Source organism: Cricetulus griseus, chromosome 2 (assembly GCF_003668045.3).
Source record: "Cricetulus griseus strain 17A/GY chromosome 2, alternate assembly CriGri-PICRH-1.0, whole genome shotgun sequence".
NCBI lineage: Eukaryota > Metazoa > Chordata > Mammalia > Rodentia > Cricetidae > Cricetulus > Cricetulus griseus.
Window position 1 is genome coordinate 350,042,756 of NC_048595.1, and position 72,089 is coordinate 350,114,844.

The 72,089-nt window shown below is 34.0% G+C and overlaps 1 pseudogene; it reads left to right on the forward strand.

Moving 5' to 3' along the window:
- The first annotated feature begins 28,951 nt into the window (after window positions 1–28,951).
- Window positions 28,952–29,817, forward strand: LOC100759149 (annotated as a pseudogene).
- The last annotated feature ends 42,272 nt before the right edge of the window (window positions 29,818–72,089 follow it).

The following is a 72,089-nucleotide window of genomic DNA, read 5'->3' on the forward strand; positions in this document are numbered from 1 at the left end:
ATTACATAAAGAAATCTAAAATTATCACTTATTTTTAAACAAAATTAGTAGCTATATTATCTTTAGTGGGTGTCATGTTAGACTAAATAATTTCAGAACTATTTTGAGGCATGAAAATTAACAGAAATCTTAGAATATAATTAAATCTAATGTAAAAGAAACCATTCTACTGTAAACATTATGTGACTAGTATAAAAGAGACAGTCTTAAAATATATTCAAAATATTTAACTGTTAAAATCACATACCTTCCAATCTACACTGCAATCAAATTGCTACATATTGTGTGTCCTGACTTGTTTGAAAGGTATTTCTATTTTTTAAAAAATGCATCACTGATTAAGTTAATATAAAATAATATTAATTAAAATTATAAACAAAGAGCCAAGAAAATTAGAACATGACTATATTGCCAGCACTGGGGATTCAGAAACAGGCAGATTTCTTTGAATTTGAGAACACCCAGACTACTTAGTATGTTTTAGGCTAACGTAGGTAATACAACAAGTTCTGTAAACTAACAAATAAATAAACATATAAATAAGATGCTTTGAATACTTCATACTATATTTAATCTTATTGTTGTTCTCTTTTGGGAAGAAAGTAAAGACTAAATTATGTAAATCCTCTAAAGTAAAACAAAGTATTTATTTGAATTTCATATTTTAATTGTGTTGTATCAGTTGAATTCTTGGCAAATATCTTAATCTTAAACAGAAATGAACTTGTATGGTGAATTCATGTGATGAGCTCATTTTTATTAATGGATACATATTGAGGACTGTCTTTGATAATTCTATAATATTCTGAGAGGAATTTTAGAAAGTTGATAACAAAAAGATCAGTTTGTCCTTCATTTTAACTTTCACATAGAACAGCTATGCTTTCTCATCCACATTTGTTTTAATGTGCATATAGATATTTGGGAAAGTGGTAAATTCAGAAGCGAAGCAAAGTCCTAGGATACGTTTGACATCTTTATACACAAACTTGTACATTTTTTACTTTTATCCAGAATTTTTTTCACGAGGATGCAGATATAATATTGCCTCTACTGACATTGATTCATGATGTATATCTCCTGTCATTTAAAGAATAAAAGGTGCAACTTCGTAACAAGTGTCTTTTCACTACAAATGCTGACCTTTCATCATATAGCAAAACACACTGACACAGAATAACATTTCTTTCCTAATAGCAAAAGTCTAAGTTATTGGTTTGAGTAACTCTTAATACATGTAACTAATTAGCATAGTCTAAAGGATATTTTCCATGTTTTATTTACTATTACTCTATTTTATTTTTTTATACTTTATTTTAATTATGGTCACTTTCCTGTTGTCTTTTCTTATCTACTAGGCAGTAGATGTTCAGGAAGGAGTTGAGAAGAGAGAAGAGAGAAGATTTGATAGAAAGGAGAGAATCCAGGAAGCCATTTCTAAGAATGGCTTTGTAGTTATACTTGGGGTTCAACAAACAACAATATATGGAAGGCACTTTTAACTCTATCTTACACTTGAAATTAGAAATAAAGTCTTGGAAGTGATGATTCCCGATAAAGTTAAACTACCCTTATACCCAGACTCTATGATGGAAAACCATTATTATGTTGACCATATTTTGTTGTCAATAGTTCTCTTTCCTCCTAGACTTAATTCATTACTTATGTAATATTTTATCCACTTTATTTTATTAAGTAATTATAATAGCTTTTATTGTCAATTTGATTGAATTTATAATCACTAGTGGATTGGCTATGTATACATTTGGGTGTATCTTGTTAGGATGACTCCAGAATGAATCAACTGCTGGGTGGAAGAAACCATCCTAAAGGTGGGGCCTGGAAGGAATAGTAGGGAGAAGCTGGAAAGCCATCTGAGTGCTGGCATTTCATTCTTTCTGCTTTCTGTCTACCCAAAAAGGAAAAAACCCTACTCTTCAACACACTTCTACTGTTGTAATATATATCAAAGTATGTTGGGCACAATGACTGTCAAATGGGTCATCAGAAACTGAGCCAGAAAACCTCCCTCCTACCCCAAAGGTGTTTCTGTTGTGTGTTTGGCCATAGTGAAGACACAAGTAAAACAATCAGTGAAAGGTTAAGCAATCTCAGTAACATAGAGAGTTGAATAGTATTACATAGTAAAAGCCAACATCCAACCGATATCTGATGAGCGTTGGAAAGTTTTACAATGGATAAAGCACATTATGTTGAAAGATGTAATATGATTTTCTTCTAATTCCTTAAACATTATATTCTTTTCTCTGGAGTAGGCCATTTAAGCATTGGTGATATTGGCTAACAGTCTTCAGCACTTGCAGTTAGGCAATATCAAACATCTCTCAGTTCCTAGCACACACATTGGCCAACTGACAATTGTCACTAACTCAAAACCCAGGAGTTCCTTGGACTTCTAAAGGCACCAGCACTCTCATAAATATACACACATGCTGAAATATAAATAAATGAATATTTTTAATTCAGAAATTTTATAAGTAATCTTAGTTCTGGGTTTCATTTCCATTGTAGACTCAGGGCAAATAAAGAAGAAAAAATACCATTGCTTACAAAGAAATGGAAAGCTGGCCATGGAGCCATTGCCAATCCTTATGGACTAAAGAAAAAAGAAAGTGTGTGATTTATTCATTGTTCTTGCAGAATTACTATTATTCTATACAGTACCTATATTCAATTGAGGACAATGTCACAATTTACTCTTCCCTTCCATAATCTTTCACTAAAGCAATGGTTCAACTTATGGCTTATGAACCCTTTTGTTGTCACATATGATATATTCTACATATGAGATACATATATTACATTCTTAGCAGTAGCAAAATTACCATTATCAAATAGCATTGAAATAAATATATGGTTGAGGGGCTCATCACAACATGAGAAACTGCATTAAATGGTTGCAGCATTAGGATGATTGAGAACCACTGCACTAAAGTGTAAAGCATTATGTCCTACATATGTAAAAAGATAACAAAGACTGCAATAGAAATGATTGTCAGGCAGTAAGTATTTCTCACATGTTATTTGATTAGCTGAAATGGCTTAGGTATACAAATATGATGCATAGTATTATTTTAATTAATTCCATAAAAATATATAAATTAGCAAACCAGTGGTGGTCAGATGCCATCCTTATAGTTGGCAAGTATTCAGTAAATAACATCCCAACAATGTTTGTATTTGGCATATTTCTGAGGAGGTTTCATTAATGAAAATTTACCTTTTAGTTATTATAATGTTAAATAAGTCTAATAAATACCATACAAGATGATTAGTGTTCACTTGAAGTGGTATTTTATAGTATTTTAATAATAATAGACAGTTATTAAAGCATCCTCTGAACTATTATTCTTTCTATCCATTTATCTGTCTTTAGTCAATCTTCTGTCATCTATCACCTCTCCATGTTGCTATCCAATATAATTAAGAAAACATTGCAAACATACAATATCTGACATTATGAATTGCTTTAAATTAATTAACAAAATTATCTATTTCAGAAAATAAATAAATAAATTTATATGTAGAGGTCAGACATCCTTTGACAGCTAAGTCCAATTTGATACTCCAGTACCCATTCTGTTTTACAAAGTTGACTTTGGAGAATGGTAATTCAAACTTCTGTCAAAACTCCTACAAGCTGCCGAGTACATGTTTCTAAATGCATTGCTCTTCTCGGCATACCATCTGCACCTGTGTCTATGGAATTACCCAAGGAAAATATAAGTGCACTGGGTAAAAGATAGCATAGAAAGACAGAATAAACCTCAACTTAGAGCAATTTGGCATAGCTGCATACAGCTGGGAAGTAAAAGCAGCAGATGGGTTATGTTGACTTCCTGAAATCAGAAATGAGAAGCCTTATATCTAACAAAACATTTGCACTGCTCTAAGGGAAAAAATACCATGAAGTCTGAAAATTACAACTAGAAAAATCATCAGGTGGTACTCATGAATCTGAGCAAGGACAACCACACAATTGGCAAGGATTCTAAGAATTTAATAGGCGAAACTTCCCATATTGTTTTTTCTGCAAAAATAGTGTTAATGTAGAAGACCTATTTTAGCTAAGTGACTTTTCTCATTCATTTATGAATGATACTGATTCTTGCAATTATATCACTAAAACTAAATAACTGATAAAATTCAAGATTGGGAGTATGCATAGCATAGATTTATAACTCAAATTCCATATATTGATGTAATCTGTAATACCAAGTATTTGCTATGGCGGTAATGATTCTATGAAATATTAGGCTATAAAACTGGATATATATATAATATATATATATATATATATATATATATATATTTATATATATGTGTGTGTGTGTGTGTGTGTGTGTACACCAAAGATACATGGCAAATAAACCTAAATATTTAGTTACGCTCATTTTGTATGCATGCATATGTCAGTATAGAAAATGACCTACATTAAATTGCTACTGAATGAAATCTGGATGAATAAAGAATAGCATTGTTAAACTTAATTTAATTCAGCAGCCAAGAAGATCTACATAGTATTGTAAAATATTTTCACAGATGCAGTTTCAGGGATCAAGACATTACTATGTTATAACTTGATGTTAGGTATACTCCAGAATTTAGACATTATCAAATTCTCTTTTACTTTGTTGGCTTGAATTTTGTCAACTGTCTATGGTTGTGAGAGGATCTGAGTGGCAGGGTTGAGATTCTAAGTACTTTCCTACTCTTCCCGTGTAATTACTGACATCATTTTGCTTTTGGTTTTATCTAAGTCTCTTGAAATTCTATAAAAATGAGTTTTGCTCTTTTGCTGCCCTTTCAATTTTATATCAAGAATAACTTCTACTCATATCGAGAAAGAAATCTAGAGTTTATATGACTGCTTCTATAATAAAAAGTGTCAAAACACCTATTTCACATATTAGTTTCATATTCCACTACTGCCCATCCTTGTTTTAATGGTCATTTGGCTGTCTCAAATCTGAATCTCTACCCATTTGAAACTGTTTAGTTCTTGGTAAAATTGCTCTGCTGTTCTTCCTCAAATGGTTCAAATGGGCAATCATTGTCAAGGTGATCTTGAGATACTGAAATAGGAAAAAAGCCAGCAAAAATTTGTACTTTGTGAAGAGAAATAAAAAAGAAGTACTTTGAACTGTCACACATGGCATTCAGAAAGAAGAGAACAGTTTTTCCAAAGGGTGTTAGAGTGTTATAATTTTAATATTAATAAGAAGCCAGTTGTCATTTTTTAAATTTCATATTTAATTTGTTTTTAAATTAGCATAATAATGGATGTTTTAGAAACATGCAGAATAAGAAATTATTCTGCAATTTAAAGTAGGCTGAAATATTTTTCTCATAAACATTTCTTTAAATATTTGAATATTCATTGTCTTTTGTTAGTTAATATCAATTTTAATCATGAAAATTTATATGAGAAAATATCAAGGATACACTGAAATTCCTTCACTTTTTATAAAAACTACTAATAGAGACTGCCAATTGTTAATCCAACTCAACACCTTTGCACCTCAAAGACCAGCCTATCAAACTAAGTTAAAGTTGCAGTAGTGCACTTATATACTACCAATAACCAATGGCTTTCTAATGGTTAACATGATGGACTTCTTCTCTGGAATTGTAACTCTATCCTAAGACTGGTGGTGTGTGAAGTAATGGATCTTAGAGGAGAATGTAATATTGACTATTTGCTTTATCAGTGTAATTCCTTTACTGTATGCTGAATACTGATCCCTAACATATATCATCTTTAACTCTTATGTCTATTCAGTGAAACTTCTTTTGCACCAATGGGATCCACTTGGAAAATCAACCTACTCATAGCACAAAGAGTTAAGGACTGTGGCTTAGGCAGACACAATATTCACATTACAATGCAGCTCCTACACATAAAGTTAAGGACAATTTGCAGAGAAATGGGCAGAAAAATCATGAGTTAGAAGAGCAAGAATTCTACTTTGAAATTGTGCTTTCAGTCATTGCAAGGAAACTATACTCATTACAACTTAGCAAAATGGCTACCTAAATAAGACATGAAAATTCCATCAACAGTTGCGACCCCAACATAGATAAGAGGAATATTACAGTGGTCTACTCTTAGAGAAAGAGCTACAAACCACTAAATTTCCTGAGAGAAGGGAAATTTGTACATCCCAGAGATAAGCCCTGATGAGTTAAGTAATAACAAGTGATCACATTTTGAAATACCTAATGCAGGCAACACTGAAAGAACTCGGTAGTTTGTAGTTATACATTTATCTGCTTATCTGAATATATAACAACAACGATCAAAAATATTAGGCATTGAATACAGGGGCTATCTGAGGGAAAGAGCCTTAGGGATGAAAAGAGGGAGAAAAGAGAGAAGGAATGATGTAAAAGCAATGAAAGAATAAAAAGACTATTCTCCCTGTATAGATACTATATATTTTCTTTCTTTGGTCAGTTAGATTTTAATAATAGATGGTTAACAATTTGCTATGTAATTTTAAATATATTATCCCTTAGATTAATATATATATTTACATTAAAATGTCCTATAAAACTAATAAAATTTATGAGTCATTTATATAAAGAACACTATTTTTATTACTGTATTATATGTCATAAATAAATTGAATACAAACATATGTATTTTATCCAAGTATATATATTGTATACACACAAATATATATACATATGTCTTATGAAGATGCATTCTTTCATTAGTTCAAGCTATTCTAACAATAGTTAAACGTTTATCATGGTTACAATATATATTTTGTTGTTTTTACAATTTTATATATACTTTCAATTAATTTGCAATGTAAAAATTGTATCCTTGTATTTAGATTTACTTGTAACTAAGACATTCACAATCATAGGACCTTTATATATAATACATGTGCTAGTGCTCAGGGGGTATCTAAAGATGTGCTTGGTCTTGTAATGTTATAAGTCACATTGACATTTGAATTACTCAATAAATATAAACATAATGATAAAGGAAAGCAAAAAGTACATATTACTACCATATGAAAAGGAAATAAACTGTTAAATTAATTTTAATTCTGTAGTTTACCAAATGTACTCCTGGAACAACTGTATGTCTAAAAAATGCTACATTATTTTACAAATAAATAACAGAAAAATAATTGAATGTTACATGCTACTGATACATATTGTGTGAATTTATATTATTCACAATGTCATTAAATCAATTTATGTAAACAATTTCAAATTTAAAATGTCAACATGTAAATAGCATATGTAATAAAATATGAAAATAATCTTTAAAAATCTGACAATAAAGACTACATGATGCAATCTGCTGATTTGAAATACAAATATCCTTGGCCCAGTTTGTTTTGCCAGTTCAAGAAGAATAAAGAATTCATTTAGTTATTGAAATTTTGAGGGGTGAGTTCTAACATTGTAGGTGTTTTTTTTCATTCATTTATTTAGCTCATAAATAAAGTCATGCACAATTATGATACACAATACCACATGTTCACAATGGCATGGCTAAACTAAACCAATTAACATGTTATATCACACATACTCATCATTTTTGTTTTGAGAACACTTAAAGTATACTATCTCACAAATTTTAAAATATAGCATATTATTATTAACCATATTTATCATGCTCTCAGTAGACCTCAAGACATCACAGAGTCCATGGCTCTTGTCCAACTGCAGTTTTATATCCTTAAACCAATCATTTCCCCATTGTTAAAAGACCCACATTGAAGCCTAACAGCCACAATTCTGCTCTCTGTTCCCATAAGTTCATCATTTCTAGGTTACACATAAAATTGAAATTGTGTGACATATGTCTTCCAGTGTGGCACTTATTTTTTTTTTTTTTTGGCAAGCATATAACCTTACCACTTACTAAAGATGAAATCAAATCTGCATGCACAGGTGAGCACTCACTGAAACACTTTGGATTCATCACATATTTGAGTTTCAATTAGCATATATATATAATTCAATTAGCATATATATATATATATATATATATATATATAGAGAGAGAGAGAGAGAGAGAGAGAGTGCAATAATGGCAATATGTTATGCATCAATAGCTGCAACAGCTTTTCCAGGTTCTGCAGTCATTTGAACAAAATTGTAGAGACATCCAGCACACTCCATTTAAAAAAACAAAAAAACAAAAAAAAAAAACCAAAAACAGAAAAACAAACAACAACAACAAAAAAGTAAAAAACAAAATCCTGGGAAACAGCACAGTTCTGTTACTCTTGTGGTACTTGGCACCATTTTTTTTTTTTTAAATTAGCTTCTCAGTCATCATCTGGGAGGAAACCATTCTGAGCAACATCATTAAAAACAGCTCTGATAAAGCATGGTCACTACTATGTATCATAAAGCAGGTCCACATATGAGTTAGTACATATCATGTTTGTCTTTTTTGTGACTGGGTTACCGCGCTCAGAATGGTTTCTTTGACTTCCATCCATTTTCCTGCAAATGTCAAGATTCCATTTTTTTTTCTGCTGAGTAGTACTCCATTGTGTAAATGTACCACATTTTTCTATCCATTCTTTGCTTGAGGGGCATCTAGGCTGCTTCCAGTTTCTGGCTATTACAAATAATTCTGCTATGAACATGGTTGAACATATGTCCTTGTTATATGAATGTACTTCTTTTGGGTATATGCCTAGGAGTAGAATTGCTGCATCTTGTGGTAGACTCATTCCCATTTTCTCGAGGAGTCACCATACTGATATCCACAATGGCTGTACTAGTTGTCACTCCCACAATCAGTGGAGGAGTGTTCCTCTTTCTCCGCATCCTCTCCCCATAAACTGTCATTGGTATTTTTGATTTTAGCCATTCTGACAGGAGTAAGATGGTATCTCAGAGTTGGGTTTTGAACTTTTGTGTCCTGGCCCCATATCTTGTTCTTTCACTGTTTTGAAGGTACAAAAGTAATGTGTTCATCCTTATTCCTGATTATCATGCATTCCTCCACATGCTGGGCTGCATAATGCAGGAAATATAACCCAAAATAAAATGTTTCTGTAGGTGACTTTAGGTCGTGGAACTTTATCACAGCAACATAAAATTAATAATGAAATCTTAGTTACTCGTATTCTATATTAGCCCCAACATATGAGACATGTTTTATTGAAATCAGTAATTTTCATCATCCCTTACTTTTATTCCTCAGGACCTGTTAATACTCCATTTTAAAGTCTTTCTAGACTATTTCTTTCTCATTCTCTATATTCGTTGTTATTTTTCTACTTCAATTTTGCTTTGGCTTTTTCATTTTTTTTCAAACGTTTGCCTTTTTATTTAGCTCTTTCTGTTTGTGCTTATTTTCTTTACTTTACATGCTAATGTTTTATATACAAATATTCTACTCTTTGTTTTAACTTATAACCATTTCAATTACTTTATTTCTTTATTTATATGTTTATTTATGGCTGAGTCTTAAGATACACTTCCTTCTATAGTGTTAATACATTTTGCAATTTACAGATATTTAATTTCCTGTGTTGCTTGGTTACTACATATAATTTCATTTTACTTTACAAAGTGCTTGCCAAGAGAAGCAATTAAACATGTGTGTGTGTACTGTTAAGAACTAAGATGAAAACACTTATAGTGCTCTGTTTTGAACAAAGAATCATTGACTTATGGGCCCTTTCAACGGAATATGTTGTTTGTTGAGAATGTTTATGAGTGAATATATCAGTATCTTATTCCATTCATATTCTTTATAAATTCATAACATATACAGGAACATAATATACTAAAATATAGTAAATTGATTTTTAGTAGATTAAAATGTTATGTGAAGACAGATTTATGACTACTTTTACCTTTTTAATTCTTTTAGATTTTTGATAAGATAATATGTCTATTACTGTTCTGATATATAATTTAGATTCTTATTTCTAATTGGAGTGAAAGAATCCCCAATCAACCTGGGGGAAAATACTTATTTTAAATGATTTTGTGTAATTGCTACACACACACACACACACACACACACACACACACACACACACACAATGTATCTATATCTTAAAGAAAGATAAGAATTTAAAATATGATTAAGCAGGTAAAACATAGTTAGAGCTAATGACAGTCATGAAATTCCTATCGCAATGTAAATTAAAATTCACTATTGGTTGACACTGGCCAATGCACTGAAATATTGTTTCCCAGTTGGCTGATAAGTTAGTAGAAGTCAGAAAAATTCAAATTACAATTTAAGTACTTAAAGAAGTTTTCTTTTGTTTAAATACAAAATGTAACACATAGATATAGGATGTTGTCTTAAAATGTAGACACTCATGTAATGTAATGTTTGAGAAAGTGGGTTGGGGTTTCTACATTATTCGAATGATCAATTTGTCCCAGAGTTTTTGCTTGCTATCATCAGTGCATCACTGTATAGCATGCAACAAGTTGTCCTCCTGAATGGCTTAAAACATTTCAGATCCTGCTATTATGATTAAAAAAATATGATGTTTAATTCTTGATCCTGAAACCTTACTGCACTGGAAATTCATGGATTATTATGAGCTTTGTATTATAGGTAAGCAAATAATGTAGTAAATTATAGATATTAGCCTCACACAAAGAGTTAAGAAAATTTTTTAAAGACAAAAGTTAGATGACATTTAAAGGAGTACATGAGAATACATACTTAGGATCACAGAAAGCATAATACAGAGAAATGAAAAGCTAATAAACTGGAAAGGGTGATCCTACATTTTCCTGACCTGCCAAACCTGTGCCTGAAAGATTGGAAAATTGCTCAGCATCACTGAGATGAAACTCAGAAAAGATAATGGATCAAAGTTAAGGTGAGACCACATTACCTCACAGGGCACCTGAATTTCAACCTATGGTAGGTATATTTTCAGAAACTTTTAAGAACTAAAAGTCCAGTGAACTAAGTCTAGTTCACTTACCGCAAAAACTTAAAAAACAATAAAAATGACTTAGAGTAATTACCTCCATATCTGGGAAACTGACTCTCTAATATTAACCTCAGAGCTCAAGAATACTTTAACAAGGCCAATTAAAAATCAGGAGGCTATTATGACATTGATTAATGTCATGAATGGAGACCTGGCACTAGGGAAATCTCCACTGATCCACAAGGGCGAGCCCCAACTAAGAATCTAAACAATTGTGAAGGGACTACCTTAAATGCCCTTTTCCTATAATGAGATTGGTGATTGGTGAAATGCCATCCTAGAGCCTTCATCCAGTAGCTGATAGAGGCAGAAGCAAAGATTCACAGCCAAGCACTGAGCCGAACTCCTGGAATCCAGTTGTAGAGAGGGAGGAGTGATGAGCAAAGGGATCAAGAACATGCTGGGGAAACTAGCAGAAACAGCTGACCTGAGTAAGAGGGAGCTCACAGCGGCCACAATAATTACTAGTTTGTTCTTTGTCATTTTCCCTTCCACCTCTCAACTGTCCCATCACCTTTTTGATCTGTATCTCTCTCTCTTCAGAAGACAGGAATTTGGTTAATTTTCACTTTATATGTCATCATCTCATAATGGATTAATGACCTTACTGCTTGACACAGGATGAAAATTTGATCTTCATACATACATACAGTTTTCTTCCCAAACATCTGTCGACTTTATGTCCTACAATATTAACTGACATTAGTATGAATTGATATGGTCTTACAAACAGTAATAACAGAATTCAGGAGATGTTGACCCTATTGAAAATGATATATTGGGTGATTTTAGTATCATCACTTTATAACAACATCCTCACAGTAACATCTAAGTGATGTGACACTAGATACATGTTTGGAGTTTATTTCCCTTTATACACATGTTTGCTACAATATAAATAATGAGAAGAAATATGAATGTGCATATAATTTTTTCTAATTAGTGATGTATTTGTCATTTCTTGGAGTACTGCTATTTCTTGAGGAGGAAAATGAAGGGTAGTGGATCTTGGGAAAAAACTAGTTAGGGAGTTGGTTTGTAAGAATGGAGGGAGTGAAAACTGTGGGTGGAATATATTATATGAGATAATAATCTATTTCAATAAATAAACAATTGTATAAATAAATAAGTTAGTAAATTCAAATTTAGCAATGATTATAGCTGTACAAAATAATTTTAGAATTTAAAAAATGATAATATGAATAGCTGAGAAAAATTGTTTTAATTCAGGCTGGAAATCAGTAGAATCCAATTAGTTAACAAGGTCTAATTTCTTAATAGTTATACCACAGGAACAGAATGTTAATTTTATTAAGATTATTTGTATTAAGTCCCTCTGCAGAGTCTTCAACAAAGAAATTATGCCCTTGGCATGGTGACAGAGGCCAGTAACTTCAGCAATCAGTAGTCTCATGAAGGAAAATTGTTAAGTTTGTAGTCAACCTGAGCCACATATTAATAGGATTTTTTGTTGTTGTTTAAACTCTCTTTTTATTCATTGTGGCTTTCACTTCATGCATCCAAATCCCATTAATTTCTCCTTCCCTTCATAACTGTCCTCTGCCCTTGGAACCCTACCCCCAAAGAAATAAATAAAGTTTAAAAGAAGGAAAGAAAACAGATAGGAAGATTTTACATGGATGTTGTAGTGAGGCACAGTGAATCACTCAGTAAATCCTTCTGTCCATATATTTGTGGTTGCACCTGTTCATTTGCAAAGAGTCATTAGGGTGGTTTGCAGGCCCTGGTTTCTGTTACACTTTCGATCCTGGTCCTTCACTAGGACTTCTATTGGATTTCCTGGGTTTTCCCTAATTTGTGGAAGACCTGCAGTGATGAGTCTGTAGGATCGGCCACTTTATCTGCTTCTGTAGATCACAAATGGAGTGGATGTTGAGGGGGACCAACTCATAATTATTGTTCTAGATCTAGAAGATGGTGAATGATGCCTGACAAGGGGGAAGCTAGAGGAAACTGGGGGAGGTCCTGAGTGGTTCTGATGTGCAAGTTTGTCTTCCAATGGTGGTATAGGTGCAAAAGTCTAAAGGAACCATCTAGTAGAGAGTTATCTCTGAAGATTCCCTCAGGATAGCTCTCGCTCCCTCATAGACCTAAGGATACACTGCTTTATCCAGTAAAGGAAGTGATTAGAGGACTTGGGGCCAAACATACTGACATTCTTACATTTAAAATAGTAATAACAATGAACATGGAGATGGGTCAGGTGAAAAACAGTCTCATTCTAAGACTGTGAACTGAAGTAGACCCCAGGGACCGGCAAAGTATAAGGAGATAAATGATTCCCTCAAAAAATCACCTGACAAACACACGCGCATTGATTCCTCCCACAAACAATGAATAGATAAATGTAACAATAATAAGTAGTTTGTATATGACTGGACTTAGAAAATTATAATCATTGTTTACTTTTTATATTCTAAGGAGAAAATACTACAAACAGGTTAGAGTAAATGAGTATATTGGATAAACATTTTGGGGTATATGAGGGCAAGAAGTGTCAGGAATAGAAATCTGGAGACATGAACTAATGGATGAATGACAAAATATTGAAGTGTGTTTTGGAAGGGAGAAACTTAAATGCTGTCTGGGTCAATAATGTTAAAATTAATTTAATATGGAGACCAGGCATGAAGAATAGCTTAGCAGCTAAAACTTGCCTGGAAGCACAATAAATGACCTAAACCATGATCAATATACAAATTAAAGTAAAACCTTAGGGTCTAGTTCTTATACATGCTAGCTTTAAGGAAAAACACAACAACAAAAAATGAACTCAACAAGTATAAAACCATCAAAAACTTATGAAACTAGTTATTTAAATATGACAGACAAAAGGATAAAAAATTTTAAACCTTCCCATTCTTTATCGGTATATTTCTAAGTTCACTCTGTAAGAACATCTGCTTTTATGCTTCAGAACAAAGCCTGGCTGAATAACTTCCGGTTGAATGCTGTTACTTTATGAATTACTTTGTTCTCAAAGAAACGTGTTTCCCAGACATACAGCTCAGATGGGTGTAGGTAGCATTTGTGTGTTTTGTGTAAATATATGTAAGTATACAAATGCATTTGTGTAGCTTGTGGTTGTTATCAGTGTCCTTTTTTAGAGATTAATGTTTTTATTTTGATTAAAATGTTATTAATATGGTTTGTTTCTTCCCTAGTCTTCTATTCAATCCATCCTGTGTCTTATTCAATCACCCCCTTCTAGGATCCCTATAATGTTTATTCTCAATGGTTGGTATTATTTTTAAAAAAAGTTTTTGAGGAATATATTCATATATATGTATATATATGAATATATTACTATTATACTCATGCTTAAAATTTTAATACAATTTACTAAGCCCAGTAAAGTAGATGGTACACAAATGATTTCAGGGCTGACCACTTGGTGTTGGCTAACTAATTAGTGGAACATGCCCAGAGAAGACCAATTCTCCCTCTTTCAGCAGATGTTATTTGTTTACAGTTGTTTGTCTAGAGGTGGGGCATCTTCAGATTTCCCCTTGCACACTAGCATGTCAATTATTGTAGTTAATATTTGGGTCTCATTTAGGCAGACATGTGCTGCAGTATTGTGGGCAGTGATTTCCTGTGACCTGTGGCACCTATAAACTGTATCAATGAAAAGCATGACTAGATATCCCCTTGTGTGCAATAGTGGCATCCATATCTTGGCTGTGACCAACAGCTATGTGATTGGAGTAAAGACCTGCTCCAAAGTGAAAAGACATGCCTGATACTGGAAACTTAGGAAGTTACCCGAGGTTAGTAAAATCATGTATCTTTAAAGAGATCCTGATATTGTCACTTTACTATACAAGCATAAATCACTAACTGCATTATAATTTCTTATATTTATAAACATGAATGACTGTAGCTTTCACTCCTCTTCAGATAAGTGTTATTTGAAATGAAGAGAGTCATAGAAAACACTAAGAGACAAAAACCAGAGAACAAATAATGGTAGAATGTATATTTCCAAATGATAAATCAACAAGAAAATGCCTACATGTAAGACTTGTAGAGTATCAAGGAATTGGGAGCTGAAATAGAATTAAAGCCAGAAGACTAGGAAGTTATCTGTGATATTGCAGTGCTTTGCAATGTCAAAAAGTTATATCCACAAAAATAAATCACTGTCGTATTATGCATATTTTAGTAAATCTATCTTATTTATTTTATTTATTTGAGAAAAGCTCTCATTGTACCTAGAGCTCAGCAGTTCAGGTCAACTGGCTGGCGTGTGTGCCAAGGATTTCCCTACTCCATTATTCCTGCAGACCATTCATAGGTGGACAATCATGTCAATATGCTTATTTTTTAACATATAAGTTGTGGTTGTTTTAACTCAGGTCCTTGTGTTGCATTGCAATGACTTTACTGACTGACCCATCTGCCCAGTGTTGCATTTATGTTATTAATCATAAAGTATAAGCAACAGTTGAATTTATACTCATAATTACTTTTTATAAACAATTATCTCTGTGATTTTTTCTATTAAATTTTAGTATCCATATCACAAGAAGTTGAACATATCATAAATAATGGAGATTGAACTCATGACAATCATGTCATATAAAAGTGTAGCAATTCATTTCTATACATGTTTATGCATAAGAGTCACTTATGATTAATATTATGGTTAGTTTTACATTTTTAATATTTCTAAGTCACGTTTGGATATATGGAAATCTCAGTTGATTTCAAATATTCAGTTATTGTGTTGGATTAATGTTGGTATTTTAGTGGGGTTAAATCTGATCATACTCACATTGAACAAACAGTAGTACCACACCTTGTATGTCATGTGTCCCCATAAAGTTCATGTGCTGGAGTCTTGGTTCTCTGTGTAGTGCAGTAAAGACTCACCAATTGGCAGGATTAAAATTAGTGATAAGGCTTTTGTCTATATCAGACATTCTCGATAATCTTATGAAATTACTCCTCTTATTATGTTGTTGTCTGTAATATTAAGGGCAAGCCTGGCTGCTTTGCAACTTCTACATTTCTACTTTATCCTATGGCACAATAGGCACAGTCTTGCCCTGGTCTCTAATTCTCCTTCATCCTTGACACAACCAGAATGCTGTCATTGTATTTGGGCATTTCAGCAACACGAATCTCCATCCAATTGGCTTTCTTGGTAAACTATCCAATCTTGAGAACTGGCATGACAACAGGAAACAGGGTAATACAGAAAGGGTTGGTGTTCTAATACAATGTCATAGAATTATGACTACATGACTCAAATGACTGTACAAAGTTACATATACTTTGTATGTACAGTTCATAAAAGTATACACATATAAATGAGTCTAAATTAGAGTAGTGATCATGCTAGTGATGAATAGTTCCTCACAACAACAACAATAAAATTAATGACAACAAAAATTGCATTAGAACATGTCCAGCAAAAGATGAAAATTGTGGAGACATGGGACAGAAGAGCTAAGATATTGCACACCCAGAGAAGGAGATTTAGTTGCTCAGGGAATTGTAATTCAAAAATGTTTCTTGAGGCAGAAATTATTGCACAATGCCTGGTTCATGCGGCCTCTTTAGCAGCACTTGTTTCACGCTGGCTTTTCAAATATGCAGTCAAAGACTTGCCTCCTTTTAATCCAGTGATTATTAACAAAGATTTCACTGCAACCATCTGGGAACACATCTAAGCCATGTAATGCCATGAACTATTTCAGATCAATTGGATCAAATTTTCAGAAGAGGATATTATTACTTTTAAAAGTTCCCTAGATGATTCTCAGATATACTAGGATTAAAAGGTATTGATCCATCAGATTAAAAAAGTTAATCAAAATCAAAAATCCTCCAGAGTTTTGACTTAGAGAATAGCCTTCTTTAATGTATTTCAGAGAACACCACTAATTGTTTACGATGGTTAAGTTCAACACCTAAATATATTTCTTTAATATATAAAGGATTTAAATTAATCAGCTATAAAATTATTAAGACAGAATACTTGATGATGATTACAACATCCAAATAAAACTGAAGCAAATTAATTTTGGGGAAATCATCAAAAGATGTTCAACCTCACTGATACTATGGTAATAACATTTAAATGGAGAAATTTCAATATCATAATAATTCTAAATATTTGAGTGAATATATATGCACTTGAACTTATGAGAAAATAAAATACAAGGAAATATAATTTAAATAATAAAAAAATATCCTGCCATATTTAAAGCAATGAGTATGAACATTAACTCTTTTAGCTCTTTCAATGAGCAGCATACTCAGTCACAATGCCATGGTAAAACACATAATGTCACCATTCCTATTCATAGATAAATCTATAAAATATTTTAATAAAATATGTGTTCTGGATTCCTAAACTACATCCCAGAGAATCTTAAGGGTTGACAAAATATTAAAATATGTCTAAAAATTACACTGGCTTAATCTTTATCATATAAAAAGTTTCAAAATTAATTGACTATAATTCACTTTTATTTCTTTTTGATAGATGCATTAAAACAACATAATAGGATGTATATTTTCTCAAAATTATTTTTCAATTGTGATTATTTCTAAAACATTACAATGTCTATATTAATTCAAGGTGACATATAAAGCTATTAGAGAATTGCATATAGTTGGGACTCAGTAATTGCCAGTTATAGTTTCCTGAAATATGCTTTACTCCTTTCCATGAATATGTTCAAGTTCCTGACAGAAAATGATTTTAAATTAGGGCGAGGAAGTGCTATATATGCCTTTCCCCCATGCGCATCATTCTGGATATCATAGCCTAGGTTTACACTACTCAAAATTTGTAACACATTGTATTTGTGTAACAGTTGACATTCTATAGATTTTAGAAGGAAATGTCAGAAAAAAATCTGTGTACATTTAGCTCAGATACAACTGTGAAGTTTTAAAAATATATTTGTTTATGATATCTAATGTAGTGCAAATACTGTATAAATCCATGTTTGAGAAACGGTGAAAAGAAAATATACACATGTAGTATAGCTTAATCTGCCACTATCTTTGTCGTTTCTCTGCCCAATGGATGACTGATTCCAGGGATATGGAATTGCCAAATTTCTGGAATTGATTAAAAACGGAAAAGAATCATTTTTGTTTCTGTGTGTCACCCAGTTTCTTAGCTATAATTCTTCCTAAATCAATTCCAATGACATTTTTATAAATAACTGTTTTGTTTTCCTCAGTTTTTATTTTTCCCCACCTAATATCTATGACCTGTTCAAAATTTTGGATATTAAAATGATTTGAAATGATCAAATGAATCTTCTTTGGAGATTAAAGTTTGTCACAAAAAAAGTATCCTGGATCAATGCTGTATTAGCAGCAAAGTATTCACATCTGTCCCTCTCCCATGCCTCAGTGTTCCAGTTTATCAATGGTGATTTCTGTGCTTTCTTGTTTTTGCCCTACAAAGTGTGTATTCCAGACAAACCTCTTCTAAATCCATGGCTGTCATTTACACTGTAGGAATCACTACCCCAGCTCCAGAGGTCCAGAGTCATCGCTACTCTACTCTATGGTTGAGTGGCCAGCTGCTGATTCTCCACTCTAGAGTATGGTACAATGGAATAGGATTCTGCTCATTTAATAAAGCATACTGAAAAGCTCACAGGGCTATTATGTACTGCACTGCAGCCGTTGAACAATTAAACCTTTGAAGTGTACTTCTGTTTATTAAAGGCATTGATTTATACAGCTTAAAGACAAATTGTATAGAATATTTCAAACTTCTAATGCATAATTAGTAATAAGTGGACTTCAGCTTGATATCTGAAAATAGAGCTTTCTGTGTTGTGAACATTCTCTGCTCTCAAGTATGTAAAAATCTGTAGTTAAAGTGTGTGCACTTCAGGCATACACAAAGACTCTCCCTAACTAGTCAGCTAAAAAGCACAGCCCCAAGCAGAGCATGAAACAATGGTGACTCGAGGAAAATACCATTATGTCATATCTGCAACTCAACTTTGCCAAGTAGACCTTATTACAATTAAAAAGATAATTCTTCACCATCCACAACATGAAGCTAGTGTGGCATACCACCACCAAATTCTTAATTGGCACATTATATTAATTAATTAATTTTAAAAGGGATACTTAAAACCACTTAAATCCAGACATAATATCATACTATTTAGCTATATTAACTTCAATTTAAAAAATCATTATAGAAGATAACTTTTTTGGTTTGTTTTATTTTTGTTTGTTTTTTGGTGGGATTTTTTTGCACCCCAAACCATTTGCCCTAAAGAAGACACAGCCTAAAATAAATGATAAATAAAAAGAAAGACCCTGCTGTTCTAATGTCCAGGCAAAATTGTGCATGTGTCTTTTTAGAAAATGAACAAAGTCACAGACATCAGCAGGTCAGATGTATCCAGAAACTACTAGACAAAGAAGAAAACATCCCAACGGAATATCTCAAGAGCATCAGAGGAATGAAACATCTGAAGGCAGATGACAAATCAATCAAGAGGAGATGTCCCAAAGGGCAAAGTAAGCGGATAAGTTGGGAGACTCCAGAACCTTAACTCATCAAGCTGAGACATTGGTGAAACAACGAGGACTTATCCCAATTGATACTTTTATGTTTAATGACTGTGTTGTATGTTAATCCTTATTAATGAAGAATCTTGCGGTGGTGGGGGTGGTGAAAGAAAAAGCCTGTGCTATTGTTTTCCCATGTTACAATTGTATATGATGGTTTATGTGGAATAGGCAGTATTGCTTCCATTAAGCTCACAGCAAAAATATTAGCAGAAATTAATCAAGAGATGCATGAATTGAGGATGGCTTTCACCTTTCTTCTGTCTTCTGTAAGCTATTCTTATTAAATCTCTTGTGTTTGCCTGCATTAATTAAACTAGCTATAGAGATAATGTATCCAAAATTTGTCTTTACTACTACCAGTATATTTTTAAAATTTTTTCTATTTAAAATTTTTTATCTTGTATATTACAACCAGTTCCCCCTCCCTCCTCTTCCCTCACCCTCCCACTTCTACCCCTTCCCACCCCCTATTTGTACCTCAGAGGGGACAAGGCCTTCTTTGAAGAGTCTGGCATAACAAGCTAAGGCAGGAGCAACCCCACCCCCAACAAGGCTGAGCAAGGTATCCCATCATAGAGTATGGTTTCACAAAAGCCCATTCATGCAGCCAGGATAGGTCCTGGTTCCACTGCCAGGACCCCTCCCTCAAAAGATAATGTCACATAACTGTCTCCTACATTCAGAGAGCCTTTTTCGGTTCCTTGCAGGTCCCCCAGCTGTTAGTTCATAGACTTTGAGCTCCCATTTGCTTGGGTAAGCTGTCTCTTTGGTTTTCCATTCATGATATTAAGCCCCTCTTGCTGGCTCTCTTCAACTGTGTTCATATTTTCTTTTAAAAAATTAGAAGGACAAAGATGGCAGGAGCATAGGACTAATGTCCTTAGCCCATAGATCTGTAGAGAAATCGGGAAATATTAGCATACAGGATAGACTTTCCAATGGGAAAGGTGAAAAACCTATATTCTCTCCAGGAGGCTGAGAATTGGAAGTGATCTTCATTATCTGCTAGACCAGGCCATATCAAACTCTTACACTCAGAACTGGAGGTGGTTAGTAATCCAAATGACCTTGACAGTTAGAGGCTTCCTCAAACTCCCATAACCAGGCAGAGGTAGCTAATAGCCCAAATTACCTCTACATTATCTGTATGACTGAGACCAGAGGAGACCCTTAGGCTCCTAAGCTAGTACAGGTAACCTGTTTCTAGAATCCATCTTCTTGGAAGAAATGATGTGTGTCCTGAGTTCAGTCTCAGTGTAATGTTTCTCTCTCTCTCTCTCTCTCTCTCTCTCTCTCTCTCTCTCTCTCTCTCTGTCTCTCTCTCTGTCTCTCTGTCTGTCTGTCTCTCTCTCTCTCTCTCTCTCTCTCTCTCTCTCTGTGTGTGTGTGTGTGTGTGTGTGTGTGTGTGTGTGTGTGTGTGTGTGTGTGTGTGTGTGCTCAATGGGGAATGTGTTGCACCAGGAAACTTTTCCAAACTACCCTGGGCTTAAATTCATTGGAAATAAAAATGAGTGTTATTAGAATTACTGAAGGTGAAATCTGATCTAGGTTGACAAAGTCATTCTGCACAGGTTTTTCATTCTTATCTCCTCATGAAGTTAACTTCCCTGTATGACACCTGCAGGGACCTCCACATGTTTCCATATATAATCACACATTTTTTCCTTTTATATGGCCATTGCATTTATTCACTAAAGGTTTGTTAATGGCATTAATATTCTTTTATGCTTATGGTTCTTAACTATATATTTAGATTATTTATTTATTTCATCATTCTTACTTTCCTGCAAGAACAAAGATATTACTCTTAGCCTTAAAAACCTGCATACTCTCTTAAGTCAAAATTACTTGTTTAATATTGAAAACTAATATGAGACCAACTGTTTCCTGAACCTCAGTATAGTCTGATGGCTAAGAAGAGATTCCCCCGATTACCAATTGCTACTGATTATTAAGAATTTGAATTTACTTTTGTTTTCTTTTTTGGCTAAGTTAGGTTTCAAACTTCAGCAAAATTTGATCTCTTCTAGTGAATGTGTCTTGTCAGCAGCATTTTCTATATGACATACGTTGACATAATGTTATATTGCTATTTAAATAAATTCTTATGGAAGAGTGCTGTTTTAACATGTCTAACCTCTTCAATACTATTTTAATAAAAATTCCCTAGATGCAATCATATTAAATAGTACACCAGTATCATCTAAATAGGTTTCATTATTACTAAATTTCTTGAACAGGTCTGTGGTCTTGGAATTGAATGTGCCATGAGAGGATATGTATTTAGTTTGCTGGTGTAAAAAAAAAATGATGTTTCCACCGAGGACTGCTTTGCTTCTGGAGAAAGGTTTTGCAGACTCCAAAGCAGACTTTCATGGGAAGTGTCAGCACCTTACATAGAAAACTCATACCTTTCCCTTTCAGGTCTTCAGTACTCAGACATGGCCCACAGTAGTACTCTAATGGGAATGTTCTTTGAGCTCCCAGATCCTCCACATCTGGTAAAGTTCCAGTTTCCATTTTGATCCATGTATTTTCACATGTCTGTAATTACTCTGTTCCCCCAACAATCAACAAAGGATCTTATTTTTCTCAGGAAGTAATAACAGAAAAATTAGTCTGTCAGTATTAATGCATGATATAAATCCTTGTTTTTCTATTATTTTGAGTCCAAATGTTTTCATTTAGGAAAAATATCTGAATTTTTCTCAGTAAGCTATTCAACTTATATGATGTTTTTCTCCTATCAAAAACCATGGATATGCTTCTCATAGTAATAGCCACCAAAGAATGATTTCTGTATCTGTCTCTCAAATTTTTAATATCATTGCCACTTATCAGTACCTATGCACCTGAATATGATAATGTATGAATAGCTAATGACAAAATAGTTCTTTTTAGTTTATAAACTTTAATGTCAACATTTAAGGACCAAAATCTATTTTTAGTTATCATGCAGCAAATTTCTTCTAGGAAAATTATATAGGGAACTCATTGAGACACAGGATGATCTAAGGGGAGATAAAACTATCTATACTCAGGGAAGTACATGAAGCTCTGGAAGTAAAAAGCACAAAGGCTTCAGGGAATACCTGAATATGAGCAGATTCACTAGGTCTCTCATTCCCTTGATTCCTGAAAGAAGCAGAGGTGACAAGCTTAGCACCCCAAAAGAAAGAGAGGTCAGTGAAACTACATGGAAGAGTCTCAGACTCCCTAAGCTTCTGAGAGAGACATCTTCAACTTGTGGAGCTGTCTAACATGTTGTACATTGCTCTGCAGGACTCTAGCTAAAATAGTTCTCACTCATGCCAAAGCAGTCTTTGTTCACACAGCTGTCTGTAAGTCATTTTCTGAGCTTACAAGAAGTCCCTCACTCATATTCCTGAATTTACCCACAGAAACCTAATTGGTTTACCATATTGATTTGGGTGGTATCCTAAATTTGGTCTATCATCATTTCTGCATCTAGGAGTAATAGACTTTTGGTCACATGTCCATAGTAATTGTGTCACATTAAGTTATCAAAGTAAGCATAATTCTAGATGTTTTCCAAACACAAAGATTTCATTTAACAAACATTATTGGGTATATTTGAATCATCATATTCAAACACTTTACTAATTTCAATATTAGGAACAATTAGTTTCTTATCTGACTCAAATTTGTAAAATACAAACTATTATAATTGAAGAAGGTATTGATATTTTCAGGGATTTTAGGTGTAGATAGTTCTTTCACAACTTGTGAGCTCATCTCCAAAAAAAAAGTGAATGAGTTTAACTCACTTCATCAGTTTATCCTCCTTTATTGTTTACCTCAGTGGGGAGAAACAGATATAAAAAAAAAGGTTCAAAAATTGAGGGAAATAGTTTTCTCGTTTTAGAAGTAGCAATAAGAAAATGAGTCTCTGTTTAGGACAGTATTCCAGGCACACACAATTAAGGGTTGATGAAAGACTCAAATTCTGTTCAGAATTAAAGTAGTTTTGAATGTTACAGATGTTAATTGAATTATTCAGTAAACATATTCTGGTTTGTTGTTGGAACAATAAAAGAACAAAACATAGTCTCATCTAAAATTTAGTCAATAGTTAGAGGCAACCAAGCAACAAATATGCGTAAGTGTAGTTTATGTGTTTGGTTTATGTTTAATGCTATTTTGATGAAATTTCATTTGGAATGAAAAGATACCAATAACAAAAGCATTAATTGGATAACTACTATTATGGTGAGCAATGAAAATTGCATTGTTGCTCCTTAACTTTGTAAGATATGTGACATCAAATTATCCTAAAGAGCACATGTAAATGTGAGATTTCCTACGAAGTCACTTTCCAACTGCTCTAAGTTTTTGCACAATCTTTGTGAGCTAATTATCTAATTAACTGGGAAAGACAGTCCAATTATAATCCTGAAATTCACTGTGGATATATAATTATTTTTGTAATCATTAACTTGGCTTAATCACCTTTAACACTAGTCTTATAGGTCCTCAACTAATGAGTTTTACCAGCTAATTACTGAATATAGAAAAATTTGATTTTCATTAAGATCTTATAAGATCTATTGTCTTCTGGGTAGGAATGTGAGGACATTGTGTGCATGACACTAAATAAAGTTCACTGAAGGTCACCTTTTGTGAAACTCAGAAATTCAATCGTACAATTGATTTATAGGGGCACAGATGCATGCACACACAATTGACTGCCGTTAATCTGCCTTATAATCTCTGGATTTTTGTTTATTTACAAACACTCATTTCATGGAAATTAATTGAGTTTTTAATGGACAGTTTTATACTTTCTAAATAATTAGAATTTTTAAAAGCTATATTACTAAATATAACACTACATGTTTGGAGAAAAAGAGATTTTATATTGGAAGTAATTTGATTTTTGATTTTGTTTATATTTTTATAAAATTATTATGTATTTTCTCATTTTGATGTCAATACAGAATGTTTTCACCGTAGTATACAGACATTACTATTTCTTTCTATGATACTAAACTCACTTTGAAAAGTCACAATCTGAAAGTCATTCACTTTGGCAAATTAGGTTCATTATGAATGCTGGAACAGAGTTCAGTAGATATTTGTTCCCTTTAGATCGTTATTTGGATGTAATACACAGTTTTGGTCCCCAAAGATGAAACAAAATATTTACATATTTATGAAAATAAGTACTCACATATATTTGAAATTATGCATATGAATTCCCAGTGGCAAATACACTATCATTTATATTTATAACTTTAGAAATATTGCCATCTGTCTTACAAACAGCAAGAGACTAGTCTAAAATATCTATGATTCATTTATATTAAACTGTATTAATTATAAATTATATAAAAATTCATGTAAAATTTCAAAACAATTAGATATTTTAAATATGCTTTCTTTCTTTTCATTTTGTTTATTTGAACTAATAATATTATCATATTGAGAATAATTAAAAAATAATGACTATATTTACTATCATCAAGGAATATGAAGTCAAAACAATTAAAATTCAATGCCAGTGAGGACTAGAATCATTCCAGTAGCAAATTGTGATATGTTTACCTTCTTTGAGAACTCAAAATAAGAAGTTAAAAATTTTTTATAATTTTTAATGTCTTCAGAATCTACAAGAGTATAAACATTGTGAATTTTAGGCAATTTCAGATATGACAACATATATTAATAAAAGAGCATCACAGAAGACATATTATAAAGACTGTCTTTTTTAAAAGAATGCAATTTGTAAACATTAAATGCAAAAATATCACAAAGTATTTAAATTAAAATATGATTAAGAACATGAATTAATCTAAGTAAATAAAACTTTGGGTCATTCATAAAAATATGTGACATAATAGCACTCATCTTTTTGTTCTGCATAAGTACATTATAACAGCAAAAATAATATGTTGAAAAACACTAAAAATACCTGCTTACCTGGACATAAGCATTTATAGTCACACTTTAGAAACTGTTGTAACTCCTGAAACTATTTGTCAATTATTGGTAACAAATACATAACAATATAAATATGCAATGCCATCTCATAGAACAGTTGCAAGGACATGGTACATTGTAAGACTATAAATATTGCATTGCTGATCTATATTAATGCATTACAATAAAATAATCTTATACTTTAAAAGAATAGTATTTTGCTCAACTTCACAACCAAAATTAGTAATATATCTTGAGGCAAATTAATACTTACATCGACTATGCTGTTGTGTGCCCAGCCTGTTTTGTTTTAACCTGCCTTTAAGAAAGCTGTATAAAGCACAACCTTACTTTCTCTGAAATTCTCATGCACCCAGCTTTTACAACCTATGCTAATTTACAGTTGTAACTTCAAGTTACATACACTTTCATGCCCCAAATTATGAGTAATGCATGTTTGTAATGATAATCATTTACTGAAAATAGAAAATATAGGCTGAAAGCATTCTTATAAACTGAATTTCCAATCTAAATTTTGAACACAATGTATGAGTGTTTCTTGATAAACAAAGAATACTATCACTTGCTATCTAGGTCATTTGGAATTAGTGACTTAATTCCTTGTGAAACACTGTTAAAATTTTTTCTCAGTCATCTCTCATCCCTTCCTCATGTTGTGCATTCTGTACTGTTCTTTAAAAGAGAGAGAAAACTCCTTTGTTAGGGCCAGATACATAGGCTAACTCACAGCACTGTATGAAGGCAGGAACAGATTTATACTTACGGAAGAGGATACAAGACATAGGGAGAGTGAAGTCAAGAATTCAAATCAGGTCACATCCTTAGTTAAATGATTAAATAAAAGGGGAATTGCTTTGATTTCTATCCTGATGGTGGCAATGACATATTATTGGTGACTCAGAATTTATTAATGTATTCAAACTGACCCCAGTCTAGTCTACCTTCTCCTGTCAAAGTCAATGAATTTTCAGCAGTGAGTTACTATTATGATTTTTACTAATTGTCAATTTAACAGGATCTCAAATCACTGTAGAGAAAAATCTCACAGGATGAGTATAAAAAAAAAAATTCTAGAGTCGGTTAACCTAGGTGGGAAGACACACCCTAACTTCCAGACTGAAGACAATGGAGCAAGTGAAGGAGCTGAGTAGCAGATTCTTTGTCCTTTGCTTTTTGACATAGAATTCAATGAAATTGCCTCTCTCATATTCCTTCTGGTGAGAGAGCCTTTGTCATGAATGTGTCCTTATAAACACAATGCTTTTGTTAGGTATTTTGATACAAAAATTGAAAACATAATTAACAAGATTAGTTCATTAAAAGATATCTAACAATAGATTCTATAAAAATATTTATTCTGTGTTGCATATGCCATTTTAGCTTAAAAATAGTTGTGTCAAAAATAATTTTCAGTGGTTCAAAATATAAATTAGCCTGTTTAATAAACAATCAGTTTGTAATTTCTGATTTGTAGTTGTTTACATTATAGGTATTTCCTCTATTATAAAAACTCCAATATTCTTATAGCTAAATTAAATTATTAAGTTAAGCTTTATGGATGGGCTGACTCAAAAATTCAATAGACTGTTCTGGATTTTCTTCATCTGTTTATTTGCCAATTTTCACTCTTTATTAATTTTCCTTGTTGGTCTTTAGCATAGTGGATAGATTAATTACTTCTTATACCCCTACATGCATACTTTTTAAAATATGACCTTCATATTAATCCCATTTACTCTGGATTTGTCCTAAGGTTACAGCTTAGTTAAAAGAATGTATTTGTTTCTTACATAAAGTCGTGGGCATAATCCTAATCAGGAAAGAAAGACAGAGGTGGAATTTATTTCCCCACACCTGTATTTGAATTCCATTTTATACTTCACTAGTAAAGTCTAATGGAGTTGAGATAACAATATAATCTCACCAATACGCATCACTGGCTGGTAGTCTTCATTCTGTTCAAGAATGAATGCATTTAATCAGCTGAGTTTTACATGCTTTTTATACTACATTTTATGGGTATAAATAAGTATAAACACACACACATATATATATTTCATATATTTTTGTACAAAATCAGAGAATTATGATAAATTGTGCTAGAATTCTTAATATATGAAGGAATAAACTGACATAAGTGAAATAAACTGATGTTTTCTCTTTCTTTCTTTCTTTCTTTCTTTCTTTCTTTCTTTCTTTCTTTCTTTTTTTTTTGGTTTTTCCAGACAGGGTTTCTCTGTGGCTTTGGAGGCTGTCCTGGAACTAGCTCTTGTAGACCAGGCTGGTCTGGAACTCACAAAGATCCACCTGCCTCTGCCTCCCGAGTTCTGGGATTAAAGGCAAGCACCACCACCAACCTACTAATCTGATGTTTTCTATATAGCTAATGTATATAATTAAAATTTTATAATTAGTGTCTGCCACAAAATTCTTAATCGACTTTATGAAAATTAGTGAAATATTGGCAATTTCACTTAAGGGTTTGTGAGGTTTGCATAATATATTTCTCCTTATATTAAATGTGATTTTATCACAGAAACTAGACAGAATTACTGAACTTTTATTTGGGATATTTTATAGGAATATCCAGTGTCTTTTACTTAATTTATTATCTTATATTCATGTCCTACAAATATGTTCATTTATCTCTAATTACATGTTAATATTAACAAGTAATAATTCTTTCTTTCACTAACTAATATTTTGATATATTTGTTATGTAAAATTGATCCTCATTCTTGTTAAATGTTACTATTGACTTCATTTAATTCAGTAACAACAGTGCACTTCTACATCGCCCAATGAGCTTTAACATAGACAAAATATTGACCAGTTATAATCTTAAATATCTAGCTCTGAGCTCTCTCCATGACCTATTTAAAACCTATAGGAAATTGTATGTGAAAATAGTAGGATAGAACAGCAAGTCATTTGATATTAACTTCTACATTAAAAGGCAACATTTAAATCCAATTCATTCAATTTTTGTTCTAACACATTTTTACTTCTGTTGCCTTATGTGACTGCTAGTTAACATCCAATCCCAACAGGTGAACTTGAGTTTTCATTTAATGCACTGAGTATTAAAAGATAAGAATTGTCAAAGTTGTGTGCAGAAATGTAATGAATGTTCTTTTGTTCTTTGTTGTTTGTTTTTGTTTTTCTAGACAGAGTTTCTCTGTATTGCTTTTGGAGGCGGTCCCGGATCTCGCCTTGGCGAACAGGGTGGCCTCGAACCCCCAGCTATCTGCCTGCTTCTGCATCTACCTCCTGAGTGCATAAATGTCCTTTTGTAAGCGGTGGGTTTAAGTACTAAAACCACTTCTTGGCCCTGGCGTCATTCTATTCTGGGTGTCTGTTCTGAGGAGGAGTAGGCTGTTTCCTCCGTCTGATATCTCGCACACCAAAGTGCGCATCTCCACCTCATGGAAGATTCGATGGACAGGGACATGAGCCCTCTTAGGTCACAGAACTACCTTTTCTGTTGTGAACTAAAAGCTGACAAAATAAGTGACATTATCACTTAAGGTGCATAATGATGAGAATGAACACCAGTTGTCACTAAGAACAGTTAGTTTAGGGGCAGGGGCAAAAGATGAATTACATATCTTAGAGGCAGAAGCAATGAACTATGAAGGCAGTCCAATTATAGTAACACTGCCAATATTGAAAATGTCCATAAAACTCAACAGTTTCCCTTGGTGGCTTTGAAATTACACCACCTGTGGTCTTATGGTTTAGGTGTGGTGTGTGCCTGTGCACATTAGTGGACAGCACCTATGTAGAAGAAGGTGCAGTGTCAGAAGATGAAGATAAGGAGGATGTAAAACACTTAAGTATGTCTGGCAAGCGATCTGTTCCTGGAGGTGGTAGCTAAGTTCCACAGAAAAAAGTAAAAATCGATGAAGATAAGGAGGATGATGATGAAGATGATGAAGAAACTGAAGAAAAAGTTCCAATGAAGAAATCTGTATGAGATACCCCAGACAAAAATGCACAATCAAACCAAATTGGAAAAGACTTAAAACCATCAACACCAAAATCAAAAGGTCAAGAGTCCTTCAAAAAAACATGAAAAAACTCCTAAAACCATAAAAGGACCTAGTTGTGTAGAAGACATTAAAGCAAAAATGCAAGCAAGTATAGAAAAAGCACATTGAACAGTCCTGGGCACTACTGGTAAATTAAGCCCAAAGATGGGGAAGGTGGAAAAGGAGAAACAAATATAGCCCATACCGAGTACCATCAACAATCCAGACTGAAGTCTTCTATTTTAATCTCAATCCCCTTTCCTGATAGGCCATCCACCCCCTACCCCTTGCACACTGGAAGCAATCTTTTGTTTTCCTAAAGCATTTTTCTTTCACACTTGTTATACAGAGAACTTTACTGCCTTCTACACTTGTGCATATGCCTCATCTCTGACCATGTTTTAATACCTTTGTATCCTTAGCTGCTCAATAAATTTTTGAATGAACATAAAAAAATATTTCTTGTAGGACAGAAATAAAAGCACCACTAAAAACAAAATGATACTTCACCAAGTGGATCAATAAAACTTTTAACAACCTGTAATATAAGATAAAAATTTTATATAATTAGGAAGTTGAATAATACTTAAAATTATTTAATAATAAATTAATGTGAAGCAGCTTATTAAAAGTAAATGAAACAATGAATTCTGATCCTCTAATATAATAAACCCATTCAAATTAAGCAATTCCTTGTACTCATTACACGTTTTATTTCGATATCTTTTCTCCACATTGCAAATTTTTGTAAGTGAATTCAATTAAATTATCCTTTCAAATTTTACTTCCTTTTACTGTTAATTAATATACTCTGAGTGTTCTGAACAATTTCAGATGCAGAGACTCTCATAACCTTTTTAATGATAGCATGCATTCATAGCTTGTCCTAATCAGATTTCTACTTCATAAATATCAAAATAAATGTGTATTATACATTCTGAGTCACATACAGTTAAAAATGCAAGGATGTCATTGGAAGCCAAATAATCTAGAGCACTATGAAAACAGAAACACTCCCAAGTAAAAAAGGTCATTCATTATGTGTTATGGTTTAGCTGTTTTTCCCAATAAAATTTAGTCAGTTTTCTTAGATTTCCCCTGAGTGTTTGCTAGATATATAAATGCAAGGATGCCATTTAGCCTGGTAAGAAAGAATTCTTGAATATGCTGATAAATCTAATTGAAGTCCTTCCCACTGGAATTTAATCGACTCATATATAAGAAGCAACCAAAGGAAAATCAAAATGTGAACAATGCTTTCTAATAATTTACCTTTATCGGAATCATTTGAAGCATTTAAAAATTTACAGCCTCTACTTAGTAAAGACAGAATGGCATTATAGAAAATCACATGCAGTTATTATCATTTGTAGAGGATGAATTTGAAATTATGTAATTGAATAATTATCATAGTGAACCTAATCCTTATATTCCATGAGATGAAAGAGAATGAAATTTTCACAAGACCTGACAGTCATTACAAGGTATATGTTTCTTTTTGCTTGTGGTTCTTAAGACTTTGCTTATAGTATTTAAAAAAAAATAAGTGCTTCAGTATAACTTATGTCCATATAACAAATAAGCTGAATGTTTCAAGAAATTTCAGTTGTGATTGTTTGGATCCAGTGATCTATTTGAAATGATGCTTAATAAATCAATGGCATCACTAATGGTGGGAAGATGTGTTTAGTACATTTGTGAAAACTTAGGTCTTCTATTTAGAACTCCCACACAGGAAGGGGCACAATTGGCTATGACTGCAACTGCAAGGGTTCTTCTTGCCTTTATGAGTAATTGCATTTTTGTGTACATACCCATCCACACACATATACAAATAAACACAAAACAAAATGTTATTTATGATGACACACTACTAGACAATGTTTTTTTTATAAAACACAAATTATTTTCATGAATATTTAACATTTACACTCTTCATTGAATGACTGTATTTTATGTCACTGAAAAAGATGCCAACTAGTAAAAATATATAAGTTATTGTATGACATCTTTGTCAGTGCTTCAGAGGGATAAAATCTTTAAAAAGAACAAACAGGTAAATATGTGCATACATTTAGCATTAATAATTGGTGCATTTCATGCTGAAATATCTTTTCTTAAAAGTGAGTTTGTTATGCAGCAACAAACAAAAGTTAATAACATCATAGCAATTCTAAAGAAAATTCAAACAAAAATGTGAAGGTCAATATATGAAGACATAAAATACAAAGTTACCACTGTTTAGAGGAATCATTTTACTCTAGAAATATGTAAAAGTTTACTGAGATAAAAGAAAGCCTAGTTTTAAAAGATCTTTCATCTTTATATATCCCTGTAAAATTTGAGAATTTTAAGTAATAAAAAGAAATAAAACCTCTTAAGTTTTGTGACAGATAACTTACTTACAAAGTAAAAGATTCAAATATATTAAACTTCTCATCTCTAACACCAGCAGGCAACATAAATGAAAAGATTTCCTGCAACAGAAAGTCATATATCAAGTTAAGACAGGGATATCATCACATATGTTTCACCTTCTCAAGGTGGAAGAATATTTTAATAGATTTTCATGAGTGTAAAGTATATATACAAATCTACCTCACTAGTAGAAAAAACTTTGTTGAAGATATTTTAAACATAAAAATTCAAAAAAGACACAATAAAGTACGAAACAATGAAGAGGAAAGTAAGTGGTAAGCAATGAACCGCAAAGGGGTATAGTATTATTAGTAAGGTGTGTGTGTGTCTGTGTCAATTCTTCAACTATAATCCCAAAGCTCATATTAAATTTATTAATTTGTTATGAAGAAATTGCACTGATAATGCAAGTAAAATATTTTTAGAAGAAATTATTACAGGAGGATACAACATTATAATTTGGACCAGAATATATCACACATATCACACATTTCATCAAAACCTTGAAATTGAAATCAGATTAGCACAATTAACTTTTAAAAAACAACACTATTCAGAAAAATGGGAAATTAACTAGATCATCCTAGGAAAAGTTAATAAAGACATAAGGACATACCATTTCAAGTTCATCTCTTTTATCTTACATTTTGAGTTTTACTGTTGGGAGTTTGATTCTTTCAAATAAATAAATAATACCATATTTAACTTTCCTTCCATTTCTACCACCCTCTATCCCCAAAATGTTATTTTTCTTTTATTCATTCTATCTTTTTTATTTTTGTATATCCAACAAAATCCAAAGAGTGTTGGCTGCTGGAGTTCTGTTCAATGAGCTATGCTGTACAATGAGCCATCTGTTCTACACTCCTGCATTGTTCCTAAGAAATGCATGGCTCTTGCCAGTTGGCAATTTGTGCACAGGGAGGAAGCCATCCACAGGACCATGAGCAACCTAATAAAGGCCTTATCTTTAATAAACTATTATTACCCCTCCCCTAGAAACAAGTCATGGCCAATAATCACTCAGGATGTGTAAGTTTGGAGATAATCTGTTCCATGTATTGTAGGATGTGAACTAGCTTTGTCTGGTGGAGGTAATCAGTAGGTAAAGCAAATCTACTTATTGTCAGTTTATGATTTTAAGAGTCTTTCCATTTCTATAAGGTTCCAGCTCACAGCACTCATTACCATATTTTAGTTATTACTTTCCTTCTGTCTCCTCTTCTTTGAAGTTTTTTGAACCTTTGCAGTTGTGAGGTAAAGATGAATGTTCTGTTGAGAAATAAAATCTATAACATGATAAATAAAAGGCCCAGAAACTGATATTGTGGTTTAGGCTTCAACTGAAGTTCAGAAAAGCAAAGCAGCTAGTGACTAGCTCTTACCTTGACATCAGCTCAGACCAAAGGGGAGATCTTCAAACTTATTGGGACTTCACTGCTCCTCAGATTCACTCAAACTGCTATGCTTCCCTCATTGTGGCTAGAGACTAATCCTGAGACTGAATTCTTCTACCTCTTATATACCTCTTAACTCCTAGGATTAATGGTGTGAGCTTTGATTCTCTCTCCAGTAGGCCAGGGTGATCTTGGACTCAGAGATCTGTTTGCCTTTCTCTTGGTCCTGTGATTAAGGGCATGTAGCACTAGCAGCATCTGATCTCTATAACTTCAGGTTGGTTTTGCTTTCGGGAATCCTTAGGCAAGCTTTAATAAACCATAAATAATATATCACCACAGGAATCTTGGTCTTTCATTCTCAGCTCTCTGACCAATTATATATCTTTCCATTGACTTCTGTGCACTCATCAAGAAACTTTCTTTGATAAATGTTAAGAACAGAGCAGGCATATGGGAATAAACAAATGTTTAAGAGGCAACTGGAAATTATTGTTACATGCCACAATAATAATGAGAGCTTACACATTTGAAACTATGATCATCCCCGGACTTGGGAAAATTTTTATAGTACCGAATATAAAATTCCCTCTGCTGGAACAGACATCTAACCAAATCCTTTTTTTTTTCTCATTTTGTCTTCATGGCACTTACATCCAGATATTCTCCTCTACTACTTTGACTGTCTTAAAACAATGCAATTAGTAACTGAATATTAAATACGTTCCTTATATCCATAGAGAAATGTAGCTCTCACTTCAATGAAGATTCTTTTTCTTTGAAGATTCAGTTTTATAGCAGATGAATGCCATTAATGAAAGCTACCATTGATGAAAATAGAGAGAAAAGCTTCCTGTAGTACTCAGTCTTAAATTATGAATCTGTGTCAAATACCTAAGTCTTGGGGAACACTATAAAAGCAGTAGTGGAAAAATAATGAGAACCAGAGGCCATGACTTCTACTCTAGCATCATATTTTCTATATATGAGAAATAAGTTGCACCTAATGAATCTACAGGATGGTTGCCTAAATAAAAGTTGAACAATTACAACAGATATGATGAAATTCTAAGTGAAGTCTCCAAAATCTATCTGCAGATGAAGAACTAAATTCAATTAATAACTGCTTACAGTAATAAATCTTTGACAGGGACTAGCTACTAAATTGGTTGTCTAATAATATGTACTCATCCAATATATATATATATATATATATATATATATATATATATATAGTGTGCTCACATATATATATGAGCACACTAAGTATACTCTCTAGGTTGTAGTTGTATTATATGTTTATATGCGTGTGTGTGTGTGTGTGTGTGTGTGTGTGTGTGTGTGTGTGTGTATAATGATAGCAAAAAAATAGAGAGATTTAAAAATTGAAGACAGTGGATCAAATTGAAAGGTAAAGGAAGTTGTCCATGGCAGGGGAAGCAGTTGATGATAAAAGAGATAAATATATGTTATATAGATATGTGAAATATCATAGTGAAATCTGTGATTTCATACACTGAATAATGAAAGAGGAAATAAAGAAAAAAGGTGGAGATAAATTTAGTCTCTGAATCTCCTTCTCCAGGAGACCAGAGAATTCAGTTCAGGTAAGAAAATTAGTTTAAACCAAAATGTGCACATAGAGAACATAGTTTTTCTATGTTTCAAAATCATACCCAAAATTTCCTTTAAGCCCCAATATTTGACATATTTATTTGATTTTCTGTTTCAAGAATTGTAAATATAAAATAACCAACCTAAATACAGACACATACAAAAATGTTTTTCTAAGAATGTTTTTGCTAAGAAATGGAATTTTCCTATAAAATTAGATAACCTGTCAACTTAGTCAGAGGTCCATTTTTCACAGCTTGACTTCTTTACTAAACTAGTGGTGACTAAAACCTCCTATTCATAATCTTCCTTCATGATAGAAGAATTCTAAGACTGTAACACTGGTCAAAATACTAGCACATATATATGATTTCAAAACCCTATACACACACTGGATCTTCAATGACAAGCATATTTTTATAAGAAGTTGTATGTGTTTGATTTTACCCATTTAACATCATTAAGCCAGGAGGTAATAAAGAATAATGATCAGAGTTTAAATAATAGGGGCAGTTGTTTATGGTAAGTAGAGACAGACATCTTTGAAAACTGAACGATAGCGAATTTGGTGTGGATTTGCCATACAAACAAACAAACAAACAAACAAACAATAAATAAATAGAGAGACACAAAATGAAATTCACCATATTACTACAAGATATTAGCAATCCTCCAACACATAAAAATTGTCAATATTAGAATCTATAGTAAATCAATAATGTATTAGAATGAGTTTGCAGTTTTTTGTAAAATGTGTCTTCTTTTCCTTGACTATTCATAAGGACCCATTCCTTTTGCATGCGACATCAGTAACTTTTCTGTGTGTCCGTTTTGTAGCTTAAAATAAGATATTTCTTCTTTAATGAATAAAATAAATAAAGAACATAAGTCTAGTACAAGATGCAGAGTTGGAGCAAATAATTTAAATATTTCTTTGTGTATATTAGATTGTTGAAAATGTGTTCTTTCAACATAAAGAGTTAGGGAGGTTTTGAAGGCTATGCATGTGACAACTGGCCATCTCAATTATTTTTTTAAAAAAGGTTTGTGATTACATCTGTAGTAGTATGCATGTTTGAATGTTGGAGGTATTTATGATATTAATCAGATAATGGAGTACAGGCCAGGGAGGGTAGCGAGGATGTAAGAAGCAGCAACAGGATCTCCCACTTTACCTCTGCTTTCCTTATAACCAAAGATTAGAGATGCAGATCACAGCTGCTAATTTATCCTGCATCTGCGTTCTCCCTGTTCCATCAGATAAGAGTTGTTGTAGAATTCTGATTTACTTTGGGGAAGACCACTTAATTTATATATCCTTCAAGGATGAATTCCTCACACATCTATATCAAAGAAAATATTCAACCCAGAATCCAATATCATGAAACTTATTTGATTTATGTTTTATATGGCCATATATATTTACAAAACAAAAACTCAATCATGGTTTAGTGAGATTAAAGAACCATATATTCTTTCTATTTTTAAATATTTATATTACATTTGTAAACAAGTACAATTATTCTTTCACAAAACAGTCTCTCAGGATTTTTTTTTTCTCTTTTTTTGTTGAGATTCGAAATGTGTGATGTGTGTCACGCACCAGAGTTTAATTTGTCCTTCCTATTGTTAATGGCTATGAGGAATTACATAAAGATTCACTAACATAAGACAAGAATTTAAAAAAAAATACTAGAGAGGTTTCTAAACATGTCCTATTAGGGAAAGAAATCAGTGTTCAGAGTAGGTATTTCAACAAAAACAAACTTTTAGAAAAGATCAAACAGAAATCTAAGTGAAAGTAAAAACTACTCCAAGATCTAAGCTTAATTCCCTGGCTATGCTATTCAAGTTGTGTTTTAAAGTTCTGTCTATCCAGTAGCTGGACACAAGCCTACCTTTATCCCCTTCATGCCTCTGACCATAGGCATTCAATAAAAAAAAATACTTGTTTTGCTAGATCTTTTCCTTTTTCTGTTCTCTATAGCTTTTGTTGTATGTGTTCTCAGAGTTCAGTTCATCCTCTCTCCCAAATACTCTGAACCACATAAATCATTTTTCTTACCTCATGGGATATGCTAAAGCTACCAAAATCTTTTGTTTCACCCAGCTTTAAGTTTTATTCTTATTTTTGAATGTTCTCTATTTTCCCCCAGAAACCACAATAATACAAACACACATTTCAAAAAAGTCCTAGGAACAAAATATATTCAATACATTCATATTCCAATGTTTCAGGATTTTACTTTTCTTTCACCGTGGAGCAAAACACAGTAATCTGAAACCTGCAGGATTGACCAAATGGGACCTAGGCCTGGGATATGCATTTTAATCTGAACTTTTGTCTATTCGCACATGTGCTCAGTCCCCCTAGCCTGCAAATATGCTGCAAATACTTCCTACCTAGGGAGATTTAATCTACAAACTTTTAGTTTTCCTTTTTTTAAGAAATCAAACTTGCTTTGCAAGTTTGTAATCAGGCTGATATTAAATTTATGGCAATACTGTTACCTTAGCCTCCTACTAATGTGGTTATAGGTAGGAGACAGTATGTCAATAAATTATTTATTGTCTCAAGGAAATTTTAGAAGTATTAGTGTTAAACTATCATAAATTCTCAAATTATATTTTGTGATATGTGTAATAAATAATAAGATAACTGAAAACTCACACTAAACTGCTGTCTTTCAATCAGACTAAAATGTTACTGTATTTCTAGTATTTCTCAACATCAACCTATGGTTATATATTCTAAATGTTTTCTTTATTTAATTGTTTTACTACAAACAGGTTCTGCAAAAATAATTTGGGTTTTAATATATTAGAACCCTTGCAGAATTATAGTTACACACATTTTTCATCTACTTGTCAAATTAAACACAATATTTCATCGAAGAGATAATAATAAAACATTTTGCATTTTTAAGGAGAAAATATAAACTATGCTCTTATATTCTTAGAACTAATATATTGAGCAAAAATGTAGTTGACAAGAATGTTAAATATAATTGCTGAGAAGCAAAAATGAACCTTTACCAATATTTTCAAAATCATATAGTTTCATAACAACGTATGTGCCTGTGTCTTTGGGGTAGAATTTTATCCACAATAAATTGAAATTGATTTGATATCCCTCTTGTCTAAGGATGTGGCCTTTTTTGCAACGAAGTATCAACTGTTTTATATTGAATTTGTAAACGCAGGCACATGCATTAAAGGCTTGCTTCCCAAATCTTGTCTATAGGGAAGTAATAGAGACTAGGCATTATTAATGAATTAACCCATTGATTAGTTTCCTAGCTGAGCAGGACATTTTGAAGAGGCATGGGTGAGGAGGACATCTACTGGGGCCAGGCCTTTGAAAGACATTATCTGTTTCATGCTCTTCCTCCTGATATTTTTGAGATAACAGATGTCATAAAGTGACCAGTTTTGCTTAATCATATGTCTCCTACCTCAGTGTCATGCTGGTCTGGTGAAGCCAGTGCAGCAGAAACTGGAACACCTAAAACTGTTTAGAAAACAGTTTGCTATTTCAGTGATCTTGGCTGGTGTATTCTTTAGAGCAATGAAAATTAAAAACAAAAAAAAATAACTAATGTGAGAGTCAAACAGTTAAAATCTGTGTCTCATAAAAGTTGGAATACCAATGCAGAAAAAGATTTTTTTTTCTAACTAGAAATATGATGAGTGTCACAAAAAGGAAACTGAAGTATGGGAAATGTCAATCCTATGGAGGCTACTGGATCAGCATCCTCAGAAGGAAATAACTAAATTAACGTATTGATTCAATGCTCTAGCCACAAAAGCTGTGAAACAAGAACTTTCTTTTAAATGCTGAGCCATTTTGTTTATAGTAACATTGTATATGGCAATTTGTGGAAATAACTTCACCATCTGTTGTAGTTAATCATTCTCTGTTTATTTATCTACCATCATATGTCACCTGTCTCACTTACACCTCTCTATTGCTAGTACATTAACCTTGCTTTGATCCAACTGTTGTAAAATGGGAATTACTTTTGCTACATAAACTGTTGCACCAGTTACATACCTGCTGATACACAAATATTTCTATTTTGCAGAAATTATTTGCCATTTTCACAAAACTGGTTATGAGCATTAGGGTAGTGTATGATTTACATCTTGTTTAAAATTATGTTTTTCTTTTTTGGAATTTAAAATACTTTTATTTAAATTAGAAACAAGCCTCTTTTACATGTCAATCTCAGTTCCCTCTCCATCCACTCCTCCCCTGCCCCCCACCGGCCACCCTATCTCAACCCTTTTCTGCTCCCCAGGGAGGGTGAGGCATTCCTTGGGGAATCTTCAAAGTCAGTCATATCATTTGGAGCAGGGCCTAGGCCCTCCCCAATGTGTCTAGGCTAAGAGAGTAACCCTCTATGAGGAGAGGGCTCCCAAAGTTCATTTGTGTACCAGTGGCCCTGTAGATTGTCTACAACTCCATGCTACTTCCTCCTTCAAGTGGTCTGGGAACAGTCCTAATGCTGGTTTCCCAGCTACCAGTCTGGGGTCCATGAGAGACCCCTTGTTCAGGTCACCTGTTTCTGTGGGTTTCTCCAGCCTGGTATTGACACCTTTGTTCATGACTCCTCCTTCTCTGCAACTGGATTCCAGAGTTCAGCTCATTGTTTAGCTGTGAGTGTCTTCTGCTTCCATCAGCTACTGGATGAAGGCATTAGGATGAAATATAAGGTAATAATCAATCTCATTATTGGAGAAGAGCTTATTAGGTAGCCTCTCAACTATTGCTTAGATTGTTAGTTGGTGTCAAACTTGTACATCTCTGGACATTTCCCTAGTGCCAGAATTCTCTGTAAAACTATAATGGCTCTCTCTATGATGGCTTCCCTTTTTTTTTGCTCTCCTATATTCCTCCCCTGACTAGATCTTCCTGCTCCCTCCTGTCCTCCTCTTCTTTATGTTCTAATTCCTCTCCCCTGTCTTCCTCTCCCCTCCTTCCACGATCCCCATTTGGTTAGGAGGTCTTATCTCTTTCCCCTTCTCTTGGGGACCATGTGTGTGTTTCTTAGGTTACTCCTTTCCTAGCTTCTCTGGTGGTTTGGATTGTAGGCTCATAATCTCTATGCTCTATGTCTGAAACCAATATATGATTGAGTACACACCACATTTGTCTTCTTGTGACTGGATTACCTTACTCAGAATGGTTTCTTCTAGTTTCTTCCATTTGCTTGCAATCTCAAGATTGCATTGTTTTTTGTTTTTTGTTTTTTTCCTCTGAGTAGTACTCCATTGTGTAAATGTACCACATTTTCTCCATCCATTCCTCTGTTGAGGGACATCTAGGTTGCTTCCAGGTTCTGGCTATTATAAATAATGCTGTTATGAACATGGTTGAGGAGATGTCCTTGTTGTATGATTGTGCAACTTTTGTGTATATGCCTAAGAGTGGAATTGTTGGATCTCATGGTAGACTGATTCCCATTTTCCTGAGAAACTGACATAATGATTTCCAAAGTAGCTGTACCAGTTCTCACTACCACCAGCAGTGAAGGAGTGTTCCCCTTTCTCCAAATCCTCTCCATCATAAATTATCATTGTTGTTTTTGAGTTTAGCCATTCTGATAGGTATAAGATGGTATCTTAGAGTTGTTTTGATTTGCATTTCCCTGATGGCTATGGATGTTGAGCACTTTCTTATGTGTCATTCTGCCATTTTAGATTCCTCTATTGAGAATTCTCTATTTAGTTCTATACCCCACTTTTTAATTGGAGTATTTGGTGTTTTGGAGTCTGACATCTTGAGTTCTTTGTATATTTTGTAAATAAGCCCTCTTTCAGATGTGGGGTTGGTTAATATCTTTCCAGTCTGTGCGCTGCCTATTTGTCTTGATGACTGTGTCCTTTGCCTTACAGAAGCTTCTCAGTTTCAAGAGTTCCCATTCATTAATTCTTGATCTCAGTGTCTGTGCTACTGGTGTTATGTTCAGGAAGTGGTCTTCTGTACCAATTTGCTGCAGAGTACCAACTACTTTCTCTTCTATGAGGTTCAATGTGGCTGGATTCATGTTGAGGTCTTTGATTCATTTGGACCTAAGTTTTGTGCATGCAGATAGATATGGATCTATCTGCAGTCTTCTACATTCCAGCATACTATTATGCCAGCACCAATTTTTGAAGATGCTTTTTTTTCCATTGTATAATTTTAGCTTCTTTGTCAAAAATTAGGTGTTCTCAGGTGTGTGGTTTAATATCAGGTTTTTCAATTGGGTTCCATTTGTCAACCTGTCTATTTTTCTGCCAATACCAAGCTTTTTTCAGGACCATAGCTCTATACTAGAGCTTGAAGTAAGGGATGGTGATTCCTCCAGACGTTCTTTTATTATATGAGGTTGTTTTGGGTATCCTGGGTCTTTTGCTTTTCCATATAACGTTGAATATTGCTCTGTCAAGGCATGTGATGAATTGTGCTGGGATTTTGATGGTTTTTTTTTTTTGAATCTGTAGTTTGCTTTTGGCAAGATTGTCATTTTTACTCTGTTGATCCTACCTATCCAAGAACATATGAGATCCTTTCATTTTCTGGTATCATCTTTAATTTCTTTCTTTAAATACTCAAAATTCTTATAATACGGTTCTTTCTCTTTCTTGTTTAGTGTTACCCCAAGATATTTTACATTGTTTGTGGCAATTTTAAAGGGTGATGTTTCTCTGATTTCTTTCTCAGTTCCTTTATCATCTGTACATAGTTTGACTTAATATTCTATCCTACCAGTTTGCTGAAGGTGTTTATCAGCTGTAGGAGTTCCTTGGTAGAGTTAGTCATTTTTGTAGACTATCATATCATCTGCAAATAATGAAAATTTAACTTCTCCATTTGCAGTTTGTATCCACTTGTACTCCTTTTGTTGTCTGATTGCTCTAGCTAGAACTTCAAGGACAATATTGAAGACATACAGAGAGAGTGGACATCCTTGTCCTGTCCCTGATTTTAGTGGAATTGTGTTGAGTTTCTCTCCATTAAGTTTGGTATTGGCTGTAGGCTTGCTGTATTTTGCTTTTATTCTTTTTAGGTATGTTCCTGTTATCCCTAATCTCTCCATGTCCTTTATCATGAAAGGATGTTGGATTTGTCAAAGGCTTTTTCAACAGCTAGTGTTGTTTTTCTCATCCAAACCTTCACAGTGTATTGTCATTTAAGGCAAGAAAAGGGGATTTGAAAAATGATGCAATTTGTTTTTTCTTCTTTTGTTTTTTGGCCTTTTGATATTTTTTATTTAAATTTGAAATGATATTATTTTACATATCTATCCCAGTTCCCTCTCTTGCCCACCCCAACAACTGCCTCTCTGTCTCCCCCCCCAATCCCATTCCCTATCTACTCCGCAGAGGCCTTTCAATGGGGATCATCAAAGTCTGTCACATTTTTGGGGTGGGGACTAGGTCTTCTCCATGTATTTAGGCTGAGAGAGTATCCCTCCATGGACAAATGGGCTCCCAAAATCCATTCCTACAATAGGAATTAATAAAATACTGTTTCTACTGCAAGAGGCCCCATAAACTACACAGGCCTCCTAACTGTCACCCAAGTTCAGGAAGCCTGGTTTGGTCCTATTCTGGATCCCCTGTTGTCTGGCTGGGGTCTATGACCTCCCACTTGTTCACATCTGCTGTTTCTGTGAGTTTCCCCAGCATGGTATTGATTCCTTTGTTCATCATTCCTCCCTCTCTGCAACTGGATTCCAGGAGTTCAGCTCAATGTTTAGCTGTGGGTGTCTGTCTCTGCTTCCATTAGCTATTGGATGAAGGCTCATGCTTGTCTTTCCGTGACTGGGTTACCTCCCTCAGAATGGTTTCTTCTAGTTCCATCCAATTGTCTTCGAATTTCAAGATTTCATTTTTCTTTTTCTTCTTTCTTTTCTTTGGGGCTGTGTAGTACTCCATTTTGTAAATGTACCACATTTTCTCTATCCATTCTTTGGTTGAGGTTCATCTAGGTTTTTTCTAGGTTCTGGCTGTTACAAATAATGTTGCTATGAACATAGTTGAACAGATGTGCTTATTGTATGAATGTGCATCCCTTGAGCATATACCAAAGAACAGAATTTCTGGATATTGAGGTACACTGATTTCTGAAATATACAAAGAACTCAAGAAGCTAGTCATCAAAACACAAAATAGTCCAATTAAAAAGTGAGGTACCGAACTAAATAGAGGGTTATCAGGAGAGGAATCTAAAATGGCTAAAAGACACTGAAGAAAGTGCTCAACACCCTTAGCTATCAGGGAAATACAAATCAAAACAACTCTGAGATACCATCTCATACCTGATAGAATGGCTAAAATCAAAACACCAATGACAGTTTATGCTGGAGAGGATGTGGAGAAAGGGGACACTCCTCCACTGCTTGTGGGAGTGCACATTTATACAGATACTTTGGAAATCAGTATGGCAGTTTCTCAAGAAAATGGGAATCAATCTTCTTCAAGATCTAGCAATTTGTTTTAATTTAATTTTATTAGGGTTAATGTTATTTTAATATAATTTAATTTTATTTTGCTCACATTAACATTTACTATTTCATCAGATTGCCTCTGTTTTTTTTCCAAATTTGGACAAAATTACTTTGAATAAAATTTCAATTTATTGAATTTGTTTAAAAAACTAGAAAGCACATCATAAAAATGGTTTACTTTCACTTATTCTTTTGTCTTTTATATTGGTGCACATTATCAAAAAAGAAAATTATGGAAATTAAATAAGAGTATATGTGATTGCATGTACATGGGAATAAAATAGTGTTTGTATATTAAATATTTTGCAGGGGGGTTGAGAGAGGGCTTCTCTGTGGCTTTGCAGGCTGTCCTCAAACTAGCTCTTGCATACGAGGCTGGTCTGGAACTCACAGAGATACACCTGCCTCTGCCTCCTGAGTGCTGGGACTAAAGTCATGTGCCACCACCATCTGTCTTCTGGTAAATAATAAATGCAATGAAATCATTCACTAAATTATCACTAAAAATATTTGCTTACTAGTTAATTTCTGTTTTTATGTTATCTGTTTTTATTCAAAAGTGTCATACAACTTGTACACAAATCCCTGCAAAACTGGTAGTATTTCCTTTTTTTGTTAATTTTCTATTATTAGTTAAATTTATTCTAAACATATCACTTACATTATAATTCTCATTATTCTAAGTTCCCCATCATACTATTTTTGCCCCCAGTCTTATCAGCCCTTCTCCACACTCCCCATTTTTCCCTCATATACATGACCTTTTATCATGTTTTGTGCTTCACTTCTTTTAATCAATGTTGTCCATGTGACCATGAGAGTAGACTCACCAAACTCTCAGTGAGTCATGTACTGTGATGGGTGTTTCATGCCTTGGAGATAGCATTTGGTAACAGCTAATCTTTTAGCCTTCTCACTCTTTTGGACCCTGTTTCACAAAGTTCTATGTGATTTACATTTGGTAGTGCATATAACCTGCCTATGGATTAGCATCGAAATGTTATATATTATCAGTGTTGTAATCCTATTACATTTACTGCCTTTCACTGCAGTTTCCTGATGAAGTGTGGGAGTGGTGCTGTAATTTTTTCAAAAAAGCAGCTGGAAAGAGAAAGATGTCATGCAACCATTTGGGTGCAGGGATATTTTATTGGGGGAAAATGAGTGGGAAAGGGGGAGGGGAACATGGAGGTCAACTTCTGTGACAGGAGCAGCAGAAGACAAGAGAGAGGCAGAGAGAGAAAAGAACAGAGAGAGAGGTAGAGAGAGAGAGAGAGAGAAAGAGAGAGGGGGATGGGAGGTAGGCAAGGTCCTTTTAAATGAGAATGTTGTAAATGTGTACAGGTTGTGCTCTTGTGACTACAGATGAAAAGGTATCCTGTAAGAACCCCAAGGACAGGCCAGTACAGGTGCCTGAAAACAAAAAAAAAAATGTATTTATTTATGGATATAAGCGTTAAATATAAAAGACAATTGGACATAATATGCAATAAGGAAACCAGCAGCCATAAGCTCCCCTCCAGGATCTAAAACCACTTTATCCATGTTTTGATTAAATTTACAGTAGAAGGCATGAATAAATTCCTTTGGAGATAATCTCAAATCTAATCAGTGAGGAGTTGGTTACACCCATATCAGTCATGTTGCTCAGGTGACCACATCATCCCTGCTATTTTCAATTATTTTGGTCCCAGGGTTTATAGGTGTACCAAACTCTGGGAAAATTTTCTCCTGCAGCAGATTTCATTGTTTCTTCCAATAGTATGCATACTAGCCAGCAGGGTTGGGACTTCAAGTTTAGTTGCAACTTGCTCATCTATGTCATAATTCAAGTATCTTGTATCTTTAGCAGTACATTCTTGCCATACAGATAATAATGGAAAATCAATCCCAATTGTATTACCCTGTTTTGTTATGAGATTGTCTAGAGACAATTGACTTTTTTATTCCTACTTAGAATGTGATTTTAGATAGCCATAATTTACTTTTGGCATTAAAGTTCATAATCTACCAACAAGAGTGTATCTTCAATTAGACTATTTCTCTTCTGACTCCACCATTGTCTACATACTTTCTACTCAGAGCTTGGATGAAATGTTGTAATTCTAAAAATGTGACTTGAGAGAGAAAGACACCATGAAACAGAATTCAAGCAGAGGGATTTTTTTATTAGGGGAGAAAGATCCTAAAAAGGGGAAAGAGAATGGGGGAGACCGACCTCCAGGGACAGGAGCGGTTGAAGAGAAGAAAAAGAAAAGAGAGGCAGAGAGAGAGACAGACAGAGTGGGGAACAGACAGACAGATGAGAGTTGGGCAGGGCCCTTTTAAAAGGGAACATAGAGAATAGGCACAGGTGGCAGCAGCTGAGGGTGTATCCTGTCAGATCCACAAGGCTAGGCCAGTACAAATTCCTAAATACTAACATAAGTTTTCTGAGCAATTAAGCATTCATGAAGAAGTCTTTTCAGAAAAGGCCATGGATTATTGATAAAGTTCTTTTCCTAGGAGAGAGGTTTTGATATCTGTCTAAACTTTTGTTATTAGGGCTAACAATCTGCTTCTGATAGATGAGAGAGAGAGAGAGTGAGAGAGAGACAGAGACAGAGACAGAGACAGAGAGACAGAGATTATTACATTGCCTCTGAACTCTACAATCTCCTGTTGAGCTTGTCAAATCATTGTGTGAAAATGTAGAATGACATGGAGTACCTTTTTATATCTATTCATTGCTATTTCTATGTGTTCATTTCAAACTCAAATAGGTGTGCTTTGGTATAACTATATCAGCATTAAATTTCACTTCAATATTTTTTCTGAGAAGCTGTTTAATGTATCTGATAATTTAAGTCTTGATATATTTAGAAAGTAGTATACACATAGAAAACATTGTACTAGCTGTATGGTGGTGGAGCATACCTTTAGTCCCAGCACTCAGGAGGCAGAGGCAGGTGGACCTCTGTGCGTTCAAGGCCAGTCTGGTCTACAAAGCTACACAGAGACACCCTGTGTCGAAAAATCAAAGAAAAAAATAAGAGGAACATTACATTCTATTTTAACATTAATATGCATAAAGGAATACTAATTATACCACCATTTCATGATCCCTATATGGACTTAAAGATTATCAGATTAAGTTTGATCATTTTATTGCAAGCTCCATTACAGGTATTGACTACAATGAGGTAAATGCACTAAGCTTGAGGTTTTTGTTTGCTTGTTTTGTTTGTTTTTGGCTAACATAGAAACAAGGTGCTCAATTGAAGTCAATAAATTAAATCTAAAAGTTATTATGACTTAGTAATTTGTTTCTCCATGTTTTTGCCTACCAAGAAAAGTGACTTCTTATAGATATATAAGCAAGGTATCTATCAAAGCTGTGAGTTTAAAATGAATGATGTTTGTTTCTGATATGGCATACTGAATAAAGTCAAACATACACATCTGGGGAATTGTAGTCTCTTACACAATGATCTTGGACATGATGGTTTCTTGAAATTGAAAATATATTGATTTAAAATAGCCTATATTATTATTATTATTATTATTATTATTATTATTATTATTATGCTAACTTAATTTTATTGATAAACCCCTAGGAAATTATTCAAGTGGATACAGAGATGTGTTTGTACACATATTTCTAGAGAAGATTAAACCGTGAGTGCTCAGACATAATTAGTAGTTTAATCCTTTGATGAATTCAAAATACAAGTGAAAAATTGGGTTATATTGATTGAAGACAGGGCTTGGAGAAAAATTGACTCCCATTGTACTTGTCCTTGAGGAATATATTTTGCATTACCACCCCTCTTCACAGCCTTTGCTACTGACTACTGTTATGAATGTTGGGATTATGAAATTGGCAAGGTCTGGAATTACCTAGGAGACAAAGCTATGAAGTGTTGGTTACACTGAGGAAGTTAATAGGAGAAAGGTTTGACCAATACAGTGGCTGATTTCGCAGACTGAATAAAAGGGAACAAGACAACTGAGTATAACTATTTATCTTCCTTTGCTTTCCAACTGCAGAGAAAATGTAATTCCGCTCCTCAGGCTTCAGCTGCCATGACCTCCCTCCCATGGTGATATTACCTAGAAATGTGAGCCAAAATTAATGTTACATCTTTCAGTAGATAGTGTCAGGGTGATTTTCACAATGAAGAAATAAGTAACTAATATACCCTCCAAGAAATCTATTCTTTCACAACACCATGCAGTTAATTAATAAAAACTTTGGTACAGAACACTGTCACAACTAAGATTTAGGGAACATTGAAGAAGAGATAGCAGAAGGGTTGAAAGATCCAGAGGATGGGGAGTTTGCTGTGGGATTGTGTGGCGATACATTATTTATGATTTGATAAAGATTTCCTGCAGCATCAGAAAACAAAGCCAGCCACACTAGTTAGCTGTAGAAGCTAGGCAGTGGTGGCAAACACCTTTAATCCCAGGACTCAAGAGACAGGCAGATGAATCTCTCTAAGTTCAAGGGCACCCTGGCCTATGCAAGTGTGAAGAATAGCAAAGCTCATGCCTTTGATTCCAGCACTTGGGATCACATGCCTGCCTTTAATCCCAGCACTAGAGAGGTACAGACAGGAGAATGTAGCTTGGCAAAGAAAGGAATATAAGGAAGAGGAAACATAAATTCAGAGATTTTGCCTGTCATGATTTCACGGAGACAGGATTGCCATTTCAACTTGGTAGAGGCTGAATTTCTCCTCTCATTTTCAGTTTGAAGCTTGAATTCCTATCTGACTCTTAATTAGTCATGTTACAGGATTGTGTCTTATAGTAATATCAGAAACTATATCCACAAAATATCAGGAACGTGGCTACCCAATTATTTGTAAAACAGGATAAGAACAACATATTTATTTGGGGTAGCTCATTACAGTTCAGATGTTCAGTCCATTATTATCATGGTGGGGAGCATGGCAGCATGCAGGCAGACATAAGGCTAGAGCTGAGAGTGCTGTATATTGCATGCAAAAGGAAATCCACTGACTGTTACTGTTACTGTTATGATTCTGCTGAAGCTATTGATGAAGGAAATAGGAAACTACGAATGAACAATCCACATAAAGCTTTATTGACAAGAAAGGGGGGGATGGGGCTGGATTGTCAGTCAACCCAAGGAGAGGCAGAGAGATGGAGGTGGGGAGCTGGACCTATTAAAGGGAAGCCTGCACATAAACACTGAGGTTTCAGGGATGCCCAGAGTCCTCATGCAGGTCATAATGCATGGCTTGTGTACATCCTAACAATTACACTTAGTGAAGCAGGAGAATAAGAGACCTCAATGTCCACCAAAACATTGACAAACATTCTCCAACAAAGCCACACCACATAATGCTCTCTCTCTTTGGGTACCATTTTCTTTTAAACAACCACAACATGAATTGGATATATATATATATATATATATATATATATATATATAATATATATATATTTGATATTTGAATATATATATTCAAATTTTTGAGATTATATAATTATATTATTTTTAATCATCCTGTCATCCCTTCAAACTATCCCATGTATCTTTCTTTCTTTCTTTCTTTCTTTCTATTTCCTGACATCCTTTTTCACTAATCTTCATTATATGCAAACACACTCACACTCATGCACACATTCATACACACATTTCTCACTGTGGATAGTTTTAGTTGTATGCCTGTTTGAAAGGATGATCATTTGTTACTTCATTCTTTTCTTTCCTAACAGTTTTCCTAGGAGTAAAGACTAATGTTAATCTTTATTCCTTTCTCTAACTGAGCAACAAGAGGGATATTCCAATCCATTTCTTTATATAAGTGTGCAAATATTAAGTCACCATACATAATGTTCAATTTCTTTTAAAAAAATGCTCATCGGTCCTCCCTCTCTGCAACTGGATTTCAGGAGTTCGGCTCAGTGCTTAGCTGTGGGTGTCTGCTTCTGCTTCCCTCAGATACTGGATGAAGACTCTAGGATGGCATATAAAGTAGTCATCAATCTCATTATTAGAGAAGGGTATTTAAGGTAGCCTCTCAACTATTGCTTAGATTGTTAGGGTCATCCTTGTAGATTTCTGGACATTTCCCTAATGCCAGAGTTAAACCTGTAATGGCTACCTCTATTATTTATCTCTTTTCTTGCTCTCCTCTATTCTTCCCTAATCAATCTTCCTGCTCCCTCATATCCTCCTCTCCCCTCTTCTTTTCTTCTCTTTCTCCTAATTCACTATCCCTTCTCCCTGTGCTTACAAGTAGCTCAAATAAATAGCTGACCTAAATGAGGGGGAGCTCCTGGACCCTAGAATGATAGCTGGGAAACCAGCATAGGACTGTTCTAGACCCCCTGAACAGGGATGCCAGTTTGTAGTTCTGGGCAATCTATGGGGACTCTGGTAGTGAATTAGTATTTATCTCTAGTACACAAATGGATTTTGGGAGCCTACACCACATAGAGGGATATGGTGGAGGGTCTAGGCCCTGATCCAAATAATATGACTTTGAAGGTCCCCTATCCAAGGCATCATCCTCCCTTGGAGCAGTAAGGGGATGGGATGGGAGTCAGTGGGGTGCAGGGGAGGAGGGGATAGAGAGGGAACTGGGATTGACATGTAAAACAAGCTTGTTTCTAATTTAAATAAAAAACTGGGAGTTTAAAAAAAATAAAATCAGGTTGAGTACACTACTAGGAGCAAACCAAGAAGCAGCAGTCCTCCATGATTCTGCATCAGCCCCTGCCTCAAAGTTCTAATCTGGAGTTCTAAAACCTTTCTTCTCTGAGTTGCTTTTGGTAATGTTGTTTTATCAGATCAATAGAAACCCTAAGACAGCCTGAAAATTTTATATGTTAAAATATTGCTCAATAAAGTTGTTTTTAAAGGGGAATTATAGGAAATTTGTTAATAGAGGTGAAAGAAAAATTAGAGAGGATGTGGGTTACAATACTCATATACTTATTTTATACACATGTGGCACTATTACAAAACAAATTCTATAGAAGCTATGTAGCTTGATCTGTGTGGGGGACTCCTAGCAGTGGGATCAGGACCTGTCCCTGGCGCTTGATAGAGGAGGAGTGGATGTGGACAACGGTTGGTTGTGGGAGTTGTCCTTCTATATATGTTTCTCTTATTGGATGATGAATAAAACACCGATTAGCTGATTGGCCAGGCAGGAAATATAGGCAGGGCTAGGAGATGAGAAGAATTCTGTGAAATGTAGATAAACTGAGTCATCATGTAGAGCCTGGGAAGAAAGGACATTCCAGGCATTGTCCTGTAAACCAAGACCACATGGAAATACATTGATTAATAGAAATAGGTTAATAATTAAGACAGAGCTAGCCAATAAGAAGCCCAACTGTTTTATAGCTAAAAAATATATTTATTTGATATCTAGTTGTGGAGGAATACAACCAAACACAGATATGAATATATATGGTTAATTTATTAAGGGGAAAACACTTATATGAGAAACTGATGACCCAGGTTAGTCTCAGAGGAGGAACACCTCTCTCCTCAGATCTTCATCCCACACGCCACCTTATACAGCTGTGGCCATGCCCAAACAAGCAAGGGCAGCACCAAGGAACATACAAATCGCTCCCTACATCTACCCATGGTTTTCCCTCTCTCCTCTCCTCCCAGTCCCTCCTCCTAAATTCCCTCTGTTCTAACACCCCCAATCCACTCACTCTGTTTCAGTTTAGGAGTGGTCAGATCTCCCATGAGTATCAACAAAACACGGCACATCAAGTTGCGGTAAGACTAAGCATTGCCACCTGTAATAAGGCTGGACAAGGTGAACCAGAAGTATAAGGAATAGTGTCTCAAATTCCAAAATCAAGTACAAGATTCAGACACAGCCTTTCCTCCCACTATAAGGAGTCCCACAAGAGGACCAAGCTATCACATATATGCAGAGTGTCTAAGTTAGTCCCATGCAGGTTCCCTGGTTGTTGGTCCAGTCTTTGTGAGCTACTATAAACCAAGGTTGTGTGATTCTGTGAGTTTTCTTGTGGTTTCCCTGACCCCTCTGGCTCCTACAATCTTTTCCTGCTTCTTGGTAGCTAGCCAAATTGTGGTCAGAGAGGCTTTAGCCAGCAACAGATGGAAACAGATAATATTCAATTTCAATGTTTACATTCAAATTTTGACTATTTTAAAATTTGTATCATCTTAAATTAAAAGAAAATTGATTTTTCTAAAAGCTGTATAATTACTCCAAGTATTAATATAGTAAATGGACAAAATATACATTGAGTGTTATATTTTACATATACAAGCATGTGTTGATATCTACATAATCAAGTATTCTAAACTCTTACCTACATATTTAAGAAATTAAAAATTCATAAATACTTTCAAGGGAAATATGGACTTATAGTCATAAAAGCTTAGTTGAAAAATCAATACATACCCTTCTTTTTCTGTCCTCTTTTAAAACAACATACATAATATTTAAAGTTATGTCACTAACAAGAAAATAAAGTTTGTATACCTATAGTCCATGCACATGGGAATCATCTAAAACACATAATTTATTCTTTAAACATATCAGATTGTTTGGAGCCATTAATTCCAACAACTTGGATTTAAAAATTTACAAAAAAATTTCTGGCATGCATTTTGGGATTTGAAACCAGAGAAGACTATTTTCTTATTCCATGTATAATATAAATAAATGCTTCCAAGGCAATACAGCATTGCCTTGCCCTGGAAATAATGAATGATTAGCCTAGCCCTTTGAAAGGGTCACATACCTTTATTTGGTGAGTTGCATAAATTCTGGAAAATAAAGTTTATGAGGGCAAAATTTACAAACAACATGAATAGAATGTACAGATATGCCTGTATATCAACTGATGTAAACACATAAATACTTTTCAGTTTTATAACATATAATACGTTAATTGGTATTCTGTTTTCAGACTCTGAAAAAACTACTAGTAGTGGTTAAAACTACTAATTTTCAATTCAGTCATAGATGTGAGTGAGTTTGAGAGAAATGGGCTTCCTTTCTTTCTCTCTCTCTCTCTCTCTCTCTCTCTCTCTCTCTCTCTCTCTCTCTCTCTCTTTGAGACAAGAACAGACATCTGTCTGCTTTCAACTCCTGAGTGCTGTGAATAAAGGCATATGCCACCAAGGCCTGTTGGGAAATTTTTATTTGCCAAATTCTACCTATTTAACACTCCAGAGGATCCTTTCACTTACATTTTTGGAATTTATTTTAAGTGCACTTTTTTTGTGAGGTTTAGTATCAACTATCAATAAATAATTATGAAAATTTCTAGAAAAGTCAAAACATTTAACACAATGTCATTTGCTCTAAACATCCATTGATTTTATTTTCCAGAAGATGAAAAGTCACAGTTCATAGAAAGAAGCAATGAAATCTAGCATAATACACAATTAAAGTAAGAGGATAAGACATAAAATTCTAAAGGGGCTTTCCTAGGCCAGTTATTGCTCCTAGAAGCATATATTATAATTCACCCTGATGCACATTCAGTGGAATAAAAGTTTATAAACATTGATTAGGTTGGCTCAACCAAAACCAGTTTCTCACTTTGTTTTTTTCATTAACACATTTAACTGAGTGGCAGAAAAAATATCTGTAATAAACAACACTTCAATTAATTCAACACTTGCTTCTTCTCAAATTCCTCATATATAATTTAATAATAGGTATTGTTAGAAAAATTCATGCCAAGAATTATAACTTCAGACAATTTACTTAAAATGGAAATATGAGATAAGTATTAAAAATGTTTCAATTAAAATACAAAGTTGCTGTTACATATTATTTAACTTAGATTAGTTTATTAACTTGGACTTATGTTTTATAAAGACAAAGTAACTCTTTAATGCAATTTAGAAATGATCAAGTAAAAGAAATAAAAATATCCGTAAAAATTTTAAGTAAATTTAAGTTACAGAACCAGTAATTTACATTTTCTCTTAATCCTACATTTCATCTAGGGGGGATGTGTTATATTGGAAACAACATATATTTCTTATAGACAGATAACTATACTTGCTATAACCAACAGACAGCAATTAAGGGAGAAAGAACACAAGTTTGAAAACTCCAGATAAGTTTTACAAGTCAAAACAAAATAGCATAGTGCTCTGCAATTCTCAGTCCATACTGTAGCAAAAATGTCACAACATATTCCTACATAAATGCTGCTATTCCTACTATTCTCTTCTCTATGAAAATATATGTAACTTAAATACAGAAATATATTTGTCATTTCACAGCACATCTTTAATCCACAGGACTTTATTATTTTCCTCTGTAGTAAAGAGCCAGTATATCAAACACTGAGACAAGGGATTTCATGGGCTGGTCATGGCAGAAACAAAAAATTTCACAGTGTGGTATGAATTAAGGAAAACAGCTGCAAAGATACAAATAGTGTCAAATGCCATTTAGATGGTTCTAATGAACAAATGGAATAAAAGTAAAAGTTTATCTATATTTAGAACTTGACATTTGTTTTCAGTTTCACAAAGCCATATAAAAGCACACCTAAAAGTTCTGCATCTTAACTGCTCCATTATAAACTAACTTTAAAGTGATAATGGTTTTTCTTGTTAACTATAGATGGTTATTGAATATTTACTATGTTTTGAACCCTGAAAATATTATTTATGTCTTTTGTTTTGTTTTAGGGAAATATGCTTTTGTCTCAGTTTTCTTTGACATTTTCATATATTTAATTTTATATGCATAGAACAATATGGAGTATCCTAAAATTGTAAGCAATAAAGTAATTAAATATACTGTTCAGTTATGATTTTGAAATAAAAATTAATGCTGTGGGATTTTAACAATACAATGAGCCTGTGGAACACTTTTTCATATCAATATTTAATAGTGAAATAAATAAAATAGAATTCAGATTCAGCAATAGAAAGGTGAAGAAAGTACTGATGCATTCAAGGAACACAAATACCATGGAAAGCATGGAAACTTTTCTCTTAGATGAGCCTCACCTACTTTGGTAAGAATGATTTTGTTTACATGGTATGGTTCAAATATTAATATTTCCAGAAATAATTCATAAAAATTGTCAGAAATAATATTATAGCCTCTTAGACACTGTTTATGCTGTATAGTCAGAAATAAAATCTAAGGTAACAACTTCACATATATAAAATAACAAGTAAATCATTACATACAAAATAAGGGAGAGAAATCTAAAAAAAAATCATAGTATTGAGTTTATTGGTATGTACAATGTATTAGTCCATTGTATAGCAGTAGCTGATAAGTTAGTATATTCAAATCTTATAGAATAAAATATTTAAACAAATTGATATAAGAAAGTTTACTTGGTTTAAAACTTGTTTAGATATTTCAAATATTCTCTTGTCTTTCTTTTCTATCCTGTCATTACAATGTCTGCAATCTGTATTTAATAGATTGTATACAATCATAAAATCATATATGCCACATATGTCTGATTATCTACCTATCATCTATCTATCTATCTATCTATCTATCTATCTATCTATCTATCTATCTATCTATCTTTACCTCAAAACATATAGAAGAGACCCAACACAACCCTCAAAATAATGAAGAAGTTAGTGTCTTTAATAAAAAATGAAAATAATTAATTATAATATTCAAAGTTTTCCAATGAAGTTAAGGTTATTATATTTTAAAGATATAATAAACTTATTAAATACTTGGTTACTGTTCTCCAACAAATAAATAAATAAATTGCACAAGTATAATTGGTCAGATCTTTTGAATATATTTCTCTCATTTAGTTCACAAAATAGTATTAGAATTTTAGATAATGTCACAACTAAGAAATGAGAACAGACATTTATTATGCAAATATAAAGTATGTTTTAGATTTTTCCATCATTAATTATAGAAAGATGCAAGTTGGGCACTTACTGTTTATGTACAGCAGTGGTAAATACATATATTCAATTTGATTACATTAACGATAATATTAAAGTAGTCCTTTCTTATTGTTTAAATTAAATATTTGTAATTTATGAGTTTCTAAACAACTACTATATTCACATAATGTATACCACTTCTCTCCCCTTAAATATATCCCAAATTCTTGTCCTCTTTTTTTCCAATTACATTTCCTAAACACATTTATGCACATACTCACACTCATACACAACCCTATACAACCTATAGTAATAGTTTTTCTGAAGATGATTTCTGTAAATTTGTTACTATTTTACTTTGAAAAATATGGTTTGTTTGGACTTAAAGAAATTCTCACATAGCCTATGTGAGTATTTAATATCTACAATTAATTTAAACAATTTTTGTTTAGGGAGCATTGCTTGATGACATACTTTTTATGATACATACATATTTATTTACCTCAGATAGAGAAATGGCAAGATTTAAGTGAAATGACACTTAACAATATGTAGCTAGATAAACAGTGGGTCTACATGGTTTTCTTCAGAGCATGAGTGTCTCACATAGCTTCATCAATGAAAACTTAAGTGGAACTACAGCACTGTGGACTCTAGACCCACTTGTATATAACTACTTTACTGTGCCAAAAGTATCTTCCTACAATTATATACTATTTGTTGGAACAAGAAATGTGCCCTTTAACTCTCATAAGCTTTCTGAATTTTCCCAAGCCTATATCTTTCAGGAGAGTACATAATTTATGAACCTACCTCCTAGAGGGATGACTGAATTCAGAGGATATGCAACAGGGAGACTTTAAAAAATCCATTTTAATGATTTTATTCAGAATTATAAACACTTCCAAATGAAACAGCACTAAAGTATCTCTGCACAAGGAACATGGCGATGTAATTCTCTAATTCTTGTTCATTATAATGTGGACAAATAATAAAATCTCATGAGTTTGGTTCCTGAAGAGGAGCTTAAGATGCTTTTTTTAAAAGATACACATTTATTTATTCATTTATGTATTTATTTATTTTGTCTCTTAAACAAGAGATAGTAGGAGATCATGTATATGTATACTGAATGTCATTGAACATAGAGTAGTCAGATTGGTACCTTTGAAGAACCTTCACACTGACTGCCTAGTGTTGAAGGCACTGGAAGTTACTCTACATGCTACAAGAAGGGAAGGGTAAGTACAAATCCAGCTACCAACATTTCAATATAAAAATTTGAAGTTCCTGCAAGACACACTTGTTCAATAATGCCACAAAATTATGACAGTAATGAACCAATATTTAATTTGATTTAAGCCAAGAGAGAGAACACATACCTAATATTGTCCTAGTATCCAAAAACCTGAAACTAGGTGGTCCAACATTCTCTTCGGAAATGACAAAATACACTTCTGCTAAAGAAATGTATGAAGCAAAGTACTTTAATGACATTTTTTTTTGTATTTGTAGATCAGTCTTTGCTCAGCCATCACTTGAAAAACTCAATCCTGTAGTAGATGGAATTAAACACAGAGAACAATAACCAGACGATGTACAGCAAGTGAAAGAACTTGGAACTCTCAGTCTTACATCAGGAGTCTCTATCAAATCTCTCCCCTCATGACTCAGGAAAACTTTGGAAAGGAAGAAAGGTAGAGTTTACAAGTTAGAAGGGATGGAGACTATCCAGAAAAAGCACTGTAAACAGTGTGTGACCAATGAACATATGAACTCACAGATACTGTTGCAGCATGCACAGGGCATGAAAAAGTTTGTACCAGATCTGGTCCCAGTGCTGAGATAAAAAATATAAACAGGTCCCCATTCCTAAAACAGAAGCTATCCATAATTGATAAACAGTTGCAAACTTAGTGTTAATTTTCTTCAATGTATTCTCTCTGGAAATACGAGCCATGCTGAACTGCAGGGCTAATACCCAGCAGTATATGACCAACACAAAACAAATTCAATGGCATCTTTGGTAGTTCTGTTTTGGTTTTTTATTTTGTTTGTTTTGTCATACAACATTTTGTTAGGCTATTTTTTTTAAAGCCTTGCAGGTCCTTTGCAAATATCTTCTTTTATTTTCCCCTTTGGTTTTTCCAGACAGGTTTTCTCTTTGGCATTGGAAGCTGTCCTGGAACTAGTTCTTGTAGACCATGCTGGTCTCGAACACATAGAGATCCACCTGCCTCTTACTCCCGAGTGCTAGGATTAAAGGCAGTTTGTATATATCTTATGGGCTCCAGTTTTGTGTTTTAATAGAATCCCAGTGTTTGTGGACATTTCTGTCTCTGTATCTCTATGTGTTTCTTTTTCTTTTTCTTTTGTTTGTTTCTTTAGTCCTATTCTTATTTGTTTATCTTTTATCCTTTCTTCTACTTCTTACTCTTATTATATTTTAAATGCCTTTTTAGTTTTCTAAGGAAAGGCAGAATGGTGTGGATCAGTTTGGGAGCTGAGGTGGTGAGGAACTCCGAAAAATTTGGAGAGAGAAAACTATAATACTGTTTTTATGAAATAAATATGCTTTAAATAACTGAAAAATCTAAAAAGAAGAAATAATAAAAAATATCCCAAAATTTAATTCTAAATTATACTGCCAACAATAGAAGACGAATTTATTTATTTATTTATTTATTTATTTATTTATTTATTTATTCATTTATTGGTTTTTCCAAGACAGGGTTTCTCTGTGTAAGCTTTGGAGCCTATCCTACCACTCTCTTTATAGATCATGTCCTCAAACTCACAGAGACCCACATGCCTGTGGTCTCCCTAGTGCTGGGCTTAAGGGCTTGCACTACCATCACCAGGCAGAGATGAAGTTATTTCTTTATCCGTGAACATATGATTGAACTTACTTGGTAAAATACTAGAACATAGAGCCAATGAAAGATAAAATCTACAAGTGCTTCTATTTTACATATGGAGACAAAAAACTAAAAAAGATAGTTAAGAAGAGCTAAATAATAAATTTCATTGCATATAATTAGATAAATGTGCAGATATGAAGATATGTGGACAAATAGTATTTATTACAATTTGTGATGGATGAATGTTTATGATTAATATATAGATGAATGTATAATATGTATATATTTATAATGAGATACACATAGAGAGAGGCATTAGTGGGTTAAAGAATCTAGGGATTTTATGGTTCTCAGCATTTTATTTGGCTTTGACTACTGACTCCACTTGGCATTTTGCAAATATGCTCTAACACTGATCATGAAAATGTGAAGTATCTTAAATATTATTCAAAAATTAGAATTAACCCAAAAAATTAGTCCAATATTTTCACTTCCTATGGAATGAATGATATTGTAACCAGTTTATTAGAAAATAAACCTCCAAAATAAAAGCTGGGTGTTGGTGGTTCAAGCCTTTAATCCCAGCATTTGGGAGGCAGAGGCAGGCAGATCTCTGTGACTTCAAGGACCGCCTGGTGTCCAGAGCAAGGACAGACTCCAAAGCTACACAGAGAAAACCTGTCACAAAAAAACAAAACAACAACAACAAAAAAGAAGATTAAACCTCACTTTTCAGACATTCAGTGGCTTGATGAGGGTGATTAATTTATAATACACAGTGTTAATTGTACCAACTAAAGGAAGGGCAAATCATTCTTCATCATCTTTATTTCCATAAACATTTTAAAATGAAATATTGAGCTTTAATTAATTTTTGCTTAAAAACAACAAAACACAAAATCAGGTAAATGTTCCAAACAGCCTGACTCTCCCTTGGTGTAATGGCCTTATTAACTAGATGTTTTATGATCCTTGAGATATTTACATACATTTCAATTTCTCAGATATTGATAACATTCTGAAAAATATGAATACATTGTAATCAATACAATACGTTGTAGTTATGTTTGTCTTTTTCATAAGTTCAATACTACCCTGAATTTTAGAAGAGAATGACAAAAGTCAAATTTATCTAGAACAATCAACATTTTTGTCTATTATATTGATTCCTATGTTCATGATTTTAGAGTTTGATTATGAAAGGGAAGAGCTGTAAATATTATCCTCTATTTAAAACCAATCACAAGGGGGCTGGAGAGATGGCTCAGTGGTTAAGAGCACTGTCCATTCTTCCAGAGATGCTGAGTTCAATTCCCAGCCACCATATGCTGGCTCACAACCATCTGTAATGTAGTCTGGTGCCCTCTTCTGGCCTACAGGGATACATGCATACACAATAAAAAAATAAATCTTTAAAAAAAACACATTCACAAGCTAGAAGGGCACTTGAGGATGTGTATAGACATGCAATGCCACCCAGAGCAAAATAAAATAGTGAGTCCTGTGGCAACATAGCCTACTCCCCTCAAGCCAGCCAATGAGCAAGTAAAGAAAATAAGCAGCCTCCACTGTTCTAGAGTATCTCTCCTGTGAGGAAGGCTTAGTGTTTGTGAGAGACTTGAGTATCCAGCATTGCTGCAGCAGATTATCACAGATAGTAGAAGGTTAAATCACTAGAGCTTGACAGATGCTGTTGTGTCATTGCTCATTCCCAGTTGCATTTTTTTTCTGAATCTGAATATTAAGTATCTGAGAGACTCAGCAGCATACGGAAATTTGCAATATCCAGCAATGTAAATTCTATAATCATGAAATTCAGCATGGAATAAGTATTACAGGATACTGCTCCAAAAGTTAAGAAACAACATGTAGAAACATTAAATATACCATGAGAAGCATAATTTTAGGTTGAAACAAAATCAAATATTTTAACAAAAAATTCAACATCTAACATTATAAGGTTTACTTTGTCAAAATTTGAATCTCTAATTTTCTGAAAGTATAGTACTAAGAAAATAGAAAGACAAAGCATACACAGGGAGAAAGTTTTGCAAATGATATATTTTCTAATTAACATATTTTAATAATGAAGAGCTCATGATTCAATATCAGAAAGGAAACCCAATTTTATAAAAGACCAGTATATGAAACCACTCCAAATAAAATGTACATGGATGAAAAATAAAGGTATAAAAAGATATCAAGTACATCTTTCTTTGAGTAAAGGCAATGTAGTCACAGCAAGATACCATTGAATTCCCGGTAAGATTGCTAAGATTTAATTTACAATCCTATAAATAGCGAATAAGGCACAAAGATAATGGAAAATAATTTTATTGAAATAAGTTATATCTTGCTTATAGTTCACCTGGCAGCATCAGTAAGAACATTTTATAAATGGCTCAGCACCAAGCAGATCTGCTTGACTTCTGAGCATAGACCAATGTCAAGTTATCATATCTATGTTATTTTTCAATCATAATGAAAATATACTCTTCTTTCTGCAGACCCTAAATAGTCTATACAGCTGTCCAATGAGCTTTGCTGTCATGTATCAGAAGGGTCAGCATTGTAGAAGCTGAGTCTTTAGGAACAAAAATTCTTTCAAGGTCAACATGTCCAATGTTATAAGATGTTGTTAAACACAACAAAAAGACATTCTTTCTTTTCACTTAATAAGGTATTTGTAAATTCTGTAAAATAATTGCAATAATAGGGAGCAGTGACAACATCAATATTATAAATACAAATAAGTGCATGTCAGTCAAGTAACAGTACAGCAGGCATTGCACTGAGTTCCATGTATAGACTTATATTAGCAATGTCTTATTTCAGAAGAAAATATAATGTAGAAAGACAGAATTCTGTGTTGTGTTCCCACAGAGATGAATATAATTTGCTGATTGTCAGATTGGCTCACACTTCACTCTAGAAACATACAAAATTTACCAAACTTATCTTGTTTTAAATTTCCCACATGACATGATTATACCATCATGAAACTTACCAGACAGAGTATGTGACTATTATATGCTGTCTATTGAAATACAAAAACATAGAGTACATAGAGGACTGTTTCTTTAGTAGAAGACTGAAAGTGCCACAAATTTCAGAAGCCAAACAAGGAGTATTTAACAAATATGAATGTGTGTGTGTGTGTGTGTGTGTGTGTGTGTGTGTGTGTGTGTGTGTTAACAAATGATAAAGGCTGATGAGAGGCTGATGATTTGAAAGAGAGCAAGAAGGGAGGTACATAGGAGAGTTTAGCGGAATAAGTGTGAAAGGATGTCATCATCATACCACCTAAAATCATGTTCAAAATGGAAAAAGGATGGCGGACATTGGTGATGCATGCCTTTAATCCCAGCTCTTGGGAGACAGAAGGTGACAGATATTTGTGAGGTCGAGTCCAGCCCGGTCTACAGTGCCAGGACAGGTTTCAAAGCTACACAGAAAAACCCTGTCTCCAAAAACAAAAACAAAAAAAAATGGAAAAAAGAAAGCAGAGGCATTTTAAACATTCAAAAACAGTAAAGAAAAATAAGACTGAGGAAACAGAACACAGTGTCATAGGCCTTTAATCCTAGCAGTCAGGATACAGAGACAATGAGATATGGATTTCTAGATTCTCCTTCGCTAGAGGTGTTCGGATCCAGCCTCAGCTACATAGGGAGATGCCATCTCAAAGAGCCAAGCACTACAAATGGGAATACGGGAATACTTCACAGAGTACTGGCATACCAAGCCTGAATTGGTTAAATTGAAAGACACACACACACACACACACACACACACACACACACACACACACAGAGAGAGAGAGAGAGAGAGAGAGAGAGAGAGAGAGAGAGAGACAGACAGACAGACAGAGAAAGAGAGAAAGAGAGAGAGAATTATGTTGACTTCCATTAATTAAAATGCAAATTTATTATGCATTTCATAATGCATGTTTACTATGGACTTTTAAACATATTTTTAATTTTATTTGATGTATAAAGATGTTTTACTTACATGTATGTTTATGCACCCAATTAGTACTATTCTTGAGAACCAAACGAGTGTAAAATGAGCTTTGGTTGGTGGTAAAGACTGTTGTAAATTCAAGGTCACACAATCTCCTTTAAGTATATAGTATGTGCATATGTATATGCCTATGTATGCATGTGTGTATGTGAATTTCTGGGTGCAGACCAGAGGTACAAACCAGGTGTTTTAAATTTCAGTCTATCTTATATCATCCAATAGGCTCCCTGATTGGAGATATAACTTCCTATACCTGTTATTCTGTTTGCCCAGCAATGTCCAAGAATCAGCGTTTCCCCTAACTTCCTCAAGTTGCTAGTATTTCATATATTTGCTAATGTATCCAGCTTACACATATTGCTGGATATCTGAACTGAATAATTCAGCTTGAAGAGCAGACATTTTAAAGCTTGATTCATCTCATCTGCCCTAACAGAACATGCTTAAAATCACAGTACCTTTCAACTGATCCTGCTAAAATAAATACCTCCAAAGTGTCACCTAAATTTTGACTAATTTTCCAGTATTTGCAGTGCAACTTTGTGTATTATCATATGTTCTATTCTGCATCTAAGACTAACTGACTCTTTTGCTTACATTCACAACTCTTTTTCTTGTGCTTGCACTATTTCTAGGTGAAAGTGAAGATCATGGTCAGAACAATTTAGAATATAATAAATCAGACTGTCTTTGACTGAAACCAATACCAAGCCTTTAACCAAAAGATGCCTGCACAATCATGACTGAAGATGCCCAAATTTGGGAAGGAATTGTGAACCATTGCCAGGGTACCATACTTGCACCCTGTTTTACAAATTGGATACTAATGAAATCCTCTTGGTACCCATATTCCTGGTATGAAGATGGCCAATAAGTATGCTCAAAGATGTTGGACTCCCATGAATAGATAATATGGGGCCAATTATATCTGTTCTATATCCATAACTCTGTCTCTTAAAATGTTGGCTGTTTTGGGCCAAAAACAGAATGTGACTATTTCACCAGCTCCCCTTAGCTCTTTTCTGGGGAACAACCCCTTAATTGGCAAAATTACAGAATGAATTTAATGTCCAAAGTATAAAATTTTGCACTTCTGGTTGTGGTAGTCCATGCCTCTAATCCCAGAAATCAGGTGGCTGAGGCAAGTGGCTATCTTTGAGTTCAAGTCCAGCCTATTTATTCTACAAAGTGAGTTCCAGGACAGGCTCCTAAGTTACCTAGAAAACCCTATCTCAAATAACCTAAACAAATAACAAAAAAGGAAAGAAATTCTCCCCTTTGATGTAGCATTCCTTATCTGTTTGTTAATACAACTACACTCAATATATTAATTGAGCCATCCATTCATAACTCTCTCACCATAGCATTAAGTCCCAGATTAAGGACTAATAGCAAGTAGCCATACAACATAACACTTAATCTAATGATATATAATGGTATAACAGACAAAAGGTAAAAATTCTCATTCTAAAAGAATGTAAAAGAGAAACTGATGAAATGTATAAAATTCCAGTGCATCACATATAAAACCAGCAAGTTTAGAGCAGGCATAAGGAGAACACATAGGTGAGATACGGACTTCCACAGTATTATGTTATCCCAGACTGGGAACTTTTCTGTTAGGAGGTCTTCAATATGCAAAATGTTAGAAAATTTCCATGTGACTTAACTTTTAAGCTGGATGAAAATGGGTTGCAATAGCAAGGAGGTCATACTTGTCTCTTCTAAAACCTCTGTCCTTTGTTAAGCTTGTGTTCTTTTTCTAAAATGAGTAAAAATAGAAAGCAGCTACACTGACAACCAGACCAATGGAATTGAATTTAATATCCAGGAATTAACCCACAAAAAAGAAGCTAAAACTATACAATAGGAAAAAGAAAGCATCTTCAATAAATGGTGCTGGCATAACTGGATGCTGACATGCGAAGATTGCTGATAGATCCTTATCTATACCATGCACAAAACTTAAGTCCAAATGGCTCAAACAACTCAACATATAACTAGCCATGCTGAACCTCTTAAAAGAGAAAGTGGGAGGTACCCTTGAACAGATTGCTACAGGAGATCACTTCATGAACATTACTCCAGCAGCACAGACACTGAGATCAACAATTAATAAATGGGAACTCCAGAAACTGAAAAGCTTCTGTAAGGTAAAAGACACAGTCAACAAGACAAAATGTCAGCCCACATGATGGGAAAAAGATCTTCACCTACCCTACATCTGAAAGAGGACTGATTTCCAAAAATATACAAAGAACTCAAGAAGCTAGTGTCCACAACTTCCATAATCCAATTAAAAAGGGGGGTACAGAACTAAATAGACAATTCTCACTAGAGGAAGCTAAAATAGCTGAAAGACACATAAGAAAGTGGTCAACATCCTTAGCCATCAGGAAAATGCAAATCAAAACAACTCTGAGATACCATCTTACACTGGTCAGAATGGCTAAAATCAAAAACACCAATGACAGCCATAAATCCTTTAGAATAATTAGAGGGAAAGCAATTTCCAACAGATGTCACTATTGCCTATGTTGTGGGAGGAGAATGCAGTAAGGAAGAATCTCATTATGGAGAAATTTTTATCCTGGATGCAGCTGAGATCCTCAACATACCAGGTATTGTATTCTGGGTGCTTCTAAGTCCCCAATTTGATAATGTTACCATTCTTCTTCCCTCAATCAGGCTACTTCAATCTTTTCTACTGGATGTCACTAACTCTATTTTATGTCATTTTCCTATCTTGTACTTTTATCCATCTGCTACTTATTATTTGTTATTTTCATTGTATGGATCATAGGATTCAGGAACTTATAACAAAAAATACCCAAAACAACCCAAACTACTGCTCTATAAGATCACTGTCAAATCATGGAGAACATGTAACCCTGTGACGAAGTATTCAGTCTCATTTTGTATGGTACCTATAACTATCCAGGAGAAATATTTCAAATTTTTAATTTTATCTACCTTCCTTTCATTTCTAGTGATGATTCAGTTCCATTGCAGTAGTTTCATTGCAACACTGATGGTTATTTTACGGACTCTAGTCCCATTGAACACTATGTGTCCTTCCAAGTATTTGTTGAAATCTCAGTGGCAGAACTTCTGTGATCCTTTAACATTTATATTGTGCAAGACTATCAACCTGTTGCCACAAGGATAACCTCAATATCTACAACTGTCATGAACTGTACTATAGTGCATTGCTACTGCAAACTCGAGAGTCTGTTCAACTCAGCATGGGAAAGTATGTTTTGAAATAACTCAAGAGACAGTGCTAACAGGGAATGTCACCTTAGTTAGTTGTTCTCAAAATTCTGTTAGATAGTCTTTGAACTTTCATTTCTTTATCTCAGAGACTAAAGTGTGTGTGTGTGTGTGTGTGTGTGTGTGTGTGTGTGTGTGTGTGTGTGTCAGAGAGAGAGAGAGAGAGAGAGGAGTATATTAGTGATAACTCTCAGGAATCTCACCTATGATTGTGATGGAAAGTCTTTAGTTCCTTCAGATCAATACTAATCTTATCAGGTCCTTTTTATGTCTGGCAAATCAGAAATTTTACATGTCATGAAATGACAAACACAGTTTTCTATATAGTTCTTGCATAGTCTTCATCAAGACAGGTGCACGTCTGTGTCTCTTGTACTACTGCCATTAGAGTTGAACTTCTGATAATGTAAAACTTTATCAGAACTCTGGGTAAAGATATCCCTTTAGTTTTTAATGTGTCCTTGGTTTACCTACTTCAAACTCACTTAAGCACCATCTTCAAAGTAGTTGCAAAGTCTTTGCACATAATCAGATAGTTGTATTACCATCTATTACCATCTCTGATTTTGATACCTGTTCCTCCACTAGTAAGTTTCTCATCCCTGAAAAATAACTCAGATTAGTGATTCATAAAAAGAAAATGGCTGAATAGTTTCCATACATAATCACATGGCCCCTTTTCTGCCCTAAAATGAAGCAAGAGAATGGGTACTTAATGTTTATCAGAGAAAACACAATCAAGCATGTCATAAAGAAAGGATGTGAACATCTCTTTTAAACCCTGCCTTCTTTGGACAATAGGTCTTTTAACATCCAAATTATAGCCTTCTTGTATATATTCTAGGGAATAGTATCCATTTTCCTAGACCAAGTGAACATACTTCTGTTAGGAATTACATTAATTAAAGTAAGAATTTTTCTGCTTATTGAGAAAATTAATTTCCACCTAAGACATAGAAGTTGCTCATAGATTGGAAAATATCACTGGGTTGTGCAAAGCTCTGCTTGTTTTTCACCATCATCTTTGAAATTATCAAGGCATTATATGACTTTATATATGATATGATGTAATATAATATAATATCTTAGAATTGTAGTGTACACTCTTCATAATATTTTGAAAAAGAAAATTTCTTTCAGGTTATATGTGATATAGGTCTTCCAAATTTCTAAAAGGAAGCAGTCCCTTGCTGAGGTCTTTGATCCATTTGGAACTAAGGTTTGTGCTTGGTGATAGGCATGGTTCTATCTGCAGTCTTCTAATTGCCAGCACCCAGTTATGCCAGCACCATTTGTTGAAGACACTTTCTTAATTCCATTGTATAATTTTAGCTTCTTTGTAAAAAATCAGGTTTCATAGGTGTGTGGGTTAATATCAGGGTTTTCAACTCTATTGCATTGGTCTATCTATCTATTTTTTTGCCAATACCAAGTTGTTTTCAGGTCTATAGTTTTCAGGTCTATATTAGAACTTGAAGTTAGGAATGGTGATGCCTCCAGGAAGTTCCTTTATTGTACAGTGTTGTTTTGGCTATCTGGGATCTTTTGTTTTATTTTCACATGAAGTTGAGAATTGTTCTTTCAAGGTCTGTCATGAATTTTACTGGGATATTGTGGTGCTCTCGAATGAATTGGCACAGGAGACTGCTTCCTGAACATAACACCATTAGCACAGACACTGAGATCAAAAATTAGTAAATGGGACCTCGTGAAACTGAGAAGTTTCTCTAAGGCAAAGGACACAGTTAAAAAGACAAAATGGCAGGCAACAGAATGGGAAGATATCCACCAATCCCACATTTGACAGAGGGCTGATTTCCAAAATATACAAAGAACTCAAGAAGCTAGACTCCAAAACACCAACTAATCCAATTAAAAATTTAGGTCTAGAACTAAATAGACAATTCTCAATAGAGGAATCTAAAATGGATGCAAGACACATAAGAAAGTGTTCAACATCCTTAGCCATGAGGAGAATGCAAATCAAAACAACTCTATAGTACCATCTTATACCTGCCAGAATGGTTAAAATCACAAACAACAATGACAGTTTATGTTGGAGAAGATATAGAGCAAGGGGATCCATTGCTGGTGGGAGTGCTAACTCATATGCACATTTTGGAAATCACTTTAGTGGATTCCTCAGGAAATTGGGAATCAATCTATCACAAGATCCAGCATTTCCACTCTTAGTCATATATCCAAAAGTTGCACATTCATACAACAGCAACTTCTGTTCAACCATGTTCATAGCAGCATTATTTGTAATATCCGGAAACTGGAAGCAACCTAGATCTTCCTCAACTGAAGAATAGATGGAGAAAATGTATATTTCCACAATGGAGTACTACTAAGCAGGGAAAAAAAACAATGGAATCTTGTAATTCACACACAAATGGATGGAACTAGCAGAATCCATCTTGAGTAAGGTAACCCCATCAGAAAAAGACAAAAAATGGCATGTACTCACTCATATATGGATTTTAGACCTAGAACAAAGTAGTAGCAGCCTACAATACACACCACCAGAGAAGCTAGGAAACATGAACTTCCCTAAGAGAGACATACATGATCCCCCAGAGAAGGGGAAAGGGACAAGATCTCCTGAGCTAATGAGGAGCAAGGGGGAGGGGAGAGGGAGTTAGAAAAAAGAGAAGGAGAGAAGAGGAGGCAATGGGAGGACATGAGGGAAAAGGAAGATGTAGTCAAGGGAAGAATAGAGGAGATCAAGAAAAGAGATACCATCATAGAGGAAGCCATTATAGTTTTAAAGAGAATTTTGGCACTAGAGAAATATCCAGAGATCTACAAGGTTGGACCCAACTAAAAGTCTAAGCAATAGTGGAGATGCTAACTTAAATGCCCTTCCCCTATAATGAGATTGATTACTATCTTATATGCCATCAGAGTGCCTTCATTTATTTAGAAAGCAGATGTAAAACCATACTCAGAGGAACAAAACTCCTACATTACATCTTTATCTTGCCACTTTTATGCCCATGTTAATAATGACTTCGAAAAATAACCTCAGACTTCCTTGACAGAGATACACAAATGCTAGAATATTAGAGAAGATGAACTATTGAGATATTACTCATAACCCAGATTATATAGTTCATTTTCATATTCCAAACTCTAGTCTCAAGAAATTACCTGGGGTGGCTCATACGTACTTTGGGTTATTCATAACATTATTATAATTTTACCATTGTTTCTTTATCTACATGCAGTGGTTGAATCATACATCCTGCTGACATTTTGCATTGGCATTATTGTAATAAGTAAGAAAGTTGAAGAAATTCTAAATTATATTCCAAAGACCAAATGAGTGTTCATTGACATTATAGACAGACTACAACTGGGTTAGATTAGCAACCGTAATTAAATCAACTCAACTCAGTGGGAAGATGGATGGATTATGCCTATTAGAGCAGTTCTGTGTTATTAAAGTTTCAGAAGTTACAGGTGCAGATATATTTGGGGTGGTGGTTTATGTGCATAGTCAGTCATAGGGGAAAATTACAACATTCTATTTTTTGTTTTAAAGCTAATTAAATTAATGTATTTTAAGGTTATTTTAATTGAAGATAATGATGTCTCAATTAATAGTAATATTCCTTGAACCAATAATCATCTATGCAGGTGCTCAAAGTGTGGTCATTAATATATAATTTAGAGTGAATAATTTCAATTTTTGAGCTTTGAATCTTTTATACATGTATACAATAAAATACATGCACACATGCATATACAAGTTGTCTGTGTGTTATACATATAATCTATACAAACACACACACACACACACACACACACACACACACACACACATATATATATATATATATATATATATATATATATGTTAATGATACACTATATATATTTTTTTCTCCATTTCAGCCTCTTCAGTTCTTTTATAACCCCAACAGTTCCTACTCAAAAATGTTCTATGTGTACTTTTTTTATTAGCCTTCAATCTTTGCTGTTTCAGCTAAGCATGGTAGTGTATACCTCAGGTATCTGCACTCATGATATAAAAACTCAAAGATTATGATAACTTTGAGATTATCCTTATATGCAAAGTTAACTCTAACCTAGCTAAGAATGTGAAGTACGATAGATTTTTTATTTTATTTTTTTTTTAGGTACAAATTCTGCTTGCCAATGACTAGGATTTCTTATCTGCTAGCTCAGTCTTAATTACCAAACATAATTATTAATATATATATATATATATATATATAATATATATATATATATATATAAAGAGGACACAATGGTGGCATGTGTCCTCTCCTGCTGTGCTCACATCAAGACCCCTTCTCTACTACATTTCCCAGAATCCTCTTTCTCTCACTTATCTTTCTTTCCATTGGCCAAGAATGCTTTATTTATCAACCAATAAGAAAAACATGTACACAGAAGGACCTCCCCCATTATCTCCTCTTTTCTGTCTAAATAAAAAGAAGGGTTTTAACATTAAAATGGTAAGATATATAAAAAATAGTTATCAAGTAAGAACTCAAGTTATAATATTTAGTCCATTAACATTTAGCAAGATTTAATGAAAATATTCTATCATCTATCCTATCTTTGTGAGTCAAAGATCTTATATGTTACTTATCTATAATAATAAATAAAGAAATCTATATTATCTGTCTTCATCTCCATCAAAGACCACAGAAGAATAATACATAAACTCTAGAATTGACAGAGACATCTTGGTACCTGGACAGTCACCGGATATTCTTCTGCAAAGTTGGGGCATCCATTTTCAGGCTATAGGCCACAGTGTGTCTGGCAGACTTCTATAAGAAGCTAGAACCCTTCAGGACTGTCTTTATTTGCAAGTTCAGCAATAATATTCCTGTGAGTCCTGCATGACCAGTCTATCAGCAACAAACAGTCCAGGCAAGAGCAGTTTCTTACCCAAATGGCAAACCTTTTCATGTTGAAACCAAAATCCATAAAGAGTTTCTTCAATGCCCATCTTCCTCTCTGACATAATTGGTTTGCCAGGAGCAGTTGTGTCTAATTGTCATGAAAAAATCCAAAACCATTTAAATGCTATATATTCTGTAGGTCTGTGAAAGGTATAAAGAATAACTATCCATCTCAAATACAGTAGTAAGATAAACCTTAAAAATGTTTGCAGTGTACTGAGATGTTGCATGACTTACAGAATGTGTATATTATCTAATTGTTTACAGGACAATAGAAATCTGGTAGAACTTATTTGAGTATTTTATGAAGCAATAATAATAATTTTATCATGGAAATTTTGAAATAATTTAGTAATTTTAATTCAAAACAAACTAATTTGATGATAATGTAATTAGTATAAGAGCATTTAAAGAGGATAACCTAAAAACCCTCCCCCTAAAATGAGATTGATGACTTCTCTTTATGCCATCCTAGAGCCCTCACCCAGTGGCTGATGGAAACAGAGACAGACATCCACAGATATACAATGAGCCAAAATCGGGAATTTAGTTGGAGAGAGGGAGGAATGAAGAACGAAGGGGTCTGTACTAGGATGGAGAAACCCACAGGAACTGTTGGCCTGAACAAGGGAGAGCACATCGACCCCAGATGCTGTCCAGGAGGCCTGTACAAGACTGATCCAGACCCCAGAACATAGATGTCAATAAGGAGGCCTCTGCACTCCAGGGAGCCTCTGGTAGTGGATTAGTATTTTTCCCTGGTGCAAAAAGGGACTTTGAGAGCCCATCCCATATGAAGGGTTACACTCTGGCCCTGGACACATGGGGAAGGGCCCAGGATCAGCATAGGAAGACTTGGTGGACTTTGCTGAGCTCCCGTTGAGGGCCCTACCCTGCCTGGGGAGTAGTGGGTGGATGGGGTTGGGGGGATGGGCTGGGGGTGGGGGAGAAAGTTTGGGGGTGAGGGGAGGGAGAGGGAGAAGGGACTTGAAATAAGCTTGTTCCCTATCTAGAACTAATAAAATAAAATAAAATTAAAAAAAAAAAAAAAAAAAAAAAGTATTTCAAACAGATAGAAATAAATGCACTCACCTTTTTTTTATTAGAAAGAAGATTATTTTACATGTCAATGCCAGGTCCCTCTCCCTCCCTTCCTCCCCTGCTCCCCCCAAATAATATTCTACCTATCCCATACCCTTTCTTCTCCCCAGGGAGGATGAGGCCTACCATGGGGGTCTTAAAAGTCTCTCGTATCTTTTGGGATAGGGCCTAGGACAACTACCTTTGTGTCTAGGCTCAGGGAGTATCCCTCCACGTGGGATGGGCTACCAAAGTCCATTCCTATGCTAGGGATAAGTACTGATCCACTCAAGAGGCCCCATAGAATTTCAAGGTCTCTTAACTGACACCCACATCAGAACTTCTGGATCAGTCCCATGCTTGTTTCCTAGCTATCAGTCAGGGGACCAAGTGCTCTCCCTTGTTCAGGTCAGCTGTTTCTGTGGGTTTCATAAGCCTGGTATGGACTTCTATGCTCATCTGTCCTCCTTCTCTCTGCAACTGGATTTCAGTTCAGTGCAAGGTTTAGCTGTGGATGTCTGCTTCCACCAGCTGCTGGATGAAGGCTGTATGATGGCATATG